Source organism: Nicotiana tabacum, chromosome 11 (genome assembly GCF_000715075.1).
Source record: "Nicotiana tabacum cultivar K326 chromosome 11, ASM71507v2, whole genome shotgun sequence".
In the NCBI taxonomy this organism is placed as follows: domain Eukaryota; kingdom Viridiplantae; phylum Streptophyta; class Magnoliopsida; order Solanales; family Solanaceae; genus Nicotiana; species Nicotiana tabacum.
The window spans coordinates 150,218,288-150,290,376 of NC_134090.1; the positions used below are offsets into that span (position 1 = coordinate 150,218,288).

At 37.8% G+C, this 72,089-nt stretch overlaps 3 protein-coding genes across 4 annotated transcripts; 1 reads left to right on the forward strand and 2 right to left on the reverse strand.

The window, feature by feature from the left end:
- The first annotated feature begins 31,352 nt into the window (after positions 1 to 31,352).
- Positions 31,353 to 37,098, forward strand: LOC107792999 (serine/threonine protein phosphatase 2A 57 kDa regulatory subunit B' beta isoform-like). Its single transcript, XM_016615270.2, has 2 exons — positions 31,353 to 32,951; positions 36,314 to 37,098. The coding sequence occupies exons 1-2, from the start codon at positions 31,827 to 31,829 to the stop codon at positions 36,614 to 36,616; spliced, it is 1,428 nt and encodes a 475-aa protein (XP_016470756.1). The 5' UTR covers positions 31,353 to 31,826; the 3' UTR covers positions 36,617 to 37,098.
- Positions 37,099 to 37,922: 824 nt separating this feature from the next.
- On the reverse strand, positions 37,923 to 44,440 carry LOC107793009 (putative pectate lyase 5). 2 transcript variants are annotated; one of them, XM_075225560.1, is made up of 5 exons: positions 44,303 to 44,440; positions 41,137 to 41,845; positions 40,233 to 40,424; positions 39,917 to 40,122; positions 37,923 to 38,260 (listed from the first exon to the last, which is right to left on the reverse strand). In XM_075225560.1, exons 2-5 carry the CDS (start codon positions 41,545 to 41,547, stop codon positions 38,017 to 38,019), a joined length of 1,053 nt encoding a protein of 350 aa, XP_075081661.1. In that variant the 5' UTR covers positions 41,548 to 41,845; positions 44,303 to 44,440; the 3' UTR covers positions 37,923 to 38,016. The 2 variants fall into 2 exon arrangements, with proteins under 2 accessions (XP_075081661.1, XP_016470767.1); XM_016615281.2 differs by lacking the exon at positions 44,303 to 44,440 and adding an exon at positions 42,283 to 43,216.
- Positions 44,441 to 44,521: 81 nt separating this feature from the next.
- Positions 44,522 to 45,785, reverse strand: LOC107792978 (secreted RxLR effector protein 161-like). Its single transcript, XM_075224471.1, has 4 exons — positions 45,681 to 45,785; positions 45,415 to 45,501; positions 44,832 to 45,182; positions 44,522 to 44,758 (listed from the first exon to the last, which is right to left on the reverse strand). The coding sequence occupies exons 1-4, from the start codon at positions 45,783 to 45,785 to the stop codon at positions 44,522 to 44,524; spliced, it is 780 nt and encodes a 259-aa protein (XP_075080572.1).
- Between the last annotated feature and the right edge of the window lie 26,304 nt (positions 45,786 to 72,089).

Consider the following 72,089-nt stretch of genomic DNA (forward strand, 5'->3'; position numbering starts at 1 on the left):
ACTATGTAAATAGACTGCATCAGGTATGTTTAGAAGTGTCACTAGTGTCAATTACATGCAGATATGATACGGGTACCACCAAATGAACTCAGTGCAACAAGTGCACCTTAGCCTTTTGCCACTTGGGGAATGGATGTCATCCGTCCAATTGAGCATGCCGCTTCAAACAAGCACATGTTCATTTTAGTGTCCATAGACTACTTCACAAAATGGGTTGAGGCCGTATCCTACAAGGTTGTAACCAAGAAAGTCGTCGCAAATTTTGTCAGGGATCATATTGTTTGCCGATTCGGGGTGCCAGAATCCATAATTACCGACAATGCCGCTAACCTCAATAGTGATTTAATGAAAGCTTTGTGTGAAACCTTCAAGATCAAGCATAAGAATTCCACAGCATAACGACCTCAAACGAATGGAACCGTGGAAGCCGCCAACAAAAACATCAAGAAAGTTCCGAGGAAAATAGTAGACAACCACAAGCAATGGCACGAGAAATTACCATTTGCCTTATTGGGATATCGTACAACGGTTTGCACATCAACCGGAGCAACTCCCTACATGCTGGTTTACGGTACTAAAGCTGTCATTCCCGCCGAGGTCGAGATTCCTTCTTTGACAATTATATAGGAAGCATAGCTTAGTGATGCAGAATGGATAAGGAGTCACTATGAACAGTTGTCTCTTATCGACAGAAAAAGGATGAATGCAGTATGTCATGGTCAGCTTTATCAGAACAGAATATCTAGAGCTTTTAACAAAAGGGTCAAACCTAGACTGTTCACACTAGGGTAGCTGGTGTTGAAACGAATCTTCCCACACCAAGATAAAGCCAAAGGAAAGTTTTCGCCCAATGGGCAAGGGCCCTACATGGTTCACAGGGTACTAACAGGAGGAGCACTTGGACTCGCATAAATGGACGGAGAAGTTTGGCCAAAGCCTATCAATATGAATGCAGTCAAGAGATACTATGTTTAAATTGTTTGCATTTCTTCATCTGATGTAACTGAACTATGCTTGACCTGATTCCCATTTAAGAGGGGATACGTAGGCAGCCATGTGGTTCGGTCAAATTTCAATAAAATTTTCATTTTACCCCACAACCAGAAACTGGGGCAGAATTTTGAGCAGGACCCCCAAAATTCCGGAGCAAGTCAAGTCGATGTCATAATATGACAGTCAGAGAATCAGTTAAGTAACTGGGGCAGAATTTTGAGAAGGATTCTAAAAATTCAGGAGAAAGTCCAACAAACTTTGTCACATGCAGAACGGCCGAAGGATCACTTGCTAAATAGGGGCAGGATTTTGAGGAGGACCCTCAAAATTCTAATGCAAGGAAGTCGCAATGTCTCTTAAAGTGTCACAGTCATTGGTTCATCTAATTTACTTGATATTACATACCACTATGTTTTCCAAATAACTCTATTTCATCAAATACACGCATATTTTTCAAAAACATTTTATTTCTATGACAGCCAGATATTACCTAGGATAACTCAAACAGGATCCCCAGAGCAAAGCAAAGCAAGCAGGCGAAGACACGAACCAGCCTTCCCCGAAAAAATCATAATTTTTCTTTGGATGCAGGCACAATGAACATGATAGGAGCATTCACAAGTATACGCATACCAAAATCACTATCTTCATAACGGCAAGGCCGCCAAACACAAATATATCTCCAGCTAAGAAATATTCTTCTCCTACTTGCTATTTGTCTATTGCATGAGACTAAGCACTGCCTCAAAACTTATTGCATGAGGCTAATAACTGCCTTTCCTTGCATGAGACTAAGCACTGTCTCGAATTTTGCATGAGGCTAAGCCCTGCCTCCCCGTTTGCATAAGGCTAAGCACTGCCTTCCATTGCATGAGACTAAGCATTGTCTCGAATCTTGCATGAGGCTAAGCCCTGCCTCCTCATTTGCATAAAGCTAAGTACTGTCTTTCCTTGCATGAGACTAAGCATTGTCTCGTATCTTGCATGAGGCTAAGCCTTGCCTCCCAATTTGCATAAGGCTAAGCACTGCCTTCCCTTGCATGAGACTAAGCATTATCTCCTCTCCTTGCATGAGGCTAAGCCATGCCTCTACATAAGGCTAAGCTCTACCTTTCCTTGTCTAATGCTGAATGTTACACTATCTGAAACCTAGCACTATTTTGCCTTTTCTGGGGCTAAGCTCTATACCGATCCTATGAAAGACTAAGCTCTATCTTGTTTTGCTTATATGATCCATCATCATGTCTCTATCTGAAGGCGCCATAGTTCGAAGGCATCATCCTCATAGCCTGAAGACACCATGTTATGGCATGAGGATCTTTCAATACTGCACATCATTATTCAAAGGCATCATAGTTCAGAGGCACCATTCTCATGGCCTGAGAACATCATTTCATGGCATGTGAATCCCTTATCTCACGATTCGTGGCCCAGGACGTCATGGTCTAAGGACACCATCCTCACTGTCTGAAGACAATCTTCAGGGTCCAAAGGGAATTTGTATCATGTTTAAATTGTCATAATAACCTATATATATTTGCGTGCATTGTGTTTTAAGTTTTTGCAGGTAACTCAGGAGGTAACCGTTCTTTGAACAGGAGCAACCTTCGCTCCGGTTTCCGCTCATACCATTCACACCCTGCCATTAATTTAAACGTAATGGACTCTTGTCAATTACTCGCTTTACCCTATGACCATTCAGATATCTGCCATGTAATACATCCATAACATCTCAAATTTACATTCGTGAGATTGCATAAATTCATCCGATACTATCCTACTCAAAAGAACCCTTTCCGAAACACACAACCGTTCCTATAACAATTCCATCAGTTTCGTTCACCATTAGATCCAGAACTACACATGGACTAATTCCTGTAAAACCAGGGATATGTAGGCAGCTCAGAAACTAGGGCTCGGCCTATATTTTTTAAAACACCCCATTTGATCAAAATCGGTCATCATTTCTTTACCCGACAACTCTTTCATCCTTCCCGGGTAAAGAGGGGCAACTATTGATACCCAATTTTTTCCTTGTGTTTTTCAAATATACATATATACTTTTAAAATAGTGCATATGCACCATCACTTTATTTATGAACATATGTAAGCATTTTTTCATAATTTCCTATAATTTCTAAAGGGCTTTAAATCAATTTATTCTTGCATTTTATCATATAAATAACTCATTAATTACCTCACAAAATATTTTACAATTATTTTATCATCTAATTTCACCATTTACACCCATATTATGTTTTAAATATTTTTAACATATTTGCCATAATTGCATTTACATTTTTGAAGGCCAAAATTGCACATTTGCAATAATAGCCTATACGTTCTTATCATTACTTTAATTATTCCAAAATAATCCTTTTATACTTTTTATAGTATTAAATAACTAGTTTAACTTGTTTTATGTACAAATGGATATTTTATTATTATTTTACAAATTATTTATTAGTTAAAATTGGGTATTTTAATAATAGCCCATTTTTAAGCTTATTTCGGACCAACCCCTAGCCCAATTACTTGAAATACACCAGCCCAACATCTCAGCCCAAACCAAATGACCCCTAACCCAATAACCCAACCGGTGACCCATTTCTATACCCGACCCAACCTTCCTTTTAATCCTAGTCGTTGATCTTTCAAGATCAATGACCCCTGTTTACTTAACCCTTTAATTAACCACTCCTAACCCTAACCCCCCCCCCCCATTCTCTACCATCCGCCATCCTTAAAATCTTAAACGCTCTCCTCTTCTCTGAAACCCTAGCATCGTAATCCTACTCCCCTTCGATTCCAACTCAGAGATGGAATCCATAGACGATTTCCTTATCTTATTGGCAGTCTCCAATTTACTGGTTAACCGATTATGTATTACATAATCACTTGCCTAACATGAAAAGTAGATCTCTCTTGCTTTGAACCAAATCTAGTTCGAACCTACACTTCTTTCCATTTATGTTCATTCTTCATCTCTTTATGGTGTGAATCTCTGAGATTTTCTCGATTCTTCATTTACCATAAAGCTAGGGTTCAGATCTTTCAAGATCTGTTATAGTTTTTCTATTTTTTATTAAATATTTCTCTTTAATATTTCCGTATATCTATCTATGTGCATCTCCATTATGATTTTTTGTAGATATTTCTGACTAATTTTTTACCCTAAAAAATAGGATTTTTGATTCTTAAAAATCGAACAAAATCTGGTTCAATCTTTAATGTTTCTATGCATCTTTATCATAGCTTTTCCTTTGATTATTTCCGTCAATTTTACTTACCCTAAAAATTAGGATTTTTGATTCCTTATTTCAATTTTTCCTTCATGGATTCTGTCTATCTGTTTTTATAATTCTTGCCATTAATTGTTAACCAATTTTACTTACCATAAACTTAGGAGTTTTTGATTCTCTAAATCTGTTTGAGTCCCTAATTACTGTGTTAAAATCTCTAACTATATGTTTTACGCGGTTATGCACTTGTTACTTTTGGCTTACCTTAAATAAGGTTCTGAGTTTTCTTTCCTTAATTAACTGTTAGGTGCTTTCCTTGATTGATTATTACCTTATTTGTGGTCTCTAGTCTAGTGCTATTTAAATCCCTCCCCTCTTTCCCCTTCAGACAGACTTAGAACTCGAGTATTTCTCACCACTAAAACTACATATGGTTATCATTCTGCTTTGATTTCTGGCATTGGCTTCCAATCCTGGCCGGTTGGAAGCCAAGGCCAGAAATCTTCTATTGTTTGCTGCTGTTGATGATCATTGCTGCATTGCTAAACTTCTTTCTGTTTCATCTGAACTAGTAAGTTGTTGAAACTTCTCTACTGTGTTACTTGTTTAGTATGCTATTGTTATTGGACTCATTGCTATATGTGTTTTAGACATGTTTAACTCAGTAGACTAATTGATAAAACTTGTTTAATCATGTATAACTCAAGACCATCTTTTAATATTGAGAATGCTTCGATACCTTTTAAACTAGTTCACTATGCGCACTTTAGTTGTTAAATTTGTTATCATGATTCTATATCCTCCATGCTATAACCTCTTTATTAGTTCTAGCTGATAACTAATATGCTTATTGACTCATTAATTGATTAATGAACCCCTTTTCTATGATTTGTCCTAATCTGAATTCTATAATGTTTTTTATGAAAGCATGCTCATGAGTTGGTCATTATCAGTTTATGACTTTGTTAATTTTCAAACTTGTTAAGTCTGCTCAGTTTCAAAGTTTGGTCTTTATTCTATGTTTGATTCTATCCCTTAGTGTACTTCCCAATCTTGTAATGCACTCTTCTGAATCCTAATTCTTTACTGGCTGAAAGCCAAATTAATCTAAGTACTATCTATTGGCCTTCCTGGTATGAGCACTGCTCAGGGTTCTTAGGAGACCCTCGTGAACTCTGACACGTCATAGTTTTCCTTGAATTGGTTCTGATCTTTCTACTCTAGTGTGAGCACTGCCCGGGGTTCATAAAGCCCTTGGGAACTCTGACACACTAGAGGATTGGGCTTGGTATGCTTATCCTTGAAAAAAAGATGAACCAGTCATTGTTGGTCACTATGAACACTAGCTTTTGGAGATATTATGGATTGAAGGGCATGTCTTGTCCAGTTCTATTTAGGCTTGCTGTAGGCTTCCTATAGTCTATATACTTTGTAATTTATTCATTCGATTCTGGTTTGTATTAATTATTAGTAAATACAATTGGAGGCAATAATAAAATTGGGAAATGGGCTTATTTGACATTCTGTATGAAAGGGGTAGATAATATGCCTATAGGTCTTTTTGCTATTATATGTTAGATAACATGCCTATAGGTCTTTCTGCTATTATATGTTAGATAACATGCACATAAGACTTTCTGCTATTATATATTAGATAACATGCATATAGGTCTTTCTGCTATTATATGTTAGATAACATGCCCATAGGTCTTTCTGCTATTACATGTTAGATAACATGTCTACGGGTGTTCACTATTATTGTTAGATAACCTGCCTATATGTTTTACTTTACGCCGAGAAATATTCCACTGAAAACTTGTCTAAATGTGTAGGTTTGCCATTGCATGATTAGATACCATGCCTATAAGAAATGCAATAACCAAGTTCAACTTACAACATACTCAAAACTGCTTCTTTAGAAATCATGTCTATAGGTTTTAATTAATTATCACACTTGCTTAGTTAATATGCATATCTCTAGGAATTAATAAGAAGTTTCAATCACCAAAAGTAGAATTCATGCCTATAGGGATAACTATCATTTGTGCCAAATACTAAAATTGGAACTTTGCATAGCGTCTTGCTAAATGCCACTAGAAATATGCCTATAGGAGTAACTAAATAATTCTGAGCATTTTTGTTGTTATCACTGTCAACTGCTGAATAAGTCACTTAGATAACATGCCTATAGGTTCAAACACTTTTAATTGTAATCAATAGGCAATTACATAGTCACCTACAAATTGTTTCTCGTAAACTGCCAGTATAATTAAAATCCAGAATCACATAGAAATCATGCCTATAGGACCTAACAACCTTAACTGTTAAAATTGTCGATACGCCAATCTGTTTGCATGCATGAGCTGCCTAATGTGTAGAGGCTAAATTGAACCTTTATCTGCTCTTGTATGAAAAGTCCAACTTGTTTTGTATGTCACCTAGCATTACAATTTTGAGCAACCTAAGTTGAGTCTAGAAACATCCAAAATAGAAGTCCCAATGCCTCCAGGACCATAGGTAAGGGACGGGTAGCGCACGCATAGGATACGAGTTAGAATTGATTAGAGCGCTTTAGGTAAATAACTTAAAGATAGTAATCGGGTAGCAGGAAATGATAGTTTGTGCCGGCTGAATAATATGAGTAACACCCCCGTCTTGTGGGAGTTACGAAGTATTATTTATGTTTCACGTGGTGATCCTTTAGGCTAAGAAACTTAGGACCCCCCATCTCTATTAAATAATTCCCTTCTTCTTTATTAGACTAATTCACATAGTTTATGTTCGACCGGGACCCACCGTTGTGGACCTCGAGGAGTGCCTAACCCCTTCTCCTCGAGGTAATTTGATCCCTTACCCGATCTTTGATGACGCAACTAGTAAAACTTGAGTCATTTGCAATAGGTGCCCTAACGCACCTTAATCTGTTTGGTAGCAACTTTCTCAATAACCAATTCCTTCTCTTCTTAAAAGGAGTTGCCAATGTCGAAACCAGATTTTGTGAGAAAAAGGGGGCGCGACACCTGGTGCCAGAACCATAGAACGGGAACCCTAATGCTGAGAACTACTCGAAGCTCGAGGTCAAAATCTGGCAATGTGCCTCGGATCACCACAAGTATAACAAGACCTCAACTGCTGAGATTGCTGACCTTGAAACTTACTTTGTCGACCTGAATAACCACCCTGACAACTCTGGAGTGGAGGTGTACTAATAGAAGCTGGTGGTGCACTGTAGGCTAAGTGATCAGAATAATGCATATGAGGGCCATGACCACCTGAAGCACCGTGGGATGCCTGGAGTTCTGAATGAAATGCCCTGGGAGGGGGCCTCTACCAAAATAACCCCTGCCTCAAGATGAGGCACCATAAACCCACCATAATGACGAGGTCTCTTGTCAAATCCTTGACCACTCCCCTAAGCTAAAACTATCTCGACTTGCCTAGCAACATTGGCAGCCGTCTGAAAAGAAATCTCACTTCCAGTCTCCTTAGCCATCTGCAACTTGATAGGCTGAGCAAGTCCCTTAATAAAACTCCTTACCCTCTCTCTCTCTCGGTAGGAAGCAAAAGAATAGCATGACAGTCCAAATCCACAAATCAAGTCTCATACTGAGTAACAGACATAGAGCCCTGCTGAAGACGCTCGAACTGTCTCCGATAGTCCTCTCTCTAAGTGATAGTAAGGAACTTCTTGAGGAATAGCTGAGAGAACTGGTCCCAAGTAAGAGCAGGCGACCTAGCTAGTCTGGTCAACATATAATCCCTCCACCATCTCTTGGCGGAACCCAACAACTGAAATGTAGGAAAATCAACACCATGGGTCTCTACTATGCCCATGTTCTGTAACACCTCATGACAAATGTCTAGATAGTCCTGCGGATCCTCTGAAGATGTACCACTAAAATGAACTGGAAAAAGCTTGGCAAACCTGTCCAACCTCCATAAAGCATCAACAGACATAGCTGATCCATCACCGATCGGTGCCGCAACACCCGACTGAACTACCCCAACTGGCTGGGCTACTGGAGTTTGAAACTGGGGAGCCATCTGCTCTGGAGTGTGAGTAGCAGGAGTTTGTGCTCCTCCCCCAACCTGGGAGAACGGCTGGTGCCACAGGAAATATGTCGGTCTAGTTCGCACTCTCCATAAGTCCCACTAGATGGACCAAGGCATCCTAAAGCACCCGGAGTGGCAATGAACCCCTCCAGGACCTAAGTTGGTCCTACTGGAACAGTCTGGGCTGGAACCTCCTCATCAAACTCCACCTGAGGCTCCACTGCTGGTATTGCTGCTCGAGCTCGGGGCTGAGCTCAGCCCCTGCCTCGGCCTCTGGCATGACCTCGGCCTCGACCTCTGCCTCTCGTCGGAGCTGCCACTGAGGGCTCTGGCTACTGCTCTACTGAAGATGTGGTACGTGTTCTCACCATCTGCGAAGGACAAAAGTAGAAGTGTTTGATTAGCACGGAGAAAACAAAATCGCACGGCAGAGAAGAATAGAAGTGAAATTATTCCTAAACTCTGTAGCCTCTAGGAGATAAGTACAGACGTCTCCGTACCGATCCCCTAGACTCTCCTAAGCTTGTTCGTGAATTGTGAGACCTAGGCAACCTAGTGCTCTGATACCAACTTATCACGACCCAAAATTTCCACCGTCAGGACCGTGATAGCGCCTAACATTTCACTTGCTAGGCAAGCCAACATTAGAGAATCATTAAGCCAATACTTAAGAATTTCAGTGATAAACATCAAATAAGCCTTAACAAGGTAAAAAGAAAAGCGCAGAAATCCATAATAACTGTGATACTTATACACAACTACCCAGAAATATGGTGTCACGATCTACGAACTATTAAGATTTAGCTATAAGTAAGGTGTCTGAAGGAAATACAACTATTTTCGAAATAAATGAAACAGTAAAGGAAATGCATATAAGGGGACACTAGGGCCTGCGGATGCCAACAGGTCTACCTTAGGTCTCCGAATAGATAAAGCCAGTAGCTAGACTCAGGGTCAACTCGGTCCGGTACCAAAATCTGCACAGAAAGTGCACAGTGCAGTATCAGTACAACCGACCCCATGTACTGGTAAGTGTCGATCTAACCTCGGCAAAGTAGTGACGAGGATAAGACAAGACACATTCATAAACTTGCATAGTTAAATAATATACGAGCACAATAACAACTACTAGAAGCTGAATGGATAATAACGGGAGGGGAAACATGCTGATGAGAGTACAAAATGAAGAAAACTATAACAGTAAAGAAATGTCACGACCCCGGTTCACCCTCCATGAACCATCGTGACGGCACCTAGTCTCTACGACTAGGTAAGCCCAAACTTGCGGAAGATAACCAAAACTTGCGGAAGTAAGACAATTTAAAAACAGAAATAAGGCAATAACAGTGTTAAATGTGTCGCTCGGCATACACCATATTTATATAGATATCAAAACCAATATCTAAATCCAATACCCGGAAACCCACGAATCACAAGCTAAGAAAAAGAAATACTACATAACTCTAACTCCGGAATTTTGTCTAATAAAAACATAGGTACAGAAGGGCCAAATACTAAAAACATGAATAGAAAGGGACTTCTCGGTCTGTGGATGTGGGAGATGTACCTCTAAGTCTCTAAGCAGTTGCCACTCTCAAGGATGGTAGGCCTGAGTAGCGGTACCTGGATCTGCATATGAAAAATATGCACAGAAGGGGCATGAGTACACCACAACGGTACTTAGTAAGTGCCAAGCCTAACCTCGGTTGGGTAGTGACAAGGAAGGTCAGGGCCTTATTGAGATTAAATAAATATAAAGATGTCAGGATAAGATAAGCAGTACAATTGAGAATCTAAAGTAAGAATCTACACAGGATAATAAGAGTACAATAATGGAAACAGAGATGAAGGCAAACCATAAGGAAGTACCGCTCATAACAAGGATGATAACCGGGGATCTCTTGGTATCCCGAGAATCTCTTGGTATCCTCAATATATGTTAGGGATCTCTTGGTATCCTCAATATATGCTAGGGATCTCTTGGTATCCTCAATATAGGCTAAGGATCTCTTGGTATCCCGAGGATCTCTTGGTATCCTCAATATATGCTACGGATCTCTCGGTATCCCGAGGATCTCTTGGTATCCTCAATATACTTGCCAGGGATCTCTTGGTATCCCGCACCTCAGTTCAGATCATAAATACATACAAGGGATCTCCCGGGATGCCATCCCGTAGTCCCAAAGTAAAAACACACAGCAACAACACAACAATACCCGATTAAGCTAAATTTCGTACCAAGTAAATAGTTAATTCTAGACTAACATGCTTCACATAATGCAATTAAGGCAGTTTAAGCAAAAAATGCAATTAAGTCAACTAAGCATGCTTTTCTAAACTAGCAACATGCTAAATTCACAAGTAGAATAAAACAGGAAAAAGAACTCAATTGAAATACTTAAGGAAAAACCGTATTTTCAACAATTAGCTCAAGTATGCGCTCGTCACCTCACGTACAAGGCATTTCAATTATCAAATATATCATATCTTAAGGGGAAGGTCCCCCACACAAGGTTAGACAAGCCACTTACCTCGAACCGGCTCAAAGTCAACCTGAAACCACGCTTTTGCCACGAGTACTCGACTCCAAATGGCCCAAATCTATTCAATTCAATTGCATAATGTAAATAACACTTCAAGTAACTGATTCTACAATTAAAGTCTAAGCTAATACGTGAAATTATGTAAAATGACCAAAATACCCCTCGGGCCCACATCTCGGAATTGGGTGAAATTTACATTTTCGAAAACCTCGTACTCTCATAAATCTATACATAACAAGAACACTAAAATCGGAGTCAAAATGACCCCTCAAATCCTCATTTAAAGGCCTCTTAAACTCAAACCCTAATTAACCATTTTTTCCCAATTTCTCACCACTAATTAGGTCTTTTATCACATAAATCTCTCTCAAAAGCTTCAAACCCGGATGAAAATAGAGAAAGAGTAGCTCAAATTTGCGAAGCCAATTATTTATATGTTCTGCCTAGCGATTCCCGCATTTGCGACCCTGGGACCGCATCTGCGGAAACTTCGTCGCATCTGCGACTTTCATTTAAATACCAGAAACTGCGTCTGCGATTACATTTTCGCAGATGTGACACCGCTTCTACAGTGTCCCTTCCGCATCTATGGAACCTGAAGGAAAGGCCAAAATCTGCTTCTGTGGTCCCTTAGCCGCTTCTGCGGTGCCGCATCTGCGGTCCCCAAACCGCAGATGCGAAAATACCAGAAACAGCAAAAATACAACAGCTGCAACATTTTCTAAATTTTCTCGTTAACCATCCGAAATCACCCCGAGGCCCCCGGGACCTCAACCAAAGGCATCAACATATCCTAAAACCTTATTCAAACTTATATCAATCTTTAAAACACCTCAAACAACATCCAAACAACCAAAACACATCGGATTCAAGCCTAAGTTTCTAAAATCTTCCGAATTCTTCTTTTGATCAAAAACCCAACCAAACCACGTCCGAGTGACCTGAAATTGTGTGCACACATCCCAAATGACACAACGGAACTACTGCAACTCTCGGAATTCCATTCCAGCCCTGGGATAAAAATCTCGCTATCGAACCGGAAACTTCAAAAATTCAACCTTTGGAATTTCAAGCCTAAATTGGCTACAGACCTCCAAAACACAGTCCGAACACGCTCCTAACCCCAAAATCATCCAACGGAGCTAACGGAACCATCGAATTTCCATTCCGAGGCCGTCTTCATACTGTCCCGACTATTGTCAACTTTCCAACACTTAAGCTCTCATTTAGGGACTAAGTGTCCCAAAACTCTCCAAAACTTAAAACCGAACATCCTGGCAAATCAAAATAGCAGAAATAAACTCAACGAAAGCAGTTAATAGGGGAGCGGGGCGTTAATTCTTAAGAAGACCGGCCGGGTCGTCACAAAAAACCATAGCAGACAATATGTTTTGCACCAATGAAAGTATTAAACACAGTAAAAACAAGTGCACGACATCACCCTTTGTGCTTTTACTATCAACCTCACCATAATAATTAATATAAATAACACGGCATCACCCTTCGTGCATTAACTCTCATCCTCACCATATAAACAAAAGAAATGACACAGCATCACCCTTCGTGCATTAACACTCACAAAACATGGTACGGGATCACCCTTCGTACATTAACACTCACATATCATGTCACGACATCACCCTTCGTGCATTAACTCTCATCCTTACCATATAATTAACAGAAACGACACGATATCACCCTTCGTGCATTAACACTCTCCCTCACCAAAATAATGAACAATAACAACACAGAGATAGAAATGTCAATAACAAGTCTTTCTTCAACATTTTGTTCCACCATGTCAACCTCAACCTTGAGTCAATACTCAATCAATACCAAAATTCGTAAACATGATAAGAAGGATCAACATAGCAGTCGACTAGTCTAAACATGAACAATATGATCAGAGAAAACAACAGTTACAAGAATATGACTTACTCGCATGCTATAACTCGACAACAACGCATACGTACTCGTCACCTCACCTATACGTTGTACTCAACATCCAAACACGTAGCAAATAGGCAAATAATACCTAATCCCTCAAGCCAAGGTTAACCACGACACTTACCTCGCTCTAACGGCCAACTCAAAGCTCAATCACAACTTTTCCTTCAAATAAGCCTTCGGACCAATAGAATCTAGCAAATTACCAACCAAGCAATTCAAATAAAGCCTTAGGAACTACCCACGATTGTAAATAATTCAATTTTGGCCATTTTTGAAAAAGTCAACAAAAGTCAACACCCGGACCCGCTTGGTCCAAACCCAAAATTTGGACCAAAAATAGATTACCCATTCACCCCCAAGCCCGGTTATATAATTAGTTTTGGAATCCGACCTCAATTTGAGGCCTAAATCTCCAATTTATCAAATCCTTAGTTTCTACCCAAAACCCCCAATTTCATCATGAAAACCTTAGATTTTTGGTTGAATCTTATGAAAAAGTAGTGAAAGATTGAAAGAAATTAGTTTAAGATCACTTACCAATGATTTGGGGAAGAAAAGTTCTTTGAAAAATCGCCTCTTGTGATTTAGGTTTTGAAAATTTGAGAAATGAATCAAAAATCCCGTCTAAGTCATCTTTTGTTCAGCTGCAGCTATCGCATTTGCGAACAAAACTTTGCATTTGCGAATGAATACTGTTTTTGCAATTGCCATAAATGGTTCGCAGTTGCGAATGAACAGTATTTACGTACAAACTTCTCCGAAATGAACCGAAATCACCCCGAAACTCATCCGGAATCTCCTGGACACAAACTATATATGAATTTCAATCATAAAACACGTTACGGACCTGCTCGCACACTCAAAACACTGAAAAGAGGTCGTCTTTACCCAATATTGACCATGGTCAAACTCCCAAATTTCTTAACTTTACTAGTCTCTCAACCAAAGATCCAAAAATACACCCAAGCCCCTCGGGACTCCAAACCAAAACTGCACACCAGTCTAAAAATATCATACGAACTTACTCACCCGAGATCAAATTGCCAAAACAACATCTAGAACTAAGAATTGAACACCAAATCAAATTAAATTTTCAAGAAAGCTTTGAAATCTCTATTTTCACAACCGGACGTCCGAATCATGTCAAACCAACTCCGTTTCTCACCAAATTTCACAGACATATCTTAAATATTAAAATGAACTTGTACCGTGCTCCGAAATTAAAATACGGACCCGATACCAACGAGATCAAACATCAATAATTTCTTAAAAACAAATAAATTTTAAAACTTTCAATTTTCTATAAAAATTCATAATCGGGTTAGGGACCTCCGAATTCGATTCCGGGTATACTAGGTCTCATATTTCGATACGGACTCATCGGGACTGTCAAAATATGAGTGCGGGTCCGTTAACCAAAAATATTGACCAAAGGTAACTCAAATGAGGAATTTAAAGCAAAATTCCTTATTTTTATCAACCTTCAACATAAAAGCTTTCTAGAAACACGTTCGGACTGCGCACTCAAATCCAGAAGGGTAAAAATGAGATTTTAAGGCTTAAAGGTGCGGAATTGAGTTCTAAAATATAATATGAACTTTCGGGTCATCACATTTGGTTCATATCAAGATTTAAATTAACTCTAGTTCACAATATTGGATATCACTTCCACGAAAATAAGCATAATGTGTTATGCATTGTGGTCTTATTTTACTGTGATCTTGAGAATGGAAAAGGGCCAAATATATCGTGTACTATCAGAAAAAAGTTTAAATGTAACATTCGTTATACTTTGAGTCGAAATATACCTTTGTCGTTATACTATTGGTTCAAATATACCCCTTTTTCATTAAGTTTGTCCAAAATGGACATTCAATATTATGTAGCACTGACATTTGATGAGGTGGATGCCACATGACATGCCACCTCAGCGTCCGTAATATATTTTACCCCTCCCTTCTACCATTAAAATTTTCTTCCCCTCCATCACTATTGCCACCATTACCGTTACCATGAAAAAATATTGTATTTCAAATTTTAGTCTTTTATATATTGATTAGGGGCACTGAGGTGGCATGTCATGTGGCATCTACCTCATCAAATATCAGTGCCACGTGGGATTGGATATCCACCTTGAACAAACTTAACATAAGATGGGTATATTTGAACCAATAGTATTACGGCAGGAATATATTTGGACCCAAAATATAATAAAGGGTAGTTAAATCTTTTCTCATAGTACAAGAATATATTTGACCCCTTGCCGTTTTGAGAACGATGAAATATAACAATAAATCATTTACTCACATAATAATAGCAAAAATAAAATGTCATAAATAAAATGAATATTTTGACATAAAAACCAGCTAGACGCATGACGTGTTACTGGTGTATGCATTGCAACTAGAAGGAATCAATGTAGCAAAGGTGCAAAATAAGTGTTACGCATAAGAGAGGTGCATGACAAGTGGGTGAAATTCAAAAATAGCCAGATTTATAAGTGGTAAATGAAAAATAGCTATAGTTTTAAAAGTAATCGAAATTTAGCCACCTTTTATGTAAAGATAAATCTGAGCGAAAACACTGTTCAAAATCCGAAAAATATTCCAGCATAATATATTGAAGTTCCAGCATAATATAATGGAGTTCCAATATACTATGCTGAAAGTTCATACACATGTGCTCCAATCTTCGGTATATTATGCTGGAACTTTCGGTGTGTTGGAGTTCCAGCATAATATGTTGAAAGTTCATATACAGGTGCACCAATCTCCAGTATATTTTGCCAGAACTTTCTGTGTGCAGCAAACGCTGGCTATTTTTCAATAACTTTACAAACGCTGGCTATTTTTTAATTATCAATCCGAAAGTTGATTAGCCTGTGCTATCACTAACAAGTGGGTTAGTTGGGTAAAATTCACAAAGAAGCCTCTTTTCAACCCCTCTAATTGAAAATAGCCATTGCGATATATTTTCACATTCACATATAAAACTCCAAAACATTATCATGGAGTTTCACCTCTGAAATTTGAAATTCCATTATAGTGACCATTTTCAAGGGAAAAATATAAAATTGGCAGCTGGACCGAAACTAATGACATCTATCAGTTAAAAAATGTATAAAAGATGTATGTTATATGTATATAATATATATACATATATAAATATATATTTTTTATTGGCTATTATTTTTGAAAACAGCTAAAAATATATTTCTTTATTTTCAAAGACAAGGCGGAAAAGTGACCGCTATTTCCACATGTTAGTCTGACCCACGAACCGAACTAGACCAGCTCAAAAGGGATTTTTACATACCTATACACTATTAGAAATCTTATTACCCTCCCCCCACTCAAGTTTCCGTTTAATTACCTCCTATATACAAATTTATCAATTATATACACTTTAGGAATTAAATGAATATCCCTTTATATTAGGAATCAATTTTTTTTCATCCTTATTCTCTCTCCCTCATACTCTCTCTCTCTCTCTCTCTCTCTCTCTCTCTCTCTCTCTCTCTCTCTCCTGCGTTCTTTCTCTATCTCTCAATCCCTAATTCCAGTAATGTAGAGCAAAGGAAAAGAGAGCAGCAATTCCACTATTGACAGCAATTAAAAAGTTTTGAAGCTTTGAATTCGAATTTGGGTTTTCAAAAAATACTATTTGTTTGAATTGGGTGTTGTTGCAAACAATTAGGAATTCTCTCTACGTTTCTCTCTATCTCTCAATCCCTAATTCCAGCAATGTAAAGCAAAGGAAAAGAGAACAACAATTCCACCATTGACAGCCATTAAAAAGTTTTGAAGCTTTGAATTCGAATTTGGGTATTGAAAAATCATTATTTGTTTGGATTGGGTGTTGTTGCAAACAATTGAGAATATGGTTTGGAGTTTATACTTTAATTTTGAGGGTGTTTTGGTAAAGATTAGACTTGATTTTGGCTGAATTTCATATTGAAACTCGAAGAAGAAGAAGAAGAAGAAGAAGAAGAAGAAGAAGAAGAAGAAGAAGAAGAAGAAGAAGAAGACATGACATACATTATACTACAGAAATTGTAGTCAAGTTGTAGAAAAATTGTATTCTGTTGTTTGTATATATTTTTTTATTTAAATATTGTATGAAAGTTGAACAATATTGTATAAAAATTATATTTAAGTTGTATGATATTGTAGTTGTATATAACTGGGTAGAAATAATGTATGAAAATTATAAATAAGTTATAGATAAGTTGTAATTAATTGGATGAAATTTATTTTTACTATGCATAAATCAGATACAAAATATACAAAAGACATATTGTATAAAATTTGTATTTAAGTTATATGTTATCGTAGTTGTATTTAACTGGGTAGAAATAATGTGTGAAAGTTGTAGATTGTAGATAAATTGTATAATATATAATTAGTTGTATGAAATTTATTTTTACTATGTATAAATCAGATACAAAATATACAAAAGACATATTGCATAGTTTTTGTATAAAATTTGTATTTAAGTTGTATGTTATTGTAGTTGTATTTAATTGGATAGTATACGAAAAAATTCCCATGAATAAATTGTGTGCATATAAACGAATTCATAATATGTTAACAAACTGACAATGGAATAAATTGTACAGATACAGTGCCAGCTCAAGGGCCAAGCAAATGAAGCAATGGCTTTAGGCCCCCAAATTTTTGGGGCTCCCAATTTAGAATTAATATATTAATTCTATGGTAATTTCCTTTAAGAAATATTAAATATCTATGGTAAAAGATTATAAGAGATGCATAAAATAGGAAAAGAATTATTTTGTCAATGTGATAGATGTTGACTAATAGTTAATTTATATTCTAATATTAATATTTTATAAAACTCATATTTTATATTCACTTTTTTCCTTCTTATTACTAAGCTGTCTTTCTCTTAAAAACAAGGGATGAATTTAAAAAAATCCATTATTTTTAAGTCCTCAAGCATTACAACAAACAAATTAAAATAATAGAATTTTGTTCTAATATCGAATTATAAGATCATATTCTACTATTCTAACTTTCTATTTACACTTAATATTTATTTTCTTATCTCATAGTAGCATATTACTTTTTATTATTTATCAGAATGCACATATATCAACTATATAGATGTGACGACCCGGCCAGTCGTCTCATGAATTACCGCTCTGTTTCCCCCATTTTTGCTTCTTTATGCTTCTTTATCCGTGTTTTATGTGGTCGAGTTGATTGGTTTGCGTTTGGTGTGGTTTTGGTAAGAAATGAGACACTTAGTCTCTTTTAAGAAGGCTTAAGTTGGAAAAGTCAACCGGATGTTGACTTATGAGTTAGAGGGCTCGGATGTGAATTTCGATGGTTCGGTTAGCTTCGGGAGGTGATTTGTGACTTAGGAGTGTGATCGGAAGTGATTTTGGAGGTCCTGTGTAGAATTAGGCTTGAATTGGCGAAGTTAGTATTTTGATGATTTCCGCTTGATAGGTGAGATTTTGATTCAGGGGTCGGAATGGAATTCCGAGAGTTGCTATAGCTTCGTTATGTCATTTGGGATGTGTGTGCAAAATTTTAGATCATTTGGATGTGGTGTGGTTGAGCTTTTGATCGAAAACGTATTTCGGAAGTTTTTAGAAAAATTAGGCTTGAATCCGATGTGTTTTGAGTAATTTGATGTTGTTTGAGGTGCTTTGATGATTGGAACAAGTTTGAATAAGGTATTGGGTCATGTTGGTGATTTTGGTTGAGGTCCCGGGGGCCTCGGGGTCAATTCGGGTGGTTAACAGGAAGATTTTGGACTTAAGAGAATTTAGAAGATTGCTGCTTCTGGTATTTCCTAACCTGCGGATTTAGGACCGCAGGTGCGGTGCCGCACATGCGGAAGAAGAGCTGCAGAAGCGATTTGGGAAGAAGTTACCAGGGACCGCAGATGCGGCATATGGACCGCACCTACGGGGTCGCAAATGCGGCTTGTGGAACGCAGATGCGGAACCTGTCCCCTAAGTGATTTCCGCAGATGCGGAGGTATTACCGTAGAATGGTGCCGCAGAAGCGACGATGGAGGCCGCAGATGCGGAACAACTGGGCAGTAGAATTAAAAGAGCATTCGCGAGATTTTGGGTCATTTCACCATTTTTTACCTCGGCTTGGGTGCTTCTTGGGCGATTTGTGAGAGGGATTTCAAGAAAACTTCATTGAGGTAAGGATTGTGGACCTAAAACTTGTTCCTATGCTATTATTTCATGGATTAGAGCTAGAAATCATGGAAATTAAGGGTGAAAAATGGAGGTTTAGGGCTTGAGTTTAAGAGGGCTTAAATTGAGGATTCGAGGGGTCATTTGAACTCCGATTCTTGTGATTTTGGTATGTATGAACTCGTGGGGAGACGAGGAATCTAATGATGTGAAAATTTCTAAGTTTTGAGAAGTGGGCACGGGGCTCGGGTTTTGTTAATTTTGGAATTTTTGATATTTTCGATTGTTTTCGCTTGGGTTTTGTTCCCTTAGCATATTGTGACGTATTCGTGATGGTTTTGGTTAGATTCGACGTGCGTGGAGGCCAATTCGAGGGGCAAAGGCATCGCGAGCTAGAGTTGTAGCCGGTTCGAGGTGAGTAATGATTGTAAATGATGTCCTGAGGGTTTGAAACCCTGGATTACACATCGTAGTGCTATATTGAGGTGAGACGCGCGCTGGATGATGAGCGTGGGGTCTTTTACTACTGGGGATTGTGACTTGGTCCATCCCGATTGATGATTTTACCGCGTATTTGACTGAAATTTATTTGTTATCATCACGATTTGGGCTGATTGCCATATTTGGGTTCGTGCCAACTATTTGAATCCTTCGGAGATTTTTATCACTATTTCCTCACTGTTTTGACTTATTACTTGAACTCAGTCCTTTTGATATTTACTGTTTTACAAACTCAGCCACTTTTACTCATATTTGAAACTTAAATGATATTTCTAAAAGATGTTTTGGGCTGAGAATTACTATTTTACTAATACCTGAGGGGCTTGTGATGATTTTCGGACTGAGTGAGGCTGAGGGCCATATATGAGGATATGCTGAGTGATATGAGGCCGAGGGCCTGAGATACTTTATACTCCACGAGGTGGCTTGAGTGATGTGAGGCCGAGTTCCAAGTGATGTGAGGCCAAGTGTCGAGTGATGATGCCACGAGGTGGCTTAATATAGCGCTTGGGCCGTAAGGGGCCCCTCCGGAGTCTGCACACCCACAGTGAGCGCAGGTACCCATTATGATCTGAGAGTGAGCCCGAGGGGCTGATACTGTACTGAGAGTGAGCCTGAGGGGCTGATACTGTACTGAGAGTGAGCCCAAGGGGCTGATACTGTTCTAAGCGATTGATATTGTACCCGAGGGGCGGATTTCTACTTGATATTTACCTGTTAAAATTTCCTATTTTACTTGTTTTAAAAAGGTATTCATTTGATTTCTTCACTGATTTACTGCCTTAAGTGATTTTACTGCTTGATATGGAATTGCTTTGTGCCTTTACGTGTTTTCATACTTTCAGCCACTATTTATAATTATTACTCACTGAGTCGGAGTACTCACATTACTCTCTGCACTATGTCTACAGATTCAGGCATTGTAGAGTCCGCTCCTTAGTGCTGATTCTCCCAGTCCAGGCAGTGATTCAGAGACTACGAGGTAGCTGTTGGCGTCCGCAGCCCCGTGCCTCCCCTATCTTATCATTTTCATGTTTTCAGAACTATTATAGCAGATTTAGTGTTCAGTAGACTTGTATCCTAATTTCTTAGTTGCTCATGACTTGTGACACCCTGGTTTGGGCTGTGTCGGGATGGTTTCTACTGTCGTTATCATTATTTTTGCAAATTATGGTTATTATATCATGTTTGAGAACTATTTATGGTATTTAACTGTTTAAATGAGGTGTTCTGTTTTGGTCTGGATGGCCTTGTCTTCACGAGAGGCGCCATCACGACCGGGTTTGGGGTTAAGGTCGTGACAAGTTGGTATCAGAGCCTAGGTTACATAGGTCTCACGAGTCATGAGCAGGTTTAGTAGAGTCTCGTGGATAGGTACAGAGACGTCTGTATTTATCCTCGAGAGGCTGCAGAACCTTTTGGAAAAACTTCATATTCTTTAAATTCTTGTCATGCGAACTTGTGGCCCGAGTACTAAACTTCTATTATCCTATTCTCTCACAGATGGTGAGGACGCGAGCTACCGGACGAGGTGGACGACCACCAGTGCCACCAGTTGAGACCACCAAAGGCTGTGGACGCGGTCGTGGTCGCGACAGAGGCAGAGCAGCGAGGGCAGCACCTGTAGATCCACCAGCTGCCCTATCTCCAGATCAGACTCCAGCTATGGATGCTCCAGCAGCACCAGATCAGGCACCAGCTGTGCCCATCGTGATTCCGGGTCTTCAGGAGGCCTTGGCATAGATCTTATCAGTTTGCACTGGCCTGGCTCAGGCAGTTTCAGTCACTACAGCAGCAGCTACTTCACAGGCCGGGGGAGGCAATCCGACCCCCGCTGCTCGCACACCTGAGCAGGTAGTGCAGGGACTACAGACATCGGGGGCACCTCCAGCTCAGCCGGTTGCACCAGCTCAGGAGTTTGTTGTGCCAGTTATGCCGGATGATGAGCAGCATCGGCTTGAGAGGTTTGGTAGACTCCAGCCTCCGTCATTCAGTGGTGCTGAGGGCGAGGATGCCCGGGGTTTTCTTGATAAGTGTTAGTGGATGCTCTGTACAGCAGGGATTCTTGAGACTAGTGGTGTGGCATTTACCACCTTTCATTTTAGTGGGGCTGCCTTCACTTGGTGGTAGGAGTATGAGAGGCGTAGGCCAGTTGGTGCAACGCCCCTCACTTGGTAAGAGTTCTCCACCCTCTTCTTGGAGAAGTATGTACCGCAGTCTTGCAAAGAGGAGCTACGTAGACAGTTTGAGTGGTTGCGACAAGGGGATATGACTGTGTCACAGTATGAGTCGAGGTTTTCTGAGTTGGCTCGTCATGTCGTCTGGATGGTTCCGACAGATCGTGAGAGGATCAGGAGATTTGTTGATGGCCTTAACTACCATCTCCGTATTCTTAAGACCATAGAGAGAGTGTTAGGTGCTATGTTCGAGGAGGTGGTTGATATCGCTCGCGAGATTGAGACGGTTCGCCGTCAGGATCGAGAGGAGAGGGAGGCCAAGAGGCCTCGAGGAGCAGGCAGTTACAGTGGTGCTCCTTCGAGGGGACAATTTCAGCATGGTAGGGTTCGTTCTTTTAAGCCTGCTCAGGTCGTGGTTATCATGGGTCTCAGAAGGGCCATCCTTCACTCAGCGCTCTCCCAGCTCAAAGTTCATCTCGTGCCCCGTCGGCTTAGGGTTCTTCTATGCCGAGTGCATTAGCTAGTCACTTCGGTGCAAGGGGTTCCCTTTAGTCCCTTTCTCCAGCACCTGGGAGTTGTTTTGAGTGTTGAGAGTTTGGGCATGTGTGGAGGTAGTGTCCTCGTCGTGTTGCTAGTTCGTCTCAACAAAGGGGTCAGCCCTCAATTTCTGCTCCAGTTACTTCACCACCCACCCAACCAGCTAGGGGTGGAGGTCAGGCAGCCAGGGGTCGCCCCAGAGGGGGAGGTCGATCAGGGGGCGGTCAGGCCCGTTTCTATGCACTTCCAGGTAGGCCAGAGGCCATTGCCTCAGATGTTGTCATTACAGGTATTGTTTCAGTCTGGCACAAAGATTCATCTGTATTATTTGACCCTGGTTCCACCTTTTCTTATGTGTCATCATACTTTGCTTGTTATTTGGGTATGCCCCGTGAGTTTCTCGTTTTACCTGTTCATGTATCTACCCCAGCGGGCGATACTATTGTTGTAGACCGTGTGTACCGGTCATGTGTGGTAACTATTGGGGGTCTGGAGACACGAGTGGATCTATTGCTATTGAGCATGGTGGATTTTGATGTCATTTTGGGCATGGATTGGCTATCTCCGTGTCGTGCTATTCTAGACTGTCATGCTAAGACAGTCACTTTGCCTATGCTGGGTGTACCTCGGATCGAGTGGCGTGGTGTGACTGATTATGTTCTTAGTAGAGTGCTCTTTCTTGAAGGCCCAACGTATGGTTGGGAAGGGTTGTCTTTCATATCTAGCGTTTGTGAGGGATGTCGGAGTTGAGGCTCCCAGTATTGATTCTGTCCCAGTTGTGAGGGATTTTCCCGATATGTTTCTTGCAGACCTGCCGGGCATGCCACCGGACAGGGATATTGATTTTGATATTGACCTGGTGCCGGGCACTCAGCCCATCTCTATTCCACCGTATCGTATGGCACCAACAGAGTTGAAGGAATTGAAAGAACAACTTTAGGAACTCCTAGATAAGGGGTTCATCCGGCCTAGTGTGTCACCTTGGGGTGCGCCAGTTGTGAAAAAGAAGGATGGCACCATGAGAATATGCATTGATTATAGGCAATTGAACAAAGTAACAATTAAGAACAAGTATCATTTGCCTCCCATTGATGATTTATTTGACCAGCTTCAGGGAGCGAGAGTGTTCTCTAAGATTGATCTCCGTTCGGGCTATCACCAGTTGAAAATCAGGGATTCAGATATTCTTAAGACTGCTTTCAGGACCAGATATGGTCATTATGAGTTTCTTGTTATATCTTTCGGGCTAACCAATGCCCCAACAGCATTCATGCATTTGATGAACAGCGTGTTCCGGCCTTATCTTGATTTGTTTGTTATAGTATTCATTGATGATATCCTAGTGTACTCTCATAGTCAGGAGCAGCACGCAGAGCACTTGAGAGTTGTGTTGTAGAAATTGAGGGAGGAGAAGCTTTATGCAAAGTTCTCCAAGTGTGAGTTTTGGCTCAGTTCAGTGGCTTTTTTTGGGGCACGTGGTGTCCAACGAGGGAATTCAGCTTGATCCGAGGAAGATAGAGGCGGTTCACAGTTGGCCCAGACCGTCCTCAGCCACAGAGATTCGCAGTTTTCTTGGCTTGGCAGGCTATTATCACTGGTTTGTTCAGGAATTCTCATCTATCGCATCGCCCTTGACCAAGGTGACTCAGAAGGGTGTTTCATTTGTATGGTCGAATGAGTGTGAGGAGAGCTTTTGGAAGCTCACTGAGTGAGGCCGAGGGCCATATATGAGGATATGCTGAGTGATATGAGGCCGAGGGCCTGAGATACTTTATACGCCACGAGGTGGCTTGAGTGATGTGAGGCCGAGTGCTGAGTGATGTGAGGCCGAGTGCCGAGTGATGATGCCACGAGGTGGCTTGATATAGCGCTTGGACCGTAAGGGGCCCCTCCGGAGTCTGCACACTCACAGTGAGCGCGGGCACCCATTATGATCTGAGAGTGATCCCGAGAGGTTGATACTGTACTGAGAGTGATCCCGAGGGGCTGATACTGTACTGAGAGTGAGCCCGAGGGGCTGATACTGTACTGAGAGTGAGCCCGAGGGGATGATACTGTTCTGAGCGATTGATACTGTGCTCGAGGGGCGGATTTCTACTTGATATTTACCTGTTAAAATTTCCTGTTTTACTTGTTTTAAAAAGGTATTCATTTGATTTCTTCACTGATTTACTGCCTTAAGTGATTTTACTGCTTGATATGGAATTGCTTTGTGCCTTTACGTGTTTTCATACTTTCAGCCACTATTTATAATTATTACTCACTGAGTCGGAGTACTCACATTACTCCCTGCACCATGTGTGCAGATTCAGGCATCGTAGAGTCCGCTCCTTAGTGCTAATTCTCCCAGTCCAGGCAGTGATTCGGAGACTACGAGGTAGTTGTTGGCGTCCGCAGCCCCGTGCCTCCCTTATCTTATCATTTTCATGTTTTCAGAACTATTATAGCGGATTTAGTGTTCAGTAGACTTGTATCCGGATTTCTTAGTTGCTCATGACTTGTGACACCCTGGTTTGGGCTGTGTCGGGATGGTTTCTACTGTCGTTATCGTTATTTTTGCAAATTATGGTTATTATATCATGTTTGAGAACTATTTATGGTATTTAACTGTTTAAATGAGGTGTTCTGTTTTGGTCTGGCTGGCCTTGTCTTCACGAGAGGCGCCATCACGACCGGGTTCGGGGTTAGGGTCGTGACAATAGCATTAATCAAATTACTCAATATGATTTTTTTTTATAGTTTGAGGCCTCCTAATAAAGTTTGGCTTTAGGCTCCAATGCTTTTGAGCCGCCTCTGTACGGATAGAGAGTTAGAAACAGATAAAATTGATTTTATAAATTCAAACCTAACAAAAAAAATTACTTTGAATTACAGTCTATTAACCAAATTCTTTAGATCCGATTCTGCGCCTTTTCTTTTGTCTCATATGTCATTAAATTGAGCTCATTGATTTAAGGCTTGTGGCTATCCATTTATTATTCACGTCAGAAAGTGTTTATCCTTTTAGAGGACTTTCTATTTATTAGTGTACGAAAAAACTCCATTTGCTATTTGGTGCTGACTCCTTCCAAACTATTCCTGTGCAGGTGCTGTGATCTATCCAAAATGTCCAAAATGACTTAAATAGAAGATAATAAGGAAAATGGTGTAAATACATCCTTGATTGAATGCATAAATAATGAATTGAAAGTCTTTTAAGGTGGATTGTATATATTTTTGTAAACAAAATTTGTTTATGCCGGGTAATTAACTAAATATGAACATTGAAGATAATAAAGTTTCAAATAGTGTATAATAATGAAAAAATCCCAACTCAAAAAGAGGTTGGGCCCCTGCCCAATAACCAAAATAGAGGTCGGCTAGGGATAAATTCAAAAATAGTCAGATTTACAACTGATCGTTCAAAAATAGCTCAGTTTCAAAAGTAATCGAAATTTAACCATTTTTCATGTAAAGATAAATTTGAGCGAAAACACTGTTCAAAACCCGGAAAATACGCCAGTATATTATGCTGGAGTTGTAGCATAAGTATGTTTGAACTCTAGCATATTATACTGGAGTTCCGGGATAAGTATGCTGGAACTCCAGCATAATGTGATGGAGTTCCAGCATAAGTACACTAGAACTCCAGTATAATATACTGGAGTTCTAGCAAGTATAATTGTCCAGTATAATATACTGGAGTTTGGAGTACCGGTGCTCCAGTCTCCAGTATATTATACTGGAGTCAGCAAAGTATACCGGTCCAGTATAATATGGTGGAGTTCATACACATGTGCACCAAACTCCAGTATATTATGCTTGACCGGTCTCTGTTGTAGCAAAATAGTGGTTATTTTTCATTGACTTCGTAAACGTTGACTATTTTTAAATGACCAGTCCGAAAACTAGCTATACCGTGCTATTTTTACGATCAGCTAAGCTTGGCCTGGCCCATGAGAGATCGATTTGGAAACGGAACCCGAACCAAACCAAGATGAGGGCCTGACTTCTATTATTATTATTATTATTATTATTATTATTATTTTTAAAAGATCGAATCAAATGGTTTTTGTTCTCCTTAATCCTTATATGCTTTGTTTTATTAGCACATATTGATATAGCAGTGTAGCACTCTCCCCACATTTTCCTTCAAAAAAGAAAAAACTGAATATGGAATGCTTGGATTGGTAGTGAAAATATTCTTGAAGAGAATCTAGGGAAAAGAAGGACTTCTCTTCTAGCATTACTTTCTCACTTGCTAATGTTATTTAGGAATTATAATTTCATATAGAGATAAATTTGAATGATGTTATGTTGTTTTTCTTACTTCTCTGTTAACTATGAGACATAAAAACGTCTGAAATTATGATCAAAGGAGTGCATTAGTTTATTATGAAAGCTAGGGGTTGCAAATAGAGTAAAGGACTTTTGTGCAATTTATTCATAATTTGTGTTAAAAGATCTCTTAAATAAAAGGTGCAACAGAGTATATGTGAAATTATCTCAACGAAATATTCTTATGAAGAGAATATGTTATCACATGTTATTTTCTTATTTTCCATGTTTTCATAAGCATTTTTTTAATATAATTTCTTAAATATGTCTAAATTTTAATTTGGCTCTTTTGTGTGTGTGTGTTTGAAGTTTCTGTATATAAGAAAGTTTAAAAATAATGCAAAATATTTAAGAAACTAAAACTAGTTTTTGGAATCCAAATATCCAATTTTGAAGTAGTCAAGGGCAAAAAAAACACTCAAAAAAAACAAAAACAAAAAAGACAAGGCCAAAAGAGACACATGTTATAAATATATTATATTATGAATGTTCATTTAGTACTCCGTTGTAAATAATCTTTCTGAAGAAGCTTATCCATATGAGACTCCACCGTAAATATGTTTATCTATTTAGTACTCTATTGGAAATAAGCTTCCTAAAGAAGCTTATCACTTCGGTACCCGGTTATGGATAAACATTACCGTAGGTAGAAGATTATCCATATCTGGTATAATAGCAGCTTACACAGCAGTTTGCAGTAGCAGCTTGCACAGCAGCTTGCACAGCAGCTTGTAATAGCAGCTTACACAGCAGCTTGTAGTAGCAGCTTACACAACAACTTGCGTAGCAGCTTACACAACAGCTTCCTTTCTTCTATAAATAGAAGAGATTTCAGTTCATTATGTACATCAGTTTGAAGTTGAATAATATATCAGTTTCTCTCTATACTTGTCTTTACTTTATAGTCTTTATTTAATAACACGTTATCAACACGAGACTCTGCCATCTCGAGCAAATATTTTGAAAGTATCTGAGGTAAGAACTTTCTTTTCCTAAATAATGTCAAATCTTTCTAAACTTTGTAGCCCTGGATATATTGGGCAAAAGCTACATGTCTTGGGTGCTTGATGCTGAAATTCATTTTGATACGATGGGTCTGGCAGACACCATCAAAGACAAAAATCAGGCATCAAACCAAGACCGTGCCAAAGCAATGATATTCCTACGTCATCACTTTGATGAGGGCTTGAAAATAGAATATCTTATTGTTAAAGATCCAGTCATACTGTGGAATAATTTGAAAGATAGATATGATCACCTGAAGATGGTCGTTCTTCCACAGGCACGATATGATTGGACTCATCTAAGGCTACAAGATTTTAAATCTATCAGTGAGTATAATTCTGCTATGTTTAGAATTATTTCCCAATTGAAATTATGTGGTGATAATAATACTAATCATGATATGTTGGAGAAAACTTTCACCATTTTTCATGCCTCGAATATGCTCCTGCAGCAGCAATATCGAGAGATGGGATTTAAAAAGTATTCTGAACTTATCTCACATCTTCTTATAGCCGAGCAACATAATGGGCTATTAATGAAAAATCATGAAAGCCGACCTACTGGTTCTTGTCCATTCCCTGAAGTGAATGAGACGAACTTCCACCAGGCTAAACGTGGAAAAGGTCGTGGCCCCAGTCGTGGTCATGGTCGTGGTCGGGAAAGAAACTCTAATCATGGTAATAATAATGCACCAAAGAACACTCCTCACCACCAGCAGTGGAAAAGGAAGGAACATGCTATAGATGTAGAGAAAAAGGGCACTGGTCACGTACCTGTCGTACGCCAAAGCACCTGGTTGAGCTTTATCAAGCCTCCCTAAAGAAGACAGAGAAAAATGCTGAAGCAAATTTTATTTCTGAAGATAATTTAGACTTTATGCATTTGAATGTAACTGATTACCTTGCACTCCCAGAAGGAGAAACAAGTCATGTAATCGGTGGTGAATCTGTAGAAATGTAAATATTTTAATTTTTGTTATTTGTAATAGATAGTATGGTTTTGTAATTGTTGTACATAAAGAAAAATTATGATTTGATAATGATGTTTACTATAATATATCTTGTTTATGCCATTTTGAAGAATATGGATAACATTATTAGATCAACTTAAACTCTAGCAGAGTTTGCAAGAAATATACAACCACAAGAAGTGGTTATATTTCGTATATCTCATTGTAATTATATTTTGTTAACTACCAGAAGTGGTATATGCCTATGATCACCAGAAGTGATAATTTAGGCTTTCTATGGTTACAATTGAAGATAAGCTACATAAATATTCTCTATATTAAATGCACGCCTCGATTTGCTCCTGAAGTAGTAAATATTTTAAAAGAGGTTGAGGCATCACAATTTGATGTGATTAATGCGCATTCAGATAATTATGTTCGATTTCCTGAAGGATGAGAGCTTTTGATAATATTAATCCATTCCCTGAAGTGAATGTGACAATACTATAAGTCGGTTAAATATGAACGCGCTCTTGATGTGAATACATTACAATTCACCTCCAGAAGAGTTAATATAATTGAGAGAAAATATACTCAATATTTCGTATTTTAAATTTGCTCCTGAAGAAGTCACACAATTGAAATTGCCTCCTGAAGTGGAAAAATATTATGAAAAGGAGTTTTCGTGTGCTTAAACAATTGTTTTACATTGTTTATTTGATTGTGATTTTCTCTCATGACACCAACAATGTTTGAGCAATATTTGATAGTACAAAATGTATCAACAACTCCTGAAGAGCTAAATGTTTGCCTAAAGAATACATGACACCAGTAGTGCCAGATAAATATTAGATTGTGGATAATAAATGAAGGCTCTCGAAGAGCTTATATACAAATATGTCATTCATATTATATGATTATGGTCAAAACATATGTTGTAGTAAACCTGAAGTTTACTAATACAAATGGACATCATATTGAGACTACAAATGATTGGAAGATTGATAATCTTCATGTTTCCACAATCATAGGGGGTAAAATAATATGTATGTGAGAAGTTACCCGCCTTATTCTTTAATTTGTACTATATCATGTATCACAGTAAACCAGAAGTTTACTAAAGCAAAAATTTATGCCATAGTAAACCAGAAGTTTACTAAGAGATATCACATGACATGATAAACTTGAAGTTTTCATTTGCCATTTTTAAATGAGCTATTTGAGAATTCAGATAAGCATATACTAAAGAACTAGAAGATTCTTCAGGAATTCTCATGTGTTGCTTGTTCTCATAATGAATTGATTATACCAACTAAAGTTGGGACTAAGACCCCTGATTCTGAAATATATAAAAGGTGAATATGGGCCCGTTCACCTATCATGTGAACCACTTATAGGTGCATATATGAGATGGTTACATGTGTAATTATTGTCAACCTGCAGTTTGGCATTTGGAATTGCTTTTCTCGATTAAGAGCATAATTTTCAGATTATGAAATCAAGACAGTTCATCTTGATAATGCTGGTTTATATCCAAGCTGGTTTAGCATTAAATACCTCCTATTAATGGCTAAACCATTGCTTATGAGAACAAAGCTTCATGTGTTGGTCTAAGATTTTCTAAATTGCATATAGCAGCACTTGTATGCATCAGATTAATAATATATGATAAGTCCTCCCTTCACAATTGGTTTAGGATCAGAAACCAAATATTTTTACTATCTTTTGTTGCGTGGTATATGATTAATTTCTCTACCATAATACACAAAGATATGTTTCCCAAAGATGATTGGGAATATATGTTAGTTTTTCTAACATTTGGGGGATGGAATAAACAGTTGAAAAATATGCTATATGAATCAAATTATCATGATCCTCACTTAGAAGATAATTCAAGTCGAATGCCAGAAGCATTTGTTGATCCAAAATTAAATATCATATTTCAGCTGCAAATGCTCCTATTAAAATTAAAGTCCCTGAGGATTTATAAAAGGAGATAGAACAAAACACATTTTACCAAAATTATTCTACACATACGATCTTAAAAAAAGTGGTGACATTGATGTGCAACAAATCCGTTCAAGTGATAATCCAGCAAATTTATTCACTAAATCTTTGCCAACTTCAACTTTTGAGAAGATGGTATACAAGATTGGAATGCGGATACTCAAATATTTGAAACAAGGTTTTCATCAGGGGAAGTAAAATACGCAATGCACTCTTTTTCCCTTACTAAGGTTTTTTCCCATGAGGTTTTCCTTATAAGGTTTTTAATGAGGCACCTAGCAATGCGTATTACTAAATATGTGTACTCTTTTTCCTTCACTAGGTTTTTTTCCCACGTGGTTTTTCCTAGTAAGGTTTTAATGAGACGCATTATCTTTTAATGAACATCCAAGGGGAGTGTTATAAATATATTATATTATGGATGTTCATTTAGTACTCCGTTGTAAATAATCTTCCTGAAGAAGCTTATCCATATGGGACTCTACCGTAAATATGTTTATCTATTTAGTACTCTATTGGAAATAAGCTTCCTGAAGAAGCTTATCACTTCGGTACACGGTTATGGATAAACATTACCCTAGGTAGAAGATTATCCATATCTGGTATAGTAGCAGCTTACATAGCAACTTGCAATAGCAGCTTACACAGCAACTTGAAGTAGCAGCTTACATATCTGGTATAGTAGCAGCTTACACAACAGCTTCCTTTCTTCTATAAATAGAAGAGATTTCAGTTCATTATGTACATCAATTTGAATTTGAATAATATATCAGTTTATCTCTATACTTGTCTTTACTTTATAGTCTTTATTTTATAACACGTTATCAGCACGTTCATTTTTGTTTATGTTTTATTTTTCAACGTCTTACTAAATAATCAAAATATTTAATAACCTCAAAATATACCAGCACATTCACATACTCAGAACTCAAAAGGCACAAATGTTCTCTCCTTCTTCATCCCTCTCTTCTCGGATCTCTCAGTTTCCTCAACCCAATACTATGCAGGTACCTCTTTCCACTCCCCTCTTTATTCCCTGATATCAAAATCAAATCTTTCCCCCACTTACACTTTTAAAATGTGTTTTTTCATATACCATTTTACATTTTGCTGATTGGTTCTTGCTTTTTAGCCCCCACTCTGGCATGTATTGTTAAAAAGATTTAATTTTGATCTGAGATTTCAGATTCTTGCAGTAAATTAGATTTCTTGAATACCCTTTTGAGGAATTTGTATTAAAGTTAAAAAAGATGATTCCTTTTTATTGATTTGGTAGGGATTTGTTTGATTTAATAATTCTTGTGAAAGAGGTGTAGAGAATAATTGTGAATTAGCAGAACCCCATTTAGTATTCTGTTGAAATAGGTTAGAGTTATGTTTAAGATAATAAAAAGAGGGAAGAAAAGCTCGAAAGGTGATGCTGTGGAGCCTCCAATACCGACCTCATTGCCTAATGTGACTGCTGATCACGCTTCACGGATAGCAACATCCGCTGTGACATCACAGCCTGTTACCTTGGCAAATGCCACAGCAGATCCTAGTGTGGTTGAAGTCTTGCCCTTATTGAAGGAGGTTGCACTTTCCGAACGCCATGTTTTGTTCATCCGGAAGCTCCAAATTTGCTGTGTGCAATTTGACTTCTCGGATACGGTGAAGTGTGCTAGACAAAAGGAGATCAAGAGGCAAACACTCACTGAGCTTATTGATTTAGTTCAATCGGGCTCGTGTAAAATGAACGAAATAATGCAGGAAGAGTTAGTTAGGATGATATCTGCCAATCTTTTCCGATGTCTGCCTCCTGCTTCGCACGAGAATACTGGGTTAGAAGGTGTTGAGGATGAGGATGAAATGTATCTTGATCCGTCATGGCCTCATTTGCAACTAGTGTATGAGTTACTGTTAAGGTACGTGATGTCGTCCGAAATGGATACCAAGGTTGCCAAGCGATATCTTGATCACTCGTTTGTGCTGAAACTGCTCGACTTGTTTGATTCAGAGGATCCTAGAGAGCGGGAGTATTTGAAGACTATTCTTCACCGCATTTATGGGAAATTCATGGTTCATCGCCCATTTATAAGGAACGCAATAAACAATGTATTCTACAGGTTTATATTTGAGACGGAGAGGCATAATGGTATCGGTGAGTTGCTAGAGATTCTGGGAAGTGTAATAAATGGGTTTGCCCTGCCAATGAAAGAAGAGCATAAGTTGTTTCTTGTTCGGGCGCTTATTCCTCTCCACAAGCCTAAATGTGTTTCTGCATATCACCATCAGCTGTCCTACTGCATTGCTCAATTTGTTGAGAAAGATTACAGATTGGCAGATATCGTCATCAGAGGGCTGCTAAAATACTGGCCAATTACTAATTGTGGAAAGGAGGTTCTCTTTCTTAATGAATTAGAAGAAGTACTGGAAGGTACACAGCCAGCTGAATTTCAGCATTGTTTGGTTCCTCTTTTCAAGCAACTTGGACGAAGCATCAATAGTCCCCATTTTCAGGTCTGTGAATAATAGTATTCCTATGCTCACCACATTTCTATCTCTTATGCATATTTGTCGAGTACGGGCTGAACTAATCATTGTGGATCTTCTTCGGTCTTGTATCTTCATGATTTCTTTTGTGGGACTGAGGCGTAGTTGTTTGAAGGAACTATGTTTTTAAGTATAAAATTCATGACTTGATTACTTAAGAAATATTATATTTTGTAACTATCAGAAAATTGACTATTTTATGAAAAGAAAAAAAGAAGAAGTTGAGAAGCCCTATCTGGAAATCTTAATAGAGGAAATTGCAGTTCAATGATTTTGTGTCATTTTCTCTATGTAAAAACATGAGTCCAAAAAAAAAAATCATTTACTTACCGAGTGATCCTAGTGATGATATCTATGCGTTTGATGATACATTTAAATCAATGCGATATAACTATATAATAGCTGATGCACCCGTATAATAGGTTGCAATGCGGAAATAATATGCTCCTAAAGCTGATAAAAGCATTAGAGCGAAGTGATACTTGAGATAGTTTCCACCTTTGACGTAAAATTATCACATTTGACTATCCGAGATGCCAGCTAATCATTTGGAACTTGATTTCATATTAGTCAAATATGTTGACGAATGGCACAATACTGAAACAAGCTGTAGTTGTTTTTGTCTAATCGTGAGAAAATGATTATGACATTTAAGAATTATTAAATCTTTTTCTTAATTGTAAGACATTAAGGGGAAACTGAATCCGCATCTCATTCTTATGTTCTTCATGTACAAACAGCCGCAGTAGTCAGTAGTTTAGAAGTCCTTTGCTTTGAAGATGCATAATTTACTATTTCTCCCAGAATCAAGCAATTAATTGGAGCAATGAATCTTATATCCAATTAACCTAGTGCCCCTAGGCCCCCAACTTTCTGCTGGGAAAAATTATGAATATGGAATATGGAGGTGAGTGTACTTGTACATGTGAATTTAGTTTATTGCCAACTTGTTTGTGAAAACATTGAGTGTGCTTATTGATGCTTGTTCGTTGCATACAGCTTTCCTTTACTCCATTTGCTGGTCGGCTGGTGATTCCTAAGATATTAATTGTACTTTCTGGACTTACAATTTAGAAATCTAATGCAAGATAATTGCAAAGGAAAAAACTCAAAAGTTTTTTGCATGACAATCTGCAAGCATGGAGCTTAACTTGAAATAAACCGAAGTTTGCACAATGTAATAGGGTACTAGTTTTTGCAACTAAGGTGAACTATTTTTCCAGTTTGATGGCGGGGAAAAGCTTGTTTTCTCTAAATCAAAATATTTTTTGCCTCTTCTTAAACACTGTGCCTCAGACTGGTCGTCGGCTTTCAAAGCAGAAGGTTAAATGTTAAGTTTGAATGCTGATAATATTTTGATGCACGAGTTAATATGCATTAATTCATGAAATGACATTTAGGAGATATCTTGACTAGTTGACAATCAATTAAGGCTCAAAGGGACTAAGTATTTTGACAGCCCAAATGGGCTGGAATTGAGATTGAAGGCTTCAGCTTGTCTTCTCTTCTAGCTTCTGAAATGCAGTTTCTTTAACCTAAGTCAAAAAATCCCCTCAAGTTTTACCTATCCGTTGTTATGTAAATAAAAGTTACATCAATCGCCTAGCGTGAAACTAGTAACCAGATGATTGCAGTTCTTTTTGAGAAGTTGACGATTTGACTGATTTTGTTTCTCTTTGAAGTAACACATAAAGAAGTATTTCCTTGAATTATAACCTTCCAATCACCGTATTGGACTAATCACGTTCACAGTTGCTATCACCATAACATAATAATAGAAGGGGTTTGCCATTATTTAAAAAAAGTTACATCAATCGCCTAGCGTGAAACTAGTAACCAGATGATTGGAGTTCTTTTTGAGAAGTTGACGATTTGACTGATTTTGTTTCTCTTTGAAGTAACACATAAAGAAGTATTTCCTTGAATTATAACCTTCCAATCACCGTATTGGACTAATCACGTTCACAGTTGCTATCACCATAACAAAATAATAGAAGGGGTTTGCCATATGAGGCAGCATAACTTTTACTGGATATCATTTTTGAATAAACTATGACTTATTGCTCTTTTTAGGGTGTTATGATCCAAGGACACTTACTTTTGTGGCACGTTTCCGCAAAGGTTAAACATATTATTTCCATTCAAAATGTTATGCTTGATACTGAGACACTAAAGCATTGTGGATAGTCGAGGTGTTTCAATTTGGAACGAGGAATGACTTTATTCTGCAGCGTAGATATACTTATAGCATCTTTTGATGGGATAAGACGATAAGTATAAGGATTATATGTTTTACCTTTAGCCCCCTTTGTGCTCACGTATTGGGTTGACCATGCCTAGTTTAAGCTAGTGAAGCGCTTCTATCTTCCTTTTAATTGTAAAGTTGACAACCATAAGACTATAACAGATTTATGTTAGTGAAACTCCAATTTTCTTTAGCAATTTATTATATCCATACACTGATGTCTGAGTGCCTTTACTTTCGAGCACTTAATGCAATGCAAGAATCCGAATTTTAAGCACTCAGCAGACAATATTCTAAAATGAACCAGTTTACTTGTCAAAAGTTTGTCCCTTATTCAAACTTTTTAAGAATACTCTGTTTTAGTCCATTGTATGTACGTACTATGATTGAGTTGTTTCAACTTAAAAGGTATTATTGTATTATAAGATATGTTCCAAAGTGGCCAGGCTTGATGAATGGGACTGCGTCAAAGACTGTTTCTGGCACATTTATTGTTTCACGTTATGCTACCTGAGAGCTATATGTTGGAGCTTCTAATATAAAATTTACAAGCTAAGCTATTTTGTTTTGATGTATTTCTAGAATTATGCAGTGTTCTGTTCTTGATGAACTTGAAATTCTAGCATTTAGAGTATACTACTGTTGCTTATCTCACTGATTTTGAGTTCACACTATATCCTATTGATACTTCATCCACACATGAGTATTGTTACCATTTTTTGCGCTTGAGTTTATGCATAGTCGAACTACATACAATGTATGTAATGGGTGACTTCTGTTATTCCGGAATACACAGAGTTCCTATTTATTTGAATTTTATGCCATGAGAACTAAGGTGAAATGTAACCAAAATGGTAGGCTTAGACAGGGTACTTACTACTGAAGGCCATAGGAAAATGTACTATTTTTTGAAAATAGTTGCTGAATTTGAAGAGCTGATATCATTACTTATTTAGTATGGCGTCTCATCTTGTTATGGCATTTTGGTCTGTAATAGTTTGTTTTTCTGAATGTTTCTTGTGTTGGTGCTTCAGAAGGTTGCATGAAAAATGAAATCATGATCCAAAGATTTTATGCATGGCAGGTTGCTGAGCGAGCTCTTTTCTTATGGAACAATGAGCATATAGTAGACTTGATCGCACAGAATCGACGTGCAATTTTGCCAATCATCTTTGAGCCATTAGAAAGGAATATGTTTGGTCACTGGAATCAGGCAGTTCACGGTCTGACCTCCAATGTCCGGAGAATGTTCTTGGAGATGGATTCCGAACTTTTTGAAGAGTGTGAAAAGCAACACAATGAAAGAGCAGCCGGTGCCAGCGGAGTTGTGGAGCAGCGCGAGCTGACTTGGAAGAAATTGGAAGAAGCTGCGGAACTGATCAGGTAGAACATGTTGGAACAGCTTATCAATTCCAGCTGAGCTCTGTGCGAGTAGTACTCCTCTCTCTCATTAACCAGAATGCTTAGAACGTCAAACAATGCACGGTGATGGTTTTTGACTTTGCAAACTGAAGCTGATTTGCTCCGAGTTGTTTTTCCATGCTTCCAACTGCTTTTCTATAATTTGAGCGAGGCAGGCTGAAGGTATGGACATTGTGTTATCGTTCCTTGGCAGATATAATGTGGAAGTTTTGTTTATTTTAGCTATTCAAAGACGATTATTCTTTAGCATTTTAGGACTAACCAATAATCAAACTTCTGGTTTTTATGATCACCTCCACCCCACCCCACCCCTCCTCCCACTACCTTATTCTAGGACATGGAAATGGGAAAAGAAATTTATTATTCCGTGGTTTCTTTATTGCCCTTGAATTTTGTTGGAAGTACGTTTTGATAGTGAGAATCTGCTAATTGACTGTTGTTTTTTTCTTCTGGTTCTATAAGCAACTTACTTGTAGCAGTTCTCTTGAAAGTTTTTCAAAGCAAACAAATCTTCAAGGTGTCTACTGGCCCTCCAACGCCCCCTCCCCCTCTATATTCCAGCGGGGGTATCCCGGAAACAATAAAAATAAAAAGAGAGAACTGGCCTGGACACCACCGTCTTAAAAGGAAAAAAACAATAGAAGGAGAAAAGTGAATGGTATGTCTTATTGTTGGGGAGATAGCGTCTATATAAACAAGTTGCATCTCACTCTTCGTTTGCGCCTTTTTTTTGGGGGTGGGGGGGGGGGGGACTGGAAGTTTGAGATGGAGAGGTTAAAGAGTAGGACTTTGAACATGACAGCTAGGTGATTAGATAGAGTATTTTCCAACTATAGAAGGAAATGGGTTGTTCAGAAGTTAGCTTGCTTAAACTACCACACACAAACTTTTTGGGGATCTTCTTGATTATGTTTGGCTTCATTTCAGTTGAGAGAATCTCCTAAATATGTTGCTTGAATTCTCTGAAAATATTGCTGGGTGCGTGTCGGATCCTCCGTAGTGCATTTTTGGAGGATCCGACATGTGTGCGACAACATTTCTTAGAGTCCGGGCAACATTGTATTTACCCCCAAGAGTTGGCCTTGGGTTTGATTTGATCTTCAAGAAACTAACATTGCAATAATCATACTTATGTTGCAAGATTCATATATAAGATAATGTTTTAAGATAAACGTTAGAGACCATAATTGCTGGTGAAGCTATAGTTAGTAACCTCAGAACCTATAATCCCTCTTGATTTACTATCAATTAGTTATGTTATGTACAAGAAGTGGGAACCCCTCTTACTGATATTATAAAGTAGAAAATTTTCTTTAGATACATTCTTTATAGAATAGTATTACAATCTTTCACATCCTAAGTTTACTATAGTAATAGTATTAATGGCAATGTCAATAGGCCACCATTGTTGGTGGTAACATACAAAATTAGAAGAGACAACAGGATAGTTGTGGTTGAAGGTGGTGATGATGATCCTGCCGCTGCAACGCTCCCAAATACCTTTTCTAAGAAGTCACCATCACCGTCGTTAGACCTAGCTCCGCCACCCTGGTTGGTTCCGACGGTGGTTCTGGTTCTCCCACCATATGACATGGCCACACTGGTATCCCTGTTGTATAATAGAAGAGTCCATTACCATGCTATACTTGCATTTAGTAAATGAGTAGAGGCAGATGGTTTGTTATGCTAACAGAAGACACGAACAAAATTTCGATTTTTCCTTTGGGTGGGGGGCTAGTTTATCAATATGTTATTCCAACTATTGGTCTGACAGATTTATCAAATAGATGATGAGAAGTGCATATGGGGAAATGGTACAATCATAATAAAGAGTGGTCAGAACTAACTAGAAATTTGTTATAAGAAACAAACAGTTTTTTTTTTCTTCTCGTTGAAGCCTTTTAACTGGAGATAGGCCTGTGAATAGCTAAGGGGTCGTTTGGTTTGGAAACAAATTATCCTATTAATTATCTCGGGATTAGTTATCCCACTCTTTCATGGGGATAAAAAAAATACTACAATCCCGGAATAACTAATCCCATGAATAGTTATACCATGATCTTTTTCCAATCAAACATGGGATAAATGCATCTCAAATTTATTTTCGGAATTAATTATCCCTTATCCCTTGTATCAAACAAGCCTTAAAAGAATAGCTTAAAAGAATAGGTAATGAGAAGTAGGGATAAAGCAAGGAGTACTATTAAAAGTGACTTCTTAAATGACTGAGAGTTGCACCAGAAAGGCCTAAAAAAGACTAGTCTTATCCTAGCAAAATTTAAAAAATGTTAGCTGACTTTTTCTCATATGCTTAAGTTTTGGCAGGCAAGATTGCTCGATACTCACCGAAATACTCAAGTGTGGTGTAAGCTTGTCTAGATACTACTTTTATATAAAAAAAAAAGGTAATTTAAAAAAAGTAGCCTAAAAGGCCTTCAGGTTATTGATCTAGTGGTAAAAGTATATCGTGAGATGTGTGGGTTAGGCATATATCGCTTCAAACACCGCTGCACATAAAAACATGTTATTTAAGTAAAAAAAAAACGCAGACGAATTGACTTATTATCAGCCAAGTTTCAAACCGTGTGCCACTCACCTCTAAGGATTTATTGATTTTTATTTTTATTTTTTGAAAAAAGGCCTAAAAGAGAACTCCAACTAGGCTACTTTGGGGTTGTGGTCAGCTTCTAGATTCTGAAAGGCGAAAGCCAGCACTATCACATGGACCTATGCAGCATAACTTGGTAATCTATTCTCTGTTCCTATCATTTTCCTATATTCTTTGTTTCGTTCATTTCCAAATTTATCCTTGTTTTTGTCCATAGGCAACGGAAAGGAAAGATGTAATGGATGCATTTACCTCCACTATTTTTTCCTCGAATCATATACTCTCTCCACTGTATAAATCAACATGTTAACTTTGTCTCAGTTTCACCCTAGATAGGTCAACTCTATAAATTAAACTCCCTCCGTCCCAAAATACTTGTCAATTCTCAGTGGTCAAGGGGTTCAAAACCTTTATGAGGTTTCTGATTCAATGGACTCTCCAAAATGATATCGCACCCGTGTCGGATTCTCTAAAAATAATGTATTTTTGGAGGATTCGACACATACCGACAACATTTTCGGAGAGTCCGAGAAACATAGATTGGTATTACAAGGTTTTATTGATGACTTTAGACAAGTTTAAGAACATATAGCTATAGCAAAATAACTTTAAAAGTGTACATTTCATAAACAACACATTATTTCATATTCATTTTACCTGGGAACACCAAGGACACCAGCATTCATGGTGAGTTGATCAATGAGAAAAGCAGATTTAGGCTCCATACTTGATGCCAATGCATATTGGTTACTAAGTCCATCGCCTGAAGGAACAAAGTATGCTCCATTTACCATTTCATCCCCTTCCGTCCTCCAGTTCCACTGAGTCCAATCTTTCTCGTTTGTGTCAACTCGCTTCGTCACCTACTTACATTCATAAGATTCAAAGAGTACGAGTTCAAATTTCAGTGACACTGATCGCTCTCGTTAATGGAAAATATCCACATTGCTAGTACTATGGAAAAATAAATTACCTCCTTGGCATTAGGGTCCTCAGGTGCAGTAAAACGGTTGCCCTGACTGTTAATGGTGGGACTAGCGCTACCACCAATTGCATACATTTGCCATTCTGTAAAATCGTTGTTGACTACATGTATATACCCTCTTCTACACCTTGGCATTCTCTGTACCAGCCCTTGTCCAAAATGATTAAAAGCTATTGTCACCTGATGATTACATATCAAGATTCAAAATTTTCATCTTTTATAAAAAATGAAAAAACAATGTGACACACAAACAATTCTTTTTGTTCACATAACTATTAGTGTATAGAGGAAGGGAAAATGCTTACCCTATTCAATACTACAACAACAATAACATGCCCAGTATTATCCCACACTGTGGGGTCCGGGGAGGATAGTATGTACGCAGACCTTACCCCTACCTTGTGAGAATAGAGAGGTTGTTTCCAATAGACCCTCGGACTTAACCCATTCAGTGTTTATATCAAATCAAATAATCTTACTTTAAACGTCAGAACATCTTATAGACGAATTTAATTGTCAGTACCATGACCTAGCGACCACGTGGGCATCTCTAAGTTGACCTTTCATGTTATTTGAAAATATAAACCTCAAAGTTCATCTTTAGACAAAAAGAAGAAAGGGAGAATTACAAATATTATTAATTTTCCATATTGGTACCAAAAGATTCATATAAATAACAGTGATCAAGAGGCTACTGAGATTTAAATTTTTTCCCGGCACATACTTTAAAATAACATGAAAGGTCTACCTAGACAACAATAAATAATTGTGATATTTTGACTCTGAACTATCTTCTAGACGAACTAAATTCAAACTGTGACATCTTAACAAACTCAAAATTTCTTTAAAACCCAATTTACAAAACAATTAAAAAGGTAATTAAGAATCTAACCTGCATGCCGAAATCAGGCAAGTAACGATCATCGTGTCCCAAAAGCATAACTTTATCATGGTGAGTGAAATAGCTATTAGATATAGTAATAGCAGTAGATCCCATAATAGCATCAATTAAGCCATCAGTACAATGAGACAAAGCACAATGATCAATCCAAATATTCCTCGAGCTATATATGGAAATTCCATCACCATCTGACATGCCTCTCCATCCAACTTCAGTTTGACTTTGCCTTATATTACTATTTCCAGATGGAACACAATTGTATATATGTATATTATGTATGATCACATTTGATACATATTGTAACGTTATACATCCACCCCCTGTAACATGCACGTTAGCTCCGCGGCCGTCGATGGTTTTGTAATTATTTATCATGAGTTCATGTTTTAGTGTTATGATCATGTCTCCGGCAAAGGTGATCCACAGAGGTTCGTCTTGGATCACCGCATGCCGGAGAGTTCCTGGGGTTGGGTTCACGGTGTCTAAGTCGGAGGGATCGGAGACTAGGTAATACCGACCGCCTTTTCCTCCGACTGCACCGTGACCGAACCCAATGGCACAATCGGCGAGATGCTGGCGGTTGTTGGCCCAGTTTGGGTCGCACTTCCAGCAATCGTCTATTGGATTGCCTGTAAAACATTGGAAATTTGTTACTGTGGTATCGAGTATTTGTCTTCTTGCAACGGATTCATTCACCCTCCTATCACCAAAAAAAAAGGAAAAATATAAGATATACTGTGTATTAATTCTGCAACAACAAAAATTATTAGCAAAAAGACCAATTCAAGCACGGGCATACGCAAAATTTTGGTAAGCGATGTCAAAATTTAAAACAAATGAATAAATCATTATAATGAAAAACGGTGTTGTTTTTTTATATTTATATCCAATATCTTCATTTTGTATGCTATTTATATATAAATATTTATTAAAAATTTCGATGAAGCAATATCACGTGACACCGCTTAGTGCAAGGTGTATCTGCCCGTGAATTCAAGAAAGCTGTGTATGCAATATGAACAAAACCAAGATTAAAATTTTGAATAATATGCGGAAAAAAAAAGAGACATTCAGAAGAGAAAAGGCAGTTATGAGCAAAATACAGGTGAGGAATTAAAAAAAAAAAAACCATTTTACCTCTTTACTTCTTGAACAACAGCTTCAGGAAAGGGGTGTTGATAAGGAAGAGTACGATTAAAGGTAGCTATAATAACAGGAGATAAGGAGATTAAGAAGAAGAAGAAAAAGAGAATGCAAGTATTAGAAAGCATTCTTTGAAAGGAGGAAAAATGGTGATGATGAGTTGTATTCTTGTTATTGTACTTATGTTCTGATTCTTGTTTTTGAATGCTCAGCTAAGAAAGTAGCAAATTTGGGCAAAATTATAATGTCTTTTATATAGTAGATATAATAAAGTCGAAAAGTGATTAATTATAAAAAGAATATTTGGCTTTATACTAGGGTCTTGGATTTCATAGGGGTATATTTGATGAAGGAAGTAATTTTAGAAATGGTGGCTGTGATATTGAAACCAGCCAAAATCCAATTCCCATAGAAGGGAAATTGAAGAGGAAAATAGAGGATAGAGTAGCTTTTTTTGTTCTTTGTATTCTCCTTTGCAAATTGCAGCCTCCTTCAGTTTCTTACATTCCTGTCTTGCATCTTAATTATTCTAGGAGTTATTAATTAAGAAAGAAAAGTTTGGATTTTTATCCAAGTAAACGGCTTATACAAAATGTACAAACAACTCCTTCCCCTCCTAGTGGGTATTTAAAAATGTATTTGTCGTCTGAAATTCATTGATCCGACTAATTTAGATTTGCATTACGTAAGATCAGGTCGCATAGAGCCGGTAAAAGGAGAAACGTTTCATACTAGAAATTTTCTTATTCTAGAGACTTGAACTCAAGACCTTGATTAAGGGTGGAGAGTTCCCGTCCATTCCATCATATTCAGTGCCGGATGCAACTCTTCATCAGTGCTCCATATTCTAGACGAAATAGATCTTTATGTCAAAAACAACTAAATTTTCTACAAATATTAAACATAGACCCTTTATTCAGTGCCAGATGCAACTCTCAACAACGGGTTCATCAGATCTCAATATTTCCGACGAAATAGATGTTTATGTTAAAAAATCACTAAATTTTGGTATTTGACCACACTCTACGTGTGGAGTTGGCGGTTAAGGTTGGTTCCGGCTGGAATTGGCGGTTAAGGTTGAAAAAGTCAAAAGTGTTATGGCTACTTTTGGGATTGAGATTCTTTGCTGAAATGGAGATAGATTATGGTAGTTAACATCTCTGGATCAGGACAAGAACCTTTTTCCTGCTACTTTTCAAGTAAAGTCTAAAACGGTGTGAAAGTTAAGATTTCATAAATTCTATGTAATACAGTATCAACTGTTTACCCTTTTCTCAAGGTCATAATAACAATAAATTCAATTTTCAAAACATATAAAAAGAATTTTTACACGTTTCACGTCTCCTAAAATATAACTACAAGCAGTAGTGGAAACAGATTTTTCAGCAAAGTAATTCAAAAACTGTGAATAAGCGAAAGGATTTAACATCTAATATATATCATCGAAAAAAGTTAATCTTATATACAAAGTATAATTTTCGATCGAAAGAATCCTTTTCCGTCCATCTAGCTCCACCCCTGGCTACAAATAATTTCTCCTAATAGGTGCGTAGAGAAAATGGTTCAACATAACCCCTACAATTTGAATGGAAAAAAATAACTCCGCAAATTATAAAACTAAAATAATTAGAATGGCCACAAAACCGATTGATCTAGTTGTGAAATGAGTTGCTTGAAAAATAAGACGGACAACTTATTATAGTAAGTTAAATTACGTTTATTCACCATAAGTAAAATCTTAATGCATTAGGTGAAAGGATCTCGATATTTTTTAGATACCCAACTTTTTATCTTTTGGTGGAAACTGGACGAAAAGGAGGGAAAGACTAGAAATTAGATTCCCAATTGGAAGCTTAATAATGACATCTAGTACATCCATCATTAAAAGCTTACCAGAGCCAAAATATGCTTCAACATCAGAATAATATATGTATCAGATGGGATACAGTCTTTATTAATTTTATGATATAAGCAAATCACAAAGCAGTAGAGGAAATGAAAAGGATGAGCTCACCTCGAGTGAGCTCTAATGGCGAACAAGAGATGCCATAGACGAGGGACTTCTGGAAGCTTCTTTTCTATTTCACTAGAGAATGAGCTTGGCTCAAAATGTAAAATGATACAGGAGAAAAATGAATACAGTACAGTATTTATACTACATACACCTACAGTTGTACATAACTACCAACTCACTTGTACAACTAATAAATATACACACGTGTGTCAATAAGGCTCAAATAGATATGCTTGAAGTTGGAAGAACAGTTGTAGCCAACTTGCTAAGTAAATTGTAGTGTTTCACCCCTGTGAGGGGCTTAGTGAAAATATCAGCCAGCTGTTCATTCGTGGAAATGTGGTGCAGTGTAATGAGCTCCTCGTGTACTTGATCTCTCACAAAATGGCAATCCACCTCTATATGTTTTGTGCATTCATGGAACAAAGGATTGTGGCTATATGCAGTGCTGCTTGACTGTCACAGGAAATGTCAAGGGGGCTGTCAATTCTGCTAGTAACCTCAGTAACCATACTAATTCTCCCACAACCTGTCTGGCAGCTCTATATTCTGCTTCTGTTGAGGACAATGAGATAGTGTGTTGCTTCTTTGATTTCCAATTGATAGGTCCATCACCTAGCAATTCAACATAACCACTAACTGACTTTCTTGAGTTAGGGCAAGCTGCCCAATCTGAATCACAAAAGGCTCGAACTCTGTAATCTTTATTGTTGGATAAAAAGATCCCTAGATTCGGATCACCTTTGAGATATCTCAGCACATGATATGCAACCTTCAAGTGAGGCTCCCTAGGACTTTGCATATACTGAATCAAACGCTGCACACTATAGGATATATCAGGTCTTGTGTTAGTCAGGTAATTCAATTTCCCACCAGTTTTCTGAAGTGTAAAGGATCAGGCAACAAAGACTCTCCTCTGCACTTAGTTTGACTGTGGGATCTAGTGGAGAGGTCAAGGCAGAATACTTCATACAATCAAATTTTGATAGTAAATCCATTGTGAATTTCCTTTGTGATACCCATACTCCATCACTTTTATACAGAATTTCTAGTCCCAGAAAATAATGTAGTCTTCCTAAGTCCTTTATTCTGAAGGTCTTATGTAAGTAGACCTTTAATGCTTCTATTTCTTGCAAATCAGTCCCTATTATCAGGACATCATCTACATAGACAGCCACAAACACTACTGAATCTCCATGCTTTTTTTAAAACAAGGAATAGTTAATAAAGAATGTGTGTATCCCCTGGAACAAAGTGTTTTAGTCAACTTCTCATACCATTGTCTGCTTGCTTGCTTTAATCCATATAAGGACTTGTTCAATTTGCATACTAAGTCTGACCTCTCTACAACAAGACCTGGAGGTAATTCCATGTATACCTCTTCATGAAGATCTCCATGAAGAAATGCATTATTCACATCCAATTGAAAAATGTCCCAGTCTTTCTTTATTGCTATCCCAACTAGAGCCCTAACAGTTGTCATTTTAACTACTGGTGAAAAATTTTCTATGTAGTCTACCCCGACCTCTTGAGTGTATCCCTTCACTGCTAGCCTTGCTTTCAATCTCTATGCTCCCATCTGCCTTGTGCTTCACCTTGTATACCCATTTACATCCTATTGCCCTTTTTCCACTTGGAAGAGGTACAAGACTCCAAGTATGATTGGCATAAAGGGCTTCAAACTCTTGATTCATAGCTGCCTGCCAAACAGGATTAGCAGCTACCTCCTCATATGAACTGGGTTCAGTCTCATAGGAGATAGTTTTGATCAGTTGCTGACTATCAAAATTCAAGACATTGAGTGAGCCATATTGGGCGTTGGGTATGGATACATTGAAGGAAAGAGAGGTGGTTCTTTGGTTATTACTAGAGGGAGAGTCAGGATGATTTGTTTGTAATTTGGGTAGTAAATAGTTGTAATCTTTCAAGTAAGTGGGGACTTTGAGGGTTCTGGATGGCCTTCCTAAATCTTCACTAGATTCATGTATTATTGAGTTAGGAGTATTGTTAGGCAGAGTTTCACGAGTTTCATTGTTATCAGATAAGGAAAATTGTTCTTCTGAACTTGAAGTCACATGAGGGTTAGGTTCTCTTGCCCCTGGTGATGAAGGATCAGTTGACATTGTTGTTAGAGATGTACTAGAAAAAGTAGGAATAGATGTTGACCTATGAGAAGGGAATAGTTCTTGTGCTAATTCTGCATTTACTTGTGGAAATGAAGGAAAGACTCTATCAGAACTAGAGTGAAAAGAAAAAGGAAATACCACCTTCATGAAATACAACATCCCTTGAAACATGAATTTTCTTTGTGACTAGATTGAGTACCTTGTAGCCCTTTGTCCCAAAAGGATATCCCACAAAGACATGAGATAAGGAATAGATTCAAATTTATCTTTGTGAGGTTTTAGGTTTGTAGGAAAGCAGATGCATCCAAAGGTTTTGAGGTGAGAGTATTTGGGTTTTCTTTTGTATAGTAGCTCCAGTGGACATTTATTTTTGAGAGTGGTAGAAGGGAGTATGTTAATCAAGTATGCTGAGGTGAGGATACATTCTCCCCAGTATTGCATGGGGACTTTGGACTGATACAACAGTGCCCTGGCTGTCTCCAAAAGTTACTTGTATTTTCTTTCGACTATGCCATTTTGTTGAGGTGTATAGGGACATGTTTTGTGGTGTATAATTCCCTCAGACTGCAAGAAAGAAGCAATCTCAGAATTTATGAACTCAAGGCCATTATCTGTTCTAATGATCTTAATGGAACAGTTGAATTGGTTTTTCACCATGGTAGAGAAAGCCTTGATTACTTGTAGGGCATTGCTCTTGCAGTTAAGAAGGTATGTCCAAGTGCACCTGCTGTAGTCATCTACTAGGGTGATAAAGTACTTATTCCTATCATGTGTTGGCACATAATAGGTCCCCTACAAGTCTACATATAAGATTTCAAAGATCTTGGTTTTTACTGTAGTTCTTTCTGGGAATGGCAGTCTATTTGTCTAGCCATTGGGCATATTGGACAGATAAAGGACTGTTTGGTGAAAATTGAAAGGGTATTGACTCAATACCTCTCATTTTGGCAAAGGGTATACATCCCAATCTATTGTGCCACAAGAGATTAATCATATATTTATCATTCATAGATGCATTGCAAGTAGGACTAATATTTCCTTCATATTGCACATGAGAATTGGTGACAATCTTATTACATTCAGAAGAGGAAGTGTGTGATCTAGATGTAGTAGGGAAAGAAGAATTATGTAAACTAGATGCAATGTGTGAAACAGAGTGTGGACTAACACTACTGCTACTGGTTATACTAGATGGAGTAGATTGAGTGATTACATTACCATTATTTGATGCACTAGATGAATTATCAAAGACTAGGGAATTAGACTTGCAGAAATCTGAAGTGTTGGACTTACAAGAATCTGATTTGTAGAGATACAGACCATACTTACTTTCACCAATTACCAGAGACCTCTTCAGTGAAGGGGCCTGCAGAAGAATGCAAACAAATTTGGTGAAAGCAATCAAATTGAACTGTCAAGCAATGTACTGAGATTAGGTTGAATTTGAAACTGGAACAAAGAGAACTCTTTTCAGAGTGAACTTAGGGCTCATTACTATATCTCCCATCAATGTCACCTTCACCTTATAACCATTAGGTAAAGTAACCAGGAAAGGGTAAACTAAGGTTTTCACATTGATTAATATGGATCTATTATAGGTCATATGGTTTAATGCCCCAGAGTCAAGTATCCAAGAATCAGTAACAGACCTAGAACATTCATATGAGTTAGAACCCGAATCAAAATGAGTTGAATAAGCTGAGATACCTGCAAAATTCACAGCTCATGCTTTCATTTCATTTCCTGCATTTCCAGCATGAAAGTTCTACAGGATGCTCACTAGCTGATTATATTGTTCCTTAGTAAGATTCTGCATAGTTTTGTCTTATTCATGTGCATGTCCATTGTTTCCATGTCCACTTTCAATGACATTCTCTCCTTGAGTTCCATGTACATTGGCAACAATTCTCTTTCCCTTGTTAAACCTTGAATCTTGAGGATAACCATGCAACTTGTAGCATCTTTCCTTAGTGTGACCTGACTTCTTACTATAGTCACAAAAAGGTCGTGGCCTATTCCCAAAGTGTCCTCCCCTGTAGTTGTTGTTTCCAATTCTGTTTCCCTATTGATTGTAGTTCATATATCCAGTGTTGTCTGCAACGTTTGTCTGTTGACCAAAGTTTGTCCTAAAGTGATTTCCTCCTGATCTCTTAGCACTCAAGGCAGTAGATTCAATCACCAATTGATTGTTTGTCTTGACCTCTCTTTATTTCTCCTCTTGGATGAGAATTGAAAAAGCTTGTGCGAGTGAGGGTAATGGATTCATCATTAAAATACTTCTCTTGACTATAGTGTAGACTTCGTTTAGTCTTATTAAAAATTGAATCAGCCTTCTATCTTGCTCAGCTTTCTGCATGTTCGCCTTAGCACCACATGTGCAATTGCATTTGCATTGAGTGTGTGTATTCAATGTGTTTAGTTCTTCCCAAAATTTCTTCATTTTAGTATAGTACATAGTGATGTCTAGGGTTCCTTGACTCAAATCATTTATCTCCCTCTGCAATTGATACAATTTTCCCCATTTGTTTGTTGATCATATCTGTTTTCAAGTTCTTTCCAAAATTCTTGAGCATCATTAACATACTGTAGACTATCCGCCAAGTCTTTTGAGATAGAATTTAGGATCCACGATGTGACCATGTCATCGCAATGTTCCCATTGATCATAGCTAGGATCCTGTGGATCTAGCTTTCTGCACTTCCCGTTTATGAATCCTACTTTATTCTTCACTGAGAGAGCTCTTAGAACTCCTCTTCTCCACGATCTATATCCTGATCCGTCGAAAAGTCCCGGTACAAGCATAGAACCAACGCTTTCAGATGGATGCATGTAGAGCGGATTTGTCGAATCCAAGGCCGGATTTGTCGAATCCATTGTGTTTTCATCAAGAGCCATAATTATCAAGGATCGATTTGAAAGGAAAAGTTGGAATTTTTTTTATATTCGTACATAAACACTCCGTAGGGATACGCTTCCAACAGGAAGGAAAATTGACCAACTGAGTTTAAGATCGAGAGTCTCGCTCTGATACCATGACAAAGCAGTAGAGGAAATGAAGAGGATGAGCTCACCTCGAGTGAGCTCTAATGGCGATCGAGAGATGCCATAGACAAGGGACTTCTGGCAGCTTATTTTCTATTTCACTAAAGAATGAGCTTGGCTCAAAATGTAAAATGATACATGAGAAAAATGAATACAGTACAGTATTTATACTATGTACACCTACTACATACACCTACAACTGTACATAACTACCAACTCACTTGTACAACTAATAAATATACACACATGTGTCAATAATAAGCAAATCATATAATTGCAAATTTAACAGTATGGAGACACATTAGCCGATAATTCAATGAGAATTCATTTTTTCACTCTTTTAGATATATACCGCTTACAAAAAATTTTGGTATTCCACTGCGAAGTTGAACTCGAACTCCACATCTTCTCGATTATGGTGGACAACAGTTTCAAGTATTTCAACTTAATTTTGTCTTTGTATTGTTAAGAATTTTAAGTAGGAGTAGAAAGGTTAAAGTATAATTCAAACAACTTATGTTTGTAAGTGACCTATTTTTTGTTGTTTCATCAATATGTTAATTTATAGCCCTGCCTCTTTTAATCTTTTTAAGAGGAACTTCTCGACAACTACTACGAGTAGAAGCTAATGCATAAAACAACTGGGCAAGAACAGAAAAGAAAACGCACTATTTGCTATTTTTTTTATAAAAAAAAATCTAATAGTACATTTTAAAAAAAACAACTATTTGCTAATACTAAATTACTAATATACAATGCTGTCAAACTCCACAATCAACATCAGTGACCGAGTGGATTACCTTTTTAGCTTCTTATTCTTATGCTCGACGGTGGCTTGACTTTTTGGCTCTTTTTCTTCTTCTTTTCTTTTCTTTTAATGTTTTGCTGACATGATATACAATTTTCTTCATTTTTCGTGCATGTTTTTTTCCCCGCAAAAAGTTAACTTTTATTTAATGATACTGTAAAGTTTATTTTAACATACATATCATTTACAAGGTTATTACATATAACTGCTGATCATAATAAATTAAATAAGTAACCTGGAAATAATGTAAGTAAGCTTCTTCACCATATTTAAATACGTTCTCATATTATAAGAAATTTATTATTTTGTCACCGAATATAAATTATAAATCATCATAGAAGTAATATATGTATTAAAGTATTATTATTATTATTTTATTATCAATAATTACAAAGCTATATATTCTATCTTCACATGTTACTTGTGCTTTTTTGGGAGCCCCTTTTATCGCTTGGTTTTAAAAACAACTTTTTAGTAGTTTTTGAAGTCAAAAGAAGAAAGCCAGGTAGGATATATGGGATCCTTGTCAGCAAATATAGAAATTTTCTGTTTCAAGACAAACATGTAGGGCTGTTAATTTACTACCTCGCTAAATTGCATAAGAAAACTCTTTTATATCAATTTTTTCATTTAAAACGGAAAATGAAAATCACAAAGTTGAAGTGCTAACATATTGGATTTATATATATTCCGAGATGAACCCATACACACTACAACAAAAATCTTTCATCTTGAGATAAATATTCACAATGTTTGTGCATGTAATTTAACATGTTATAATTGCAGGCTATTTATCATTTTTCTAGATTATCATATTGAGTTTGTTATAAAAAAAATTATATACCTATTAAATTGTAGATCAACTTAACCTAATAAGGTAAAAATACTTTGTATGTATTGTTAGTGCATACAATATATTTAAACTCAAAGCTCTTCCTTAACTCTTCCATTAACTTCCTACGTTAAACTCTTGTGTAGGTACAATGAGGGGTGGAGCTCGGTGAACGGAAGAGGATTGAATCCACTTTGTCGAAACTTACATCGTGTATATAAGGTTAAATCTTTATATATATATATATATATATATATATATATATATATATATATATATATATATATATATATATATATATATGTTGAATTCCCTTAGTTTCTTTGCGTGTTCACCTTTTTTATTTTTTGAATCTCTTTCGTGAAAATCCTGCTTTCGTTATCGGGTAAAATTGCCTCATCAACCCCTTAATTTTAATATTATAAATTTTTTCATGCATATACTCTTGCAAATTGCAATGTGTACTCTCTCTTTTTCTTTTTTGCTTTTCTTATAATGAAATATATGCTTTTTTTTCTTTTTAATCAAGAAGATGCATGTTAAATGCATGTGTATGACTTGGAATGGGGTATTTATGATAAGGATTTAGGTAGGGGTAGCCGATAAATGAGTGGCAAGTCTACGTGTATTTTATCCAAGTAAAGAAGTTATGCTTTTATGCATTGCCTATAGACACAGAAATATCAAAACACAAAAAGGAGACACCTAAAGTTGTTTTCCAAAAGTGATCAACTTGGACGTGCTTTCATTTCTCTTCGAATCAAAGTATCGATTTTATTCTCTAACGATATCTACCGGGAATTAACCAAAAAAAAAAAAAAAAGTGGACTTTCGATGATACGTTAAGTTAGACAAAAGATATTCTTCACAATATGGTGTGGTATTATCATATTTGAATTAAACTCGCACAATTTCTTAAAAGACATCATATGGTTAAGTATATATTAAAATAGTGAGAAGATTAAGTAGTAAGTTATATCCGTTAATTAACACTGTTGATAGTCGGTTAGTGAGTGGCACATGAAGTGGACGTGATCAGAGGCGGATCTAGGATTAAATTCTATGGGTTCAATTTTAATGTTTTTAACATTGAAACCATTATATTTTTAAAGTTATGGTTTCATATCTATTATTTTTGCAATTTTTGCATATAAATTTTTACTCTGTGTCAAAAGTTATGGGTTCAATTGAACCCGTAGACAGTACACTACATCCGCCTCTGCATCTGATCCGACCAAATGTAGCTGTATAAAAGTCTCTGTCTTGTGCATTTTGTGTAATGAAAATTAGATATTCTTCCTCTCAGTTTCTCCTCTAGATTCCAGAATATTCCTCTTCGTAGATGAACCCTAGCTCTTCCATTTCTGTCAATTGAGCTGAGATTCACAAAGTTCAACCTCAATTTAATATGGTATCAGAGAGGCGACCGTGAGGTGTGAACTCCGGTGTAAAGCTCCTACCGAATAAGAACAAATTCAAGCTCGGGAGGCAGACATGACAGAAAATGAAGTGGCCTCACTTGATCACAATCATCCACTATACCTTCAAGCTAGAGATACTTTGGGGCTAGTTTTAATTCCAATTAAGCTCATAGGGCCAGAAAATTATGCCCTGTGGAGCTGAGCAATGAAATTGGCCTCGCGAGCAGCGGGCAAACTAGGTTTTTTGTGGATGGATCGTGTGTAAAGGCTAGGTACATAGGGGAATTGGTTGAGCAATGGAAAAAATGCAATGCAATAGTGTTGTCATGGATAGGAAGTACAGTTTCAAATGAATCAATGCCAAGTATTGTCTATGCGTCAGATGCGAGGAAAGTATGCAACGATTTCCAAGAGAGATTTTATCGCTCAAACTTGACGAGAATTTATCACCTCTGGGCTGAAATAGCAATAATGAGGCAAGGAACGAACACAGTAACAAGTTACTACACTAAGATGAAGGATCTGTGGGGTGATTTGGATGTGTTGGCTCCTTTATCATACTGTGATTGTGAGGAAGCGAGGCCATCTATTGAACTCTTGAAGTCGCAACGTTTTCTATAATTCCTTATAGGATTGAATGAAAGTTACAACAACGTAAGAAGCAACATACTTGAAGGAAGCCAGTGGTGACAGTAAATGAAGCTTATGCAATTGTCACACAGGAAAAGTGTGAGAGGTAGCTTGGTGCTGTGGACACCACAAGGGTTCAAACCAAGAAAAACACAAGGGTTCAAACCAAGAAGACCAGGCATGATATGTGAATACTGTAGTTATAAAGGTCATTTGAAGAAAAAATGCTATAAGATTGTAGGTCACCCCCAAACTTCAAAAGTAAGAAGAAAAATGGTCAATTTGGTGGAACTCTTGGGCAGTCTAGTAGCAGAACACAGACAGGAGGAGGTTATAAGGCTTGCATCAACAATGTAGCAGGTGAGAATTAGATGCAGGGGCATTTTTTTTTACTGACGAAGAGTATTCACAACTCATGAGCTTGATTAATAATAATAGGCTATAATTACATATCTTAGTTGCTTATTACATTCTAATTTAGTTTACTTTAATTGAGTTTGAGCTTTAATCGCTAGTGTTTTGCACTAATTGTGTGTTTTATACCTTGTAGGAGTGATTTCGAGCTATGTAGATGTTATAGAATGAATTCAAGTGATTTGGAGCTTTGAAGTCTGAGTAAAATCCCAAAGAATTAAGTCGGGATCGTATTCGGAGATCAATGGATGATAGTTAAGAACGAACGAAGAATCAAGTAGGTATATTGCGCACTGTCTAGTAAAATGCACATAACTTTTCTCTAAAAACTCCATTTGGACTGGACAATATATGGTTGGAAATATCATTCAAAAGTCTACAAATTTTATGTTTTAAGTGTTTCCAAATTCTCAACAGAACAGGGTGAAAAGTGTACGACAAGTGTGCGGCCGCGCAAATGGGGCAGAATTGTGAAATATGTGCGGCCAAGTGTGCGGGCGCCCTTCCAGTTGCGCGGCCACGCATGTACTGTCCGGGAAAAGTGTCCTTTTTCGCATAGGAGAAGGTGTAATTATTTGGGCCTGACTACTTGGTATATATACATGAAAAACGGTATTTTGAGGACTTTTGACACACTTTGGATCTAAGGAGGCAAGAACACACTAGGAACAAGGCGGAGAATTCTTCCACGAGTTTTTCACTTCCTTCTTCCTATTTCCATTATTGGTTATGAATTCTAGTATTGTAGTTATGCATACTATTATGAATAACTAATTTGTTATCTAGAATTTTGATAGAAACTTTTGTAGGATAAATTCTTGTTATGTTTTAATATAATTTAGCCTTTGAATTTATCTATTTATTCAACTACGTGTTTAGTTCTGTTGATTGAAAGGCACCTATTTATTATGTGTTGCTTGAGAAAGGATACATATTTAGGTGCGTGTTGAATAACGTCACTCCTAACGTATGTGAGAAATTAATACAGTGGGTTTAAAGGTAGGTTTAGAAATAACAAAGCCTTGACGTGGTCATAGTGAGCGGTTAGATGAAGCCAACTAGCATAGTTCGAGCGAATATGTCTAGTAATTTTTTTTAGTTTCTCAAGAGAGAATTACGATACCTAAAGTGCTCACGATTAGTTGAGAATACATTGGCGAAATTGTATGGAACATAGCTGGAATGATTCTGACAATTGGGAAAATCATAACTCTAGACCTCCTTAACTTAGTCTCCAACCCTTTGTCTCGTTAGTTGATAATTTTATCGCTTTCTAGTATTTGCTAGTTAATTAGTTAGAAATATAAATCTCAATCTTTAAAATTTAGAAAATTGCTCAAACTTGTCTTCTTAGTGATATTAAATTGTTGTAGCTAAGCCTTAGTTATCTATGAGATTCCACTCTGGACTTTTGGACCGGATTATATTTGCAACGACCGCTTATCCTTTTTAGGACTAGAGTTGGGCGTGATCAAATTTTGGCGCCATTGCTGGGGAACTAACGGTGTAGTTGTATATATTGCTAGGTTTCAAGTTTGAACTTTTATTTTATTTTATTTTCCATATTTTTTTATATTATAACTGTTGATTTGAGAAACATGACATCCTGAAATTATGGGAATTTAGGTGTAGATAATTCTACTATTGACCCTCATACATATTGTGAAAGAAACCACCAGTGTCAAAATTATTAAAATATTTTTGAGAGCAAGTTATGTGCACCAAATCAATCTTATTTGTGGAATGTGTGTGATGGTAAAAATGGTCACTTTCATGGTTATGCTTATATTTCTTATCTTCGCCCAACCCCTTATTATGATGGTTCTACCTTTTTTTGTGAAGTTAACAGGAACAAAAAACCTGGGGATGCAGACCTGAAGGAGATGAAGGACATATTAAAGTGCCTTCTGAAACAAAATAATGAGAAACAATTGCAGATAGAAAGGCAAGAGGCAACTATTCGCAACTTGGAGGCTCAAGTGAGTCAAGTGGTTGAAGCTTTTAATGCTCAGCAAGCCAATTTTGGGGATAAGAGGCAAGAAGAGCGTGAATTTGAGGTGCTAATTGAGGAGGTCAGAGTAGAACATCAACAACCTAGCCAACAACAATTTGAGGTTGTCGATGTTGTTGAAGTGAGACTAGAGTCAGCCAAGGACATTGGGGATATAAATTTTGTTGACTCTAGTATCATTGATGTTGAGGATGCTGAAAGTCCTGAAGTTTATGTGTGTGAGCGCATTGGTCCTCACTCCAAATATTTTTCTACATTGTTCTTGGATGACGATATGGAAATAGAGTCATCCGAGCCGATTGATAAGTCAAGGAATGAGGAACAAGGTGTCTACATTCTGGAATTTTTCTTGCCGAAAAGACAGGACTACATACCTCATCTAAAAGACAAGAAGTGTAGAATAGTATAATGGTTGCTTGGACCAATTAGATTTGTTCCTCCACCCCTGGAGCATAGCCGAAAACTTGGATCCAAATTGGGAGTTCAATTCATAAGCTCGAGGTGAGGGCAAAAAGTGATTTGCGTCGTGCCGCGACTTGGATCAAGCGCTTGTTGGGAGGCAACCCAGCTTTATTGCTTTCTTTTATTTTTTATTTCTTTAATTGTATTATGTTTGTAGTGTCGATTTTGATTTTTCAGGAGCATGGAAAGCAAAGCTATTGGAAGGATGCAGCAACAAGCCAGATGGTTGGAACTAAGTATGCCTGGGAGAAGTCAGAGTACCCCATGAGCTGCTAGTGCTTCAGCCTTTGTCTTACCAGGGAGTTTCTTTTACCCTCTTATAGTTATGATGTGCATTGGGGACAATGCACAATTTTAAGTGTGGGGTGAGGAAATTGTCTGGGTGACTTTCTATGCTACTTTAGCTGTGTTAGTTTAATTGAATAATACATTTTTAAAAGATTGGATTTTTCCCGACGATGGATCTATTAGACAATTTTCTCGAGGGATTTAAGTCTAAAGAAAAAGTACAAAAAGATTTTCTTTATAGGTAATGTAGCAACCCACTTGGTTTTTCTTTGTGCCGCGGTTCTTTTCCAAGGGTTTTATTTGAACCGGGTCTAGTTAATTTTTTTTAGGAATAGGAGCCATTGTGCTGTTTTTTGAATTGAATCAATATCTCTTGACTTTGTTATGCCTTGAGAATAGTGAGTACTTTGGTTGTCACGCTTAGGCTCAATTTTTTTCTCTTGTATAAGTACCTTAAATTGTATGATTTTAAATTTGCTTAACTGCTTTGACTAGTGAGTTATGTGCCATGTGTGTGTGAGGTTTGAGTGTTATTCTATGCATTGTATTTGATGCCTAGAATTTGCCCCGTGTGTTTACAAAGCGAAATAGTAATTTTGTTCAGTCTTGAAAATGATATAGGCATTTCTTTGTTGAAACAAAAATGTATATTTTATCTGCCTAATTGTTATGTATCATAGTTAACCCCTTTGAGCCTATAATCATATTTCTTTGGCAACCACATTACAAGCCTTACCATTTGTTTGAATTAACCATCTATTTGAACCTTTTAACCTCACGAGCACTTGAATTGTTATGAACTTTGTAAAAGTTAAAGTGTGGGGTAGTTGATTTGGCTTTTGAGTGGAACTAATGAAATAAGGAGAAATGTGCACTATTTTGAAAAAGTAAGAGCTGCTTGAATTAAAAAAAGAAAAAAAATAGTTGTATTGCTGTGAAAAAAAAATTCCTTGATAAGTGGTGACTCTTGATGTAATTGTGCTTAAAGAAGTATGGAGTAATATACATTAATGTGAACGTGGAGTCTGGTTTGACATAAGTATGGGGTTTGAATGTTAAAGTATATGTATTAAAATGCTTAGGGAGGTGTAGTCACTATTATATCTAAATGTATCCTACCTGTCCCACAACCTACATTACAACCAAATAAAGTCCTACTTGATCCTAGACTGAATGAGCTCGATTAGTAGAGTAGTACACTACGGGCAAGCCTATGGTGCATCTTTTATGGCATATGAATGTTATTTTTGAGAGTGAGTGAATTCTTTCTATCTTGAATTCCTAAGTGCTCTTAAATTTTATTGTGTGGAACTACTCTCTTTTGTTGTGTGAGAGAACTTTATTCATGAAGGAAAGATAATGTCAGTGATCTCTATGTTAGAGTAAGTGGGCGAGTTGTGAATAATCCGTGGTACTTATGAGTCAAATATTGAGGTGAAGATGTTACACTTTTGTGCTTAGTCTATTTTAAATATTTTTGGTATGATAAGTTAGGAGAATTGTTTAAAAATGTGTCTCTATATAAAGTGTAGGGTGTTGAGGAAGGCTATAATTACGTATTTTAGTCGCTTATTACACTCTAATTTACTGCACTTTAATTGAGTTTGAGCTTTAATCGCTAGTGTTTAGCACTAATTGTGTGTTTTATGCCTTGTAGGAGTGATTCTGAGCTATGTAGATGTTATGGAATGAATTCAAGTGATTTGGAGCTTTGAAATCTGCGAAAAAGCCCAAGGAATTAAGCCGTGATCGTGTTCGGGGATCAGCGGATGATAGTTAGAACGAACGAAGAATCGAGTAGGCATATTACACACTGTCTAGTAAAATGGATATAACTTTTCGCTCAGAACTCCATTTGCGCTCACAATATATGGTTGCAAAGATAATTCAAAGGTCTACAAATTTCATGTTTTTTTGTTTTTCAAAATTCCCAACAGAACAGGGTGAAAAGTGCACGGCAAGTGCGCGGCCACACACTAACCGCACAAATGGGGTAGAAAGTGTGAAATGTGTGCGGCCAAGTGCGCGGGCTCCTTTCCAGGTGCACGGCCGTGCATGTCCTGTTCGGGAAAAGTGTCCTTTTTTACATAGGAGAAGGTGTAATTGTTTGGGCCTGACCCTACTTGGTGTATATATATATGGAAAAAATGGTATTTTGAGGACTTTTGACACACTTTGGACCTAAGGAGGCAAGAACACACTAGGAGCAAGGCGGAGAATTCTTCCATGAGTTTTTCACTTTCTTCTTCCTATTTCCATTATTGGTTATGAATTCTAGTATTGTAGTTATGCATACTATTATGTATAGCTAATTTGTTATCTTGAGTTTTGATAGAACCTTCTGTAGGATGAATTCTTGTTATGTTTTAATATAATTTAGCCTTTGAATTTATCTATTTGTTCAACTACATGTTTATTTCACTTGATTGAATGTCCATCAATTGACTGTGCATATTTATTATGTGTTGCTTGAGAAAGGATATATATTTAGGTGGCTGTTGAACAACGTCACTCCTAACGTATGTGAGAAATTAATATAGTGGGTTTAAAGGTAGGTATAGAAATAACAAAGCCTTGATGTGGTCATAATAAGCGGTTAGTGAAGACAACTAGCGTAGTTCGAGAGAATATGTCTATTAAATTATTGTAGTTGCTCGAGAGAAAATTACGGCACCTAAAGTGCTCACGATCAGTAGAGAATACATTGGCAAAATTGTAGGGAACACAGCTGGAAGGATTCCGACAATTAGGAAAATCATTACTCTAGACCTCCTTAACTTAGTCTCCAACCCTTTGTCTCGTTAGTTGATAATTTTACCGCTTTCTAGTATTTGCTAGTTAATTAGTTAGAAATATAAATCTCAATCTTTATAATTTAGATAATTGTACAAACTTGTCTTCTTAGTGATATTAAACAGCTATAGCTAAGCCTTAGTTCTCTGTGGGATTCGACTCCGGACTTTTAGATCGGATTATATTTGCAGCGACCGCTTATCCTTTTTAGGACTAGAGTTGGGCGTGATCACTTAACAAACCTCCACCAAGTGATTGCAACTCAAACATGATTGCAAGTACTGTTACATTGCTCTCTGAGACTTATGTCTGTGTGAATGGATAATAGACTCAAGGGCATCACACCATATTATACCCTGCAAGGAGTTGCTAGAAGACATAAGAAGCATAGAAAAAAGTCACAATAGTAGAGTACAAGTACCAACTAAAAATATATCATCTATATCTAGTGCAGGAAGTACAGTGGTGTTAGGAAGTAATAAGATCATGAATGTGTTGCACGTGGCAGACTTCAAATTTAATTTGCTTTCAATGTCAAGCTAACTAACGAATTGCTATGTTCAGTCACCTTGTATCCTAATTTTTATATGTTTCAGGGTCTCCATAATGGCAAGGTAATGGGGATTGATAGAGAAAATAATGGCCTCTATAGACTGCAAAGAGAAATAAAGCCTACAGTAGGAGCATCTGTAATGAAGGTGAAGATGAAGCAGAATTATGTCACTTAAGGCAAGGACATCCCTCAGCTATAGCAATGCATCCCATACCAAGACTGAAGAACAAACTAAATAACACAGTGCATGAGCAGTGTTTAGTATGCCCAATAGCAAAACAAGTCAGGTTACAGTTTCTTATTAGTAAAAGTAACACTAGGGGTATTTTCCAGCTGATGCATGTAGACGTGTGGGGACCTTATAGAAAGCCAACTTTTAATGGAAAATAATTCTTTGTTACCGTGGTGGATGACTATAGTAGGTACACTTGGGTCTGTTTACTTCAATCTAAATGTGAAGTGTCAGTTGTGCTTAAGGATTTCTTGCCTATGATAAGAAATCAATTTGGTGTATGTGTGAAAGTATTAAGGTTAGATAATGGCATAGAATTCTTCAATTCTCAATGTAATGAACTCATCACTTCTCTTGGGATCATTCTTCAAAGCAGTTGTGCTTACACACCACAATAAAATAGAACAATAGAAAGAAAACATAGACATATTTTAGAAGTGGCAAGAACATTGAAAATTCAAGGTGTCATCCCAGTCAAGTTTTGGGGTGAATGTGTTAAAACATCACTTTATCTAATAAATAAATTGCCTACACCAGTACTAGAAGGGAAAAAAACCATATGAGATGCTCTGTGGGAAGGAACCAATGATGGATCATTTTAGAGTTTTGGTTGTTTATGCTATGCATGTAGCTTACCTAGGCCTGATAAACTAGCTCCTAGAATAAGAAAGGCAGCGTTAATGGGCTATTCTAAAACTCAAAAAGGGTACAGGCTATTCGACTTAGACACTAAAATATTTTTTATCAGTAGGGATGTCAACTTTAGGGAAAGAACTTTCCCTTTCAGATCTATGCCTATTGAAAATGAAGATGATGTATTACTCATGCCAATGACCAATTTAGGAGGGACACACACACAATGAAGAGAATTATCATGTTTAACCTATACTACAGCAGTTCCCTGACCCAACACACCAAGATGGAAATGATTTTACAGAAACTACACACATATGACATTGCTGATCATCAATTAGATACACAACACATTGCACCTAATTCTCCAATAAAAATATCACATGATTGTCAACCAGCAGAGTCTAATTTAGAGATGACTAGTGAGGAACCAGTAGAAGTATAGAATCTAGCTGAAGAAATATCAGAGAATGATAAAGGCAAAAGATTTACCTAGCCACCAATTTGGTTAAAGGACTATGTCACTACAAAAGGGGGGTCTCATATTCCATTGCAAATTATGTGGGATGTGATCATTTATCTACTGACTATTAGAAGTATTTGAGCCTATTTTCAACACCCACAAAGCCTAGAAACTTCAAAGAGGCATCTCAAAATCAGAAATGGATTGAAGCAATGCAACAGGAAGTTGATGCTTTAGAGCAAAACCACATTTGGGAGCTTATTGACTTGCCTAAAGGGAAGCAGGTTGTAGGCTCAAAGTGGGTATATAAAGTCAAGTATAAGCCAAATGGAAAAGTGGACAAATAAAAAGCTAGGCTAGTTGCAAAAGGCTACACTTAACAGGAAGGATTAGATTACCATGAAACCTTCTTACCTGTTGCTAAGATGGTGACTATGAGGATAATAATCGGTGTTAGAGATTCCAAGAATTGGACTCTATTTTATATGGATGTCAATAATGTTTCCTACAAGGAGACCTAAAAGAGGATGTTTATATGGATCTGCCTTAGGGTTTTCAAAGTCAGGGGAAGTATAAAGTCTGCAAACTACTCAAATCATTGTATGGTTTGAAGCAAGCTTCAAGGTAATGGAATATAAAGATCACAGATGCTCTCCAACAAGCAGGTTATCTTCAGAGTCCCTATGATCATTATCTATTCACCAGAAAAGAAAATGATGAAATTGTCATTGTCTTAGTATATGTAGATGATCTTCTCATCAGTGGTAACAATGGAAGACTGATTGAGCAAGCCAAGGGTACAATGCATAAAAATTTTAAAGTGAAGGACCTAGGTGAGCTAAGGTATTTCCTGGGAATTGAGGTGTTGAGATCAAATGATGGTATAATTCTCAATAAAAGGAAGTACACACTTGAATTGATCTCAGATGTTGGCTTAAGTAGTGCTAAACCAGTTAACATACCACTAGAGGTGAATACAAAACTCAATATTGTCGACTATGATGAACATGTGGGAGGTGTTAATGATCCTTTGCTTATAGATATCACTCCTTATCAAAAACAGATTAGGAAGCTGCTTTATCTCACTATCACCAAGCCAGATATCAGCTTTGTTGTGTAGGTTCTTAGCCAATATATGCAGAAACCCAAGACTTCACACTAGGAGGCTGCCCTTAGATTGGTAAGGTATCTCAAAGGCTCACCAGGATAAGGAATTCTACCAGGAAGCACCTCATGTACACAATTGACTGCATTTTGTGATAGTGATTGGGCATCCTATCCAAACACTAGGAGATCTGTCACTAGGTATGTTATGAAATAAGGAGATTTACTTGTTTCTTGGAAATCAAATAAATAACATACTGTGAGTAGAAGCTTAGTAGAGGCTGAGTATAGAAGCATGATAGTAGTAGTTTCTGAGGTGATTTGGTTGACAGGTGATAGTAGGCTATATAGATGCTATTTACACTATAAATGAACCATACTTTATTGTTGTTTTAAATGCAAAATGATACTCTAATTGGTGTTCTTTTGCTTTACAGGAACTAATCCAAGTTAGGAAGAGACTATGGAGTGTTTTGGAGTCAATAATGTGGATATAAGGCAAATCAAGAAGAACCCAAATGAAAATAAGCAAGAAAGAGGCAAAGGATGACTGGATAAGGGGCCACCGTGACCGCGGCTGGAACGCGGTAGGCCAAATGAGTGAGTCAGAATGGATGCATTTCACCGTGATCACACCGCGTTCTGCCGCGGTTGCGGTCGACTGTGTAATCGCCCAGAAATTTGGGGACTAAAGTGTAAATCAGGGGAAACTTATCCTAACCCTTTATAAACTCAACAAACTAGCCCAAGCAAAGGTTAAGCTTGTTTTTAAACTGAATTAGAGGCAAGAACAAGTGTGAGAAGATCAAGCCACCATTAGAGTTTTTCAATCATCTTCTTGTTATCATTAGTTGTGAATTATGAATACTTCTAGGTTTTATCTTGCTTTGCTATGAGTAGCTAATTATTTAGTCTAGGGTTTGATGGAACCTGTTGAGGGATGAACTTCTTGTTGTGTTAATATAGTTTGCCCAGTTTAATCTCCATATATTTAACTATGTTCTTGTTGTAGTTAATTGACAGGATCCTCAATTAGCTATGCCTTTTTAATATGTATTACTCGAGAGAGAGTGCATATTTAGGTAGTTGTTGAACAACACCACTGCCAAAGTATATGAGGAATCAATAACCTAGGGTTTAAAGGTGGGATTAGGGATAACGAAACCTTGGGTGCGATCTAAGTGAGCTGTAAGAAAAGTCAGCTAGCGTAACTCGGGAGAGTGCGTCTAGTAAGTTGTCGTAATTACTTGGGAGAGATTTATAGTAGTAAGAGTGCTCATGATTGATAAGTAATATTAGGCAAGTCTATGCGAAACATAACAGGAAGGGATTCCATTAATAGGGGAAATCACAACCTTAGATCCTTCTCTTATTTGTTTATAACTCAGTCATAGTTAGCTTTTAGTTACTTAAATTCATTCAGTTATAGTTAGTAAAAATATCACCAATTGTTATTCAAAATATCTGGGAAGTTGATTATGAAGAATTCAGTGAGTCCGACAAAAGTAATTGGTAGGTTAATTCCCTGTGGATTCGACTCAGGGCTAAATACTCGGATTATATTTGCAACGACCGCGTGTCCTTTTTATAAGGCATAGTTGGGCATGATTAAATTTTAGTGTCTTTGCCGGGGAATTAACGGTGTGATCACTTACAGTTGAAAGAAATACAAAAAGTTCTTAGTGTAGTCAGTTTTCTCTATTTTCAATCCATACATTGAAATTTTAATGTTTGTTGACTTGGTTGTATAGATGCATTCCTAGAAACTCATCGAGAACTGGTGAAGTGTTTGAAGCATTGTCAGATCCTGAGAATGTTTTCAAGGCCTTGAATCGGGCCAACTCGAAAAACAAACAACAACAATCAACTGAACAACCTGAACCAGACATGGCAGACGAGGTAAAAACAGAGACAACAATGAGGATAACGTGGTAGACCCAGCTGCGCAGGTAGTGGCACCTCTAGTGCCGGAGGCTCCTCTATATGACTAGGCGCAACCCACAATAGAGAATTTGGCCACAATGATATTAGTCCCGCAGATACATGCCAAATCTTTTCAAATCACAAACAACATGCTACACTTGTTGCAAAATAAGGGACTATTTTCGGGGTCGTACATTGAAGATCCTCAACAGCACTTGAAGAATTTCTTGTCAATCTTCAAAACTCAAAGGCAGCCTAACGTAACTCAGGAAGCAATAAAGCTGTTGTTGTTTCCATTTTCAGTGACAGGAGCTGCCCAGACTTGGCTAAATTCACTCCCCATTAATTCCATCATGACTTCGAAGGAGTTAGTCAAGCAGTTTATGAATAAGTTTCATCCACCCAACAAAACTGCTCAGCAAATTAATGAAATTTTGAGCTTCAGACAGAAACCAATGGAAACGCTACAAGAAACATGGGAACGATTCAAAGGGATGTTGGTTATATATTCGTACCACGATATTCCAGATCAGATGTTGGGGCAGTGGTTTTACATGGGTCTGACAGATAGAGTGAAGGCTAATGTTGATGATTTAGCTGGTGGAGAATTCTTAAGCAAAACATGGAGAGAAAGTCAGAGCCTGCATGACAAGATGGCACAGAATTCAGGGTGGACAACCAGGAATGCACCTATCACTCTAGTAGTTCACTCGGTACCCTTAGATACATCTAACACTCTTGCTGAAAATATGGCCACCTTAATGACACAGATGAGCATACTCACCAAAAAGGTGGAAGAGTTAGGGCAGAAGCAGCATGTGCACATCGCAGATACAACCAATGGGGGATTATGCACATCTTGCATTAGTCAGCCAATTGGTAGCCAGTGGAATGCAGAAAGTGATCATCATCATTACCCTAAGAACATGAATTATGTGTCTAATTATGGGGGCCAGAGACAGGGTGGTCAGAATTAGGGCCAACAGAATCAGCCATACAAGCCAGTCCAGCCACAACACAACAATGGAAATATGGGAGGCATGCAACCTCACAATAATGTGGTGCCCTACCAAAGGCCACAAGGATACATCAATCAAAATCAGCAGCAGGGTTATCATCCTCCTCAGCAGCAACATGGTGGGAGACAGGAAGATGGGTTTGCTAGACTCGAGGCAATGATACAGCAGGTTATTGGGTCGAATGCAAAAATGAGTGAAAGAGTAGATGCACATGAGTCAGTGTTAGTTTGTATGAGTCCACCAAACATTAGAGTACCTCGTCCTCTACAAGTTTCTGCTGAGAATGCTAATAAAACAGTACGTCAATAAGGCAGAGGATTTTTACGTGGAAAATTCCACACAAGGGGATCAAAAAACCACGACCTACACTTGTAGGCTTTCAACTTCACTAACTTGTAGAAACCTATTACAAGCTACTTTGCAATGACTCCATTACAAAGAATTTACTAAACTAACTTGTGGTACTCTTACCACAAGCCACTTTGTGACTTCCTAGTTACAAAGACTTTTACTAACTTATGATGCTCTCACCACAAGCCACTTTGTAACTCTACGATTACAAAGACCTTTGCTTATGACTAAACCTAGTCACAACATAAACTCAAGCAGATTACGGATTTACAAGAGGATTCCTAATCAAACGCTTTTAGCTAAGCAGTTTAGGAGATACAAACAATCACAAAGTTACAACTCAACTAGGAAAACAACAAGCTATCTTTTAGGAACTGGTCCGTAGTTGCGTTCAACTTTGTTCTTCAAACTTGTGAGGATAGATTTCCTTGTTTTTGGCAAGAGGTTTGAATAAGAAACTGAAACCTTCAATTAATGTTTTGTATAAACTCATATTAGGTACATCTTAATCATATCACTTGAAATGATGTGAGCACTTTAGTTGGTCAGAGAATCAGTGGGCACTAGAGACAGTGCAGTGAGGCAGAAACAATGTAGTCAGTCATTTCATTTCCAGTTGTGACCAATTGACTTGTACTGTGATGAGGGAATCACAAGGGTATCAGATCCTTGTTTGGGTTCCTAGCTCCTGAAGCTGTAGCAGTTCATCTTTAGCTGGTACTCGTTAAGCTTGTAGTATAGTCCGAGTAGGTTAGGTTCCTAGTCTGGTTCTTAACAATAAGTTTGTTAGATCATCAAAACATAAGGCAAGAACATTTAAAACCTATCAATTTCCCCCTTTTTGATGATGACAAACTTAACATTTATAGAGTGGATTTAGAGCAGTAAGAACCAGATTAAGTAACAGGAAAACACAGACTGGTTCCCCCTGACTCTATGCCTTTCATAACACATGTGTTCCCCCTAAGTTAATGGCCATATTTCCCCCCTTTTGGCATCATTAAAAAACAGACAGAATAACAGCACAAAGAAGTCCAACTAAGCTAACTCATGCCACATATATGCACACAATCATGATAGAGAATAGAAACACAAAAGGAGAGTATTGACATAATAAAACAAGGATTGATATTAATAAAACTTTAATATGCCTTTGCTTTGAAAAAGCGAAAGGCAACATTGGACTTGTTAAAATGGGAGCAGTAGTGTTTCATCCCAACCATATAAAAAAGAAAACAAAACAAAAATATCCGCCAAAACATCAAAGAAAACTTAACAAACATTCCAGAAACTAGTCATTGAAGGGGTACTTAGGGGGCACTAGGATTAAAGGGCTTGGAAGCTACAACAAGCGTTTGAAGAATGAGGTTTATTCAGGCATTTGCCGACTTTTACTCATTGAGCAGTTCTGCTTTTAGGTTCTGTACTTACGCCCTGAGATTAACATTCTCCTTTGTCAAATGAGCCACTTCATCATTTGACACCGAAACCCCTTGGACTTACTGACCTTCTAGGATAGCATTTCTGGCCTTCAACCGACGAATTTCCTCAGTTGCACTGTTCTGAGCATTAATAACCTGTGAGACGGTTGATTTACTACCTACCCCCCTCCCCCATTCTTTTCCACGCACTCGCACTCTTCCAAAGTTGTTTGTGAGAAAGTCTGCTTCCTAGTCCCCACCTTGCCTGTCCCCAGAGGGACTTCAAAGAATTTGAACACTTGTGTAAGCAGGAACCCATAGGGAAGGCCATGATTAACTGTCCAGTTTCTCCATCAAGAATAGGTCAGACTTAGAATTCACTGACCTCCTCTCAGCTCGAGGCAATAGAACTTTGTTAACCAATTCGAACAACAACTGATAGACAGGGAGTAGCGCTTTCTTATGGATATGGTCACCCATCTTGTTTGCATTGTCTTTTACCACGTCATTTCTGAAGTTAAACTGACACACATCTTTTACACTGGACACACCAACTGTAGGAACTTTTAGAATCTCTCCAAGCAACTTTACATCGAACACGATGTCCACCTCATTGACCAAGACACGAACGTGGTCAGTCTCAACTGGAAAGAGGCTAGCAAAGAAGCTTTATACCTCATCCTCATATACCTTAGGCGCATCAATTTGAAATAGATGCGCCAAGCATTGAAACTCGACCATTTCCAGAATTTAGCGCATTCCAGCCATCTTAGAGATTGCTGGGTCAAATGTACAAGCCAACAGAACTTTTTGATGCCTCAGGCGTTCAGAGCCAAGTCTGACTTCACTTCTCATTCTCTTCACAGAACCAAGTTCTTCAAAAGGTTTAGACTTGCATTTGCTAGATTTCTCTCCACTAAATTTTCTTTTTCCCTTGGATTTGACTAATACATCCTTACCAGACATCGAAAACTCACTCACCACCTCCTTCATCTTGGACCTAGATGTTGACCCCTTTTATATTGAAGCAGGCTTCATCTTTTTTAGAGACCGTCTAACAAGTGAACCAGGTTCATCTGGGGTTTCCTCTTCTACCTCGACTATAGGGATAGCCTCATCACTTACGGGTACACCGTCTTTCACCAACTTTATCCTTTTCTTCCTACTACTCTTCTTGCTCTTTTGAAGGGTAGGCCACCTTAACTTGAAGCCTAGTAGTAGGTCATTTGGTTTCAGACTTAGGGGTGGACACAACCCTCCGCTTACTTATGAATGCATAAATAGCCACATTATCTAGGTCTTCTTCATTACTAGATCTCATTTATGGTGCTTGAATTTCCAAGGGCACATCATCGAATGCAGGAACAACACTGTCATGGGAATGAGAGGCCTGACCTGGGTCCTCCGGAGAGGGATCAAATTCCTCATGTGATGCCCAAGTAGTATCTGCTAGTGCATCCCCTTCAACAGTTACAATGGCCCCTTCTCCCCCCACACTTTGTGCCTCATTTTTCTAAGAGGTGATCTCAGATAGTACACTATTAGTAGACACCACAAACACGGTTACAATATTTTTCTCTTCCTCAAATGGTGCTACCACCACCATGGAATCGGTAGCAATGATGGCAGAACTCTTTGTGACCTCAAGGTTTTAACCTTGTTCTCCACTTGGTTTTTGACTGGTGGGAGTCTCAAACGATGGGGAGAACGGAGCAGCAATTTTAAGGGTTTCTGAATTAGGAAGATACTGGGAAATTGGGTGAGGTATGACTGTAATAGCAGGAGTAATAGTGGGTGAAGAAGGCTCAGTGGGAGAAGAAGGCTCTATAGATTGATCAATAGTAGTTATGACTGAGGCAAGGAGATCGAAAGTTGTCTCAGCCATTGAAAGAAATGGTGTGACGATGCTTTTGAGAAATTTAATGTAAGACTTATGGTTGGAAGAGCAGAAAAGAGGGTTTTTAAGAGGAGAGGATAATTATGAAGAGAAAGGAATAGGCACCGGTTCTGAAACGACAACTGGGCATGGAGAATTGCAATGTTTCAGAGGGAGATAGAACGATTGAAATGAAGAGACATGACAGCATGATCTGAAAATTTGATGACATGGAAGTTGTGTTTTGTACCCTTTTTAAGACGTGTATTAAAGGATGCACAGAACTACTAACCTTTGGTACAAGAACCAGGTTCTTAACCTTTTTATTTCAAATAATCAATCCTTTTCTATTATTCATGCACTGCATCTATAGCTTCTATACTCATCATGCGTGTTTACCTACAACGGTATTGAAGTGAGTTAGACATGGCCAGAAAACACTTTTAACCAGTTATTTCATTGAAGGTGAAGGCCAGATAAAGAGGAATCAGGATCTCAATTGGGCTTTAAAAGCCCCAGCTTCACTCTGTTTCTTTCAAACTGTTCCCTACTTAGCGCCCTGGGGAAAATGTCTGCAATTTGATCTTCTGTGTTGCAGAACTTCATACATATCAGCCCTTTCTCCATATTGTCCCTTAGAAAATGATGCCTCATATCAATATGCTTTGTCCTTTTGTGTTGAACTAGATTCTTGGCCATGTTGAGTGCACTGGTGTTGTCACATAGAAGGGGCACACTCTCAGTGAGTACCCCAAAGTCCTCCAGTTGCTGCTTGATCCATAAAAGCTGAGCACAACAGGATGCTGCTGCTACATATTCAGCTTCAGCTGTTGAAAGAGCCACTGAATTTTGCTTCATTGTGCCCTAAGAGATAAGACATGAACCTAAGAAGTGAGCCATTCTAGAAGTGATTTTCCTATCCACAAGATAACCTACATAATATGCATCAGTATACCTAATCAGATTAAAACTGTCACCTGACGGATAATACAGCACCAAGTCCTGTGTTCCTTTGAGATATCTCAGTATTCTTTTGGCATCCTTCAAGTGAGATTCCTTGGGATTTGATTGAAACCTTACACACAACCCCACACTAAAAACAATATCAGGTCTGTTGGTAGTGATATAGAGGAGAGACCCAATAATGCCTCTATATATGGTTTTATTCACAGGAGATCCAGTTTCATCCATGTCCAGTCGAGTGGCAGTAGAAATGGGAGTGTCTATCACCTTTGATGCTTCCATGTCAAACCTCTTCAAGAGCTCCCTGATGTATTTTTGCTGACAAATAGATATACCCTTTGGGGACTGTTTTACTTGAAGACCCAAGAAGAAGTTCAGTTCCCCCATCATGCTCATTTCAAATTCACTTCCCATGAGTTTTGCAAATTCTTCACACAGAGAATCAGCTGTTGCTCCAAAAATGATATCATTAACATAGACCTGAACAATGAGCATGTTCTTTCCTCGTTTCTTTAAGAAAAGAGTATTGCCAATTTTTCCTCTTTTAAAGCCATTTTCCAAGAGAAACTTTGACAACCTTTCATACCAAGCTCGAGGAGCCTGCTTTAGCCCGTACAGAGATTTGTCCAATTTAAACACATATTCATGGTGCTCATGACATTCAAACCCTGGGGGTTGCTTTACATAGACTTTTTCCTTAAGGAGTCCATTCAAAAATGCACTCTTGACATCCATTTGGAACAAGGCGAATTCCATATGAGATGCAAAAGTGATGAGAATTCTAACAACTTCCATGCGAGCCACTGGAGCAATTGTTTCATCATAGTCAATCCCTTCCTCCTGATTGTAGCCTTGGACCACTAGCCTAGCCTTGTTTCTTGTGGTAATTCCATGTTCATCGAGCTTGTTTCTGAATACCCACCTGGTTTCTATAATGATTCGATCTGGGGGTCTAGGTGCCAGGTGCCACACATTGTTTCTCTCAAACTGATGTAGTTCGTCTTGCATGGCTGTAATCCAATCTGCATCTTTCAAGGCTTCTTTGATATTTTTGGGTTCTATTTGGGAGAGAAAGGCTAAGAAGGCAAGTGAATTTCTGGCTCTTGGCCTGGTTTGTACTCCGAAATCTAGAGGAGTAATAATGTTGTCTATTGGATGAGAGCTTTGGTGTCTCCAGTTAGACGCCTGAGGTTCATTCTGAGAGGAAGAGGGTATGTTTGGTTGATTTTCCTCTGTCATTCTCTCAGGTGCTAGTAGAGTTCCCTGAACTGCATCAACCACTCTTTCTTCAGCTTCAGTGGTTGTAATTGAGGTGTTTGGTTCTATTGAAGATGAGGAAACGTTATTTCATTTAGCTCCTTTACTTGACTTATCATATCTGCTTTTCCGTTTGTCATGTTAATGACTTCACCAGGGACTAGTAAGGGTTCTCCATCTTGATCTTCCTCAGCACTATTCTCACATGATGGATAAGATTCATCAAAAATAACATGGACACTTTCCTCAACACATTGAGTCCGTTTATTATATATCTTGTAAGACTTGTTTTGAGAAGAGTAGCCCAGAAATTTTCCTTCATCACTCTTGGCATTGAATATACCAAGATGATCCTTTCCATTGTTGAGAACATAGCATTTGCACGCAAATGTTCTTAAGTGAGTCAGCTTGGGTTTCTTTCCATTCAACAATTCATACAGGGTTTTGTTCAAAAGTGATATGATCATACACCTATTCACCAAGTAGCAGACAGTATTAACAGCTTCAACCCAGAAGTTCTTTGCAATTCCACTATCGATCAGCATTGTTCTTGCTATTTCTTCCAGAGTTCTATTCTTTCTTTCTACTACTCCATTTTGCTGGGGAGTTCTGGGAGCTGAGAAGTTGTGAGTGATTCCGCTTTCATTGCAGAATTCATCAAATTTGACATTGTCAAATTCTCTCCTATGATCTGATCTAATGCATGTGACTCTAGACTCCATCTTCACCTGGATTTTCTTCACAAAGGCCACAAACACCTCAATAGTTTCATCTTTGGTTCTGAGAAACAGAGTCCATGTGAATCTAGAGTAGTCATCTACTATCACAAAAATGTATCTTTTTCCTCATTCGCTTTGCACTCTCATAAATCCACATACAGAAGCTCTAGTGGCTTTGAGGTGCTCACATCTCTTTTAGACTTAAAAGATGACTTTACATGTTTTCCTCTAGCACAAGCATCACAGACTTTTTGCATCTTGAAATGTGACATAGGCAGACCATGGACCAGGTGCTTCTGAACTAGTTTATTCAGAAGAAAAAAACTTGTATGGACCAGTCTTCTGTATCATAGTTCAGCATCATCACCAACAACTTTCAGACAACTCAGATCACCACTCTGTAAGGACTCGAAATCAACGACATAGATGTTCTTGTATCTTTTGGC

What these genes read in the sequence shown, in the direction of transcription:
- LOC107792999 (XM_016615270.2), top strand. Translation starts at nt 31,827, where the DNA reads ATGTTTAAGATAATAAAAAGAGGGAAGAAAAGCTCGAAAGGTGATGCT. An exon ending in TCAATAGTCCCCATTTTCAG is followed by an intron (nt 32,952 to 36,313) that starts GTCTGTGAATAA and finishes TATGCATGGCAG; the next exon opens with GTTGCTGAGCGAGCTCTTTT.
- LOC107793009 (XM_016615281.2), bottom strand. Translation starts at nt 42,416, where the DNA reads ATGCTTTCTAATACTTGCATTCTCTTTTTCTTCTTCTTCTTAATCTCC. An exon ending in GTTGTTCAAGAAGTAAAGAG is followed by an intron (nt 41,846 to 42,282) that starts GTAAAATGGTTT and finishes TTTTGGTGATAG; the next exon opens with GAGGGTGAATGAATCCGTTG. An exon ending in GGTGTCCTTGGTGTTCCCAG is followed by an intron (nt 38,261 to 39,916) that starts GTAAAATGAATA and finishes ATTATACAACAG; the next exon opens with GGATACCAGTGTGGCCATGT.
- LOC107792978 (XM_075224471.1), bottom strand. Translation starts at nt 45,785, where the DNA reads ATGACAACTGTTAGGGCTCTAGTTGGGATAGCAATAAAGAAAGACTGG. An exon ending in AAGAAATAGAAGCATTAAAG is followed by an intron (nt 45,183 to 45,414) that starts GTCTACTTACAT and finishes TTTACACTTCAG; the next exon opens with AAAACTGGTGGGAAATTGAA. An exon ending in AATATAGAGCTGCCAGACAG is followed by an intron (nt 44,759 to 44,831) that starts GTTGTGGGAGAA and finishes TTCCTGTGACAG; the next exon opens with TCAAGCAGCACTGCATATAG.